General features: G+C 45.5%; 2 protein-coding genes across 4 annotated transcripts; one reads left to right on the top strand and one right to left on the bottom strand.

The window, feature by feature from the left end:
• Nucleotides 1-1643: 1643 nt before the first annotated feature.
• On the bottom strand, nt 1644-23529 carry ano10a (anoctamin 10a). Of its 3 annotated transcripts, XM_079227770.1 has the most exons (15): nt 23479-23529; nt 22040-22172; nt 20762-20959; nt 18493-18627; nt 17233-17352; nt 16939-17123; nt 15961-16345; nt 14962-15017; nt 14810-14884; nt 14517-14705; nt 13704-13895; nt 13485-13613; nt 7740-7856; nt 5013-5029; nt 1644-2477 (listed from the first exon to the last, which is right to left on the bottom strand). In XM_079227770.1, exons 2-15 carry the CDS (start codon nt 22149-22151, stop codon nt 2408-2410), a joined length of 1980 nt encoding a protein of 659 aa, XP_079083896.1. In that variant the 5' UTR covers nt 22152-22172; nt 23479-23529; the 3' UTR covers nt 1644-2407. The 3 variants fall into 3 exon arrangements, with proteins under 3 accessions (XP_079083896.1, XP_079083897.1, XP_079083898.1); XM_079227771.1 differs by lacking the exon at nt 5013-5029; XM_079227772.1 differs by lacking the exons at nt 1644-2477; nt 5013-5029; nt 7740-7856 and adding an exon at nt 8910-8971.
• Nucleotides 23530-24597: 1068 nt separating this feature from the next.
• abhd5a (abhydrolase domain containing 5, lysophosphatidic acid acyltransferase a) lies at nt 24598-34641 on the top strand (the record flags this gene model as incomplete). The annotated part of the gene is made up of 8 exons (XM_079227785.1): nt 24598-24632; nt 24909-24989; nt 25891-25976; nt 27318-27693; nt 32201-32355; nt 32822-32933; nt 33017-33203; nt 33656-34641. The coding sequence occupies 8 exons, from the start codon at nt 24598-24600 to the stop codon at nt 33743-33745; spliced, it is 1122 nt and encodes a 373-aa protein (XP_079083911.1). The 3' UTR covers nt 33746-34641.
• Between the last annotated feature and the right edge of the window lie 27638 nt (nt 34642-62279).

Here is a 62279-nt window from a genome sequence, read left to right as displayed (position 1 = left end):
AAGTTTAAAAAGCTGGAGCCGTGCAGCTTTAAGGGAGCGGGCCGAGAGCCAGCGACGGGAAACTATCTGCGGGCAATAAGCTAAATGTGTGTTGCAGCTATCTGTACAGAGACATTTTATTAGTTTCATCTTCTTTTTTTTATTCCAAACTTGTGCAGCCTCACAACAACCATGTTGGACTGAAAAAAAAAAAGCTTTGAAATATTTCTTTCTCTCACTTTGTCTTTTTAAAACCAAATGTAAATAGAGTTGTAAATATGATCTAGAACCCTTTGGTGCACAGCTGTCAGTCATCTAGCCTTATGATACCTAGTGCTACTGTCTGGGGCTCTCGGCTACAACAAGCTACTCAAACTGTCAGGTGCGCTCCAGGTGGATGGTGTGCATGTGTGGGGCGGGGTTATGTTACTGGACCAAAAAGCAGCAGGAAAGAAAAAACTAAAAGAAAGAAGAATTGGACCCGACAGAAATATTCAGTGTATAATTCTGTAGTTGATACCTGTCGTCAGAAGTTACATATATCCAGAAATAAAATGTGGAATACTGTCTCATACGTGTGGTCTTCTGAGTCTTTCTTGGTCGATTTATTTGTTTTAGTTTTATTATGAAGTTGATACGGCGACATCAGTGGAAACTCTCCAGCTCCTGAGGGAGGCAGGGATCGGGTCTTCAGAGGGGATGAAGTCCTGAACCCAGACCCGCCGGCTCTCAGAGGTCTGACCTCATCGCTCCCCTCGAACAGGAAGTCAGATTCCTTTCCACCAGGTTTGAATCTTCTTGGCGCAGTTTCAATGCATTCGATGTTGGAAACCAGAGGAAACTAATATGCAGACAGTGGATGAAAGAAAAAGATTGTGGAACTACTTTATTATTTTAACATGTTTGATGGTCATCCTTGTTTCCTGAACCGACTGCATGATTCTTATTATATATTTTCTCTTACTTATTACATAGTTTAAGGTACTTCTATCTCCGTGTGTGCAACATGTTCAGCAGAGTTTTATTAGTTTTAACGTGACCAACTCCTTAAACACTAACGTTGCTCTCGGAAATAGATTCATCCGACTTTCGGAGGGAAAATGACCTTCGGATGTAAATATCAGAACCCGGTTCTGTGTCGGCAACGTTTCAGATAAACCACTGTGCACAAATCCCAGATGTTAATACGCCTGAATATTTAAGATATTATCCTAAGAAAGTCTAAACCTCACTTTTTATGTGTGCACAATTAGTGGGCGACCATTAGTATGCAGAATTATAATGCAAGAGATACTTGACCTCCTCCGCTTGGGGGAGGGCAGTTTGTCCCCACCTGGAGGGAGCAATCCACCGGTTTCCAGCAGAGCACCATGGCCTCAGATTTGGAGGTGCCGCCGATTCATGGACTAATCATGGATGGACTAATATAGCCCCCTTCTGGTCAATAACAGCAATAAGCCTCCATTCATGGGTTCTGTCAGTTTCCAGACTGCTTGGAGAGGAGCAGGTCTACTAGTCTCCCCTTTAAGAACCACCACGTCATTACTCTGTTACTTCATGCGCTGCAGCTTTGTTCTGCATGAAGATCCTGGTTTCATGACTTTCATCTATTTGAACTAACTTCAAGAAATAGAAATGACAGAACCAGAAGTAGTGAAACACGACATGTTTCATTTCCCTTTAATCAGCTTTAATATACTTTATTCTCCACATCAATTTCAATACTTTAGGAAAGGTAAATACTAGAGCATAGAAAAGCAAATATTCAGATTGTAATTGAAGGCACCAGGGGTGATACAGGAGTGCCCAGTTTAACTTCAACCGATATGATTTATAACCCATAAACTGCATGCCAACATCAGACTAACTTCATGACCTCTCGTCTGTGGAAGCAATGAAAGAAAGAAGCCAGATTATTTCAATCTGATGAGCAGCTGAATACTATATGTTGAAATATAAATAGCATTGCATTCAACATGTGAGCCACACGTTCAAGTTTAAATTTCTGATTTTGGTAACGGTACATTTTAATTAAAATGATAAATCCAAACATGACGACAGCTTTTAGACATTTAAGTTTCTTTCTGAACTTGTCACTCTTAAATAAACATAATTCAGTTTTTGAAGAGTTGAAAGAGCAGAATTCAGATGGCATGAAGCCAAACTTGTTTTTTAACTCAACCCAAAGAACTGAACTACGAATATAACAGTCATAGAATATATATTAGCCTCAGCATCGTACGTCATAATACAGCATCCCTCTGATTCAACACCTGTTTACCACCACCAACAGAACACTCTGGGTTCAGGTCCGCTCTGCCAGCGTTCATGCTGTGAAGAAGTTGCACATCAGAGCACGACCGCGTCAGAACGGAACACCGCCCCGAGCTTCAGGCGCTGAGGTCTCGAACACGCGTACGCCGGTCCATCAGCGTCTGGAGCCACTCCGCTCCTCCTCACTGGGTCGCCTTGCTGAGCTCCGAGGCTTCGAGCATTTTCTGAAACACAGCGACAGGTTCATGTGCATTTGTTTCACCGTCAGAAGGTCATTGGTTCAGAGCCCGAGGAGTTTCATGGCACCGAGAAGCAGGAGGCACTGTCCCAGCATCTTGGCAGAGTTACTTTTTAATCATTACGCTTCTGTAATTTCTGTGTTTCTGCTGGTCTGGAGTCTGTGCTGACGAGTGCTTTCCAAAGATACTTGGGCCTTTGTTGTTGGTTTGTTTGTTTGTAACACTGCACTTAGAAAGGAGGCCATTGCAGCAGGTCCCATGTTGTCACAATCGTTGCCACTTGTCGTCCATCGACTAACAATTAATGATATTCGTTTTAGCTCGACGTACTTTCCTTTATGAAATTGGCCCAGGTGAAGTTCATTAGTCGAGGCCCAATATTACACCGTTTCCTGCTCACAGATCACTGGGCAGCTACTTCATTCCTCTGCCATGAAGTAAATGCCTTCTATAGCACCAATGTCTGTGCAGTTTATGTTGGGACCATAGTGTAGAAAAGATGGTCGATGTGGCAGCTTTTCAAAAGTGAGGCCAAAATACGTCGGCCTCTCCCTGGTGGCTGGCTGCAGTATAGGTCACAAACCCCACCCCCCACATGTTAGCAGATCAAAAGTCACATTTTAAAAATAGTTTGTCATGTTTGGTAGTTTATAGTCACGCTGTTATTCACATGTTCCTTGTTCAGATACATTTGGTTTTCATTCGTTATCTGATGCTATAAAAGGCGTGTGTGTGAGGGAGGCTCAGGAAATGCACGAGAGAAGTAACCAGAATCGTGGTCGTCTGGCTCAAACATGCCAAAAGGATGCGGCCGCGGTCGGCTCGTGATTGGGCCGGAGCTGGTGTGTGGGCGGGACCTCGATACCACGGCTTCACAGACACTGGCTTCAATTGCACAAGATGGCGGCGCCCGCATGCAGGTGATTTTTGTTAAGTGGGAGACTCATCGTCCATCTTTATATACCGTCAAAGGTTCGGACATGTCGGCATGTGCACAACATGGGTATGTGATGTGGACATCTTTCCACGGGGATGACATCACATGGAAAGTTCTCCACTGTATCTGCCCCGTCTTATGGCGTCAGGGTGAAAGTATGAAGGCGAAAAGTATGAAAAGCTTCTCCAAGCAAATATGATGATGATATGGGGAACAGAAGATTATTTTAGTTAATTTCTGTCAAATTTAAATTAATTCAGATTAAGGCATTATGATAAGTGAAACATCTGGTTGTATAGAAGTCTATGTTACAGCTGCATTCTCTACTGACCACCAGGGGGTGTCTCCTCTGGTTGTATAGAAGTCTATGCTTCATGTGTTACAGCTGCATTCTCTCTACTGACCACCAGGGGGTGTCTCCTCTGGTTGTATAGAAGTCTATGCTTCATGTGTTACAGCTGCATTCTCTCTCCTGACCACCAGGGGGTGACTCCTCTGGTTGTATAGAAGTCTATGCTTCATGTGTTAAAGCTGCATTCTCTCTCCTGACCACCAGGGGGCGACTCCTCTGGTTGTATAGAAGTCTATGCTTCATGTGTTAAAGCTGCATTCTCTCTCCTGACCACCAGGGGGCGACTCCTCTGGTTGTATAGAAGTCTATGCTTCATGTGTTAAAGCTGCATTCTCTCTCCTGACCACCAGGGGGTGACTCCTCTGGTTGTATAGAAGTCTATGCTTCATGTGTTAAAGCTGCATTCTCTCTCCTGACCACCAGGGGGCGACTCCTCTGGTTGTATAGAAGTCTATATAAATGACTCTACTTCTCTCTTGATGTATTCCCTCAGTAAACATTGTAAACATGAGTTTATGTCTCAATCTCTAGTTTCAAGTCTTCTTCAATACAACATGATAAAATTAAATGATGGTCATTTAGAGTCAAACAGACCATAAAGCAGAGGATGCTTTAGGGGCGGGGCTACAAGGTGATTGACATTTCTGGAAGTTGTCTGGGTTTCCTTTAATTCTTTAAAACTTGAATCCTCTCAGTGTTTTCCGTTCTTAAAAGATAGTTGTAACATTTTGGTCTCTCGGCGTTCAGTTTTACTTAAATCCATCCTGGTTCTACAAACCAAGATGGCGACAGCCTCCAAACTGTCGTCCCCAAACCAAAAGGGGCATCAGTTCACTGCGTCCAGCTCTTACATTCTAAACATGGGTGCCCCTTTAGAAGGACCCGCTGTGTGCTGGTGAAGGTACGAATCTGTGAGCGTACTTCATCCCTCCTGTGTTATGTGAGCACCAACTCTGGCTCAACTAGTTGCTACGCCACTACAAGTACATTACATAAGCAAATCCCAAATATCAATGTTTCTGCAACATGTGTGTACATTTGGTTTCTTCTCACTCTGCAGCCTAAGTGAAAGACCTGTGATGATGTTAAGTAGGATGCCATGCTGATTTATGACTCACAAACATGAGTTTGGATATTAGGATATTAGTTAGGATGTTAGATGAGCATCCAAGTGTTTATGAACGTCACTCCAGTCTACAAACCAACATCATCCAAACTCAGAGCTACTCACCCTCCACGGAGCGGCCTCTGCAGAGCAAGACACCACAGAGCAACACTGGTCAAGCTAGAGAACACACCACACACTCTGCAGGACAGGACGTGAACTGCAGCAGCATCATGGAACCATGTGAACATCACATCTGGGTGTAGGCTGTATTAGAAGGGCTGCTTTGTGAAAATTGGGGAAACTGTATTTAAAGAGTCAAACACGTAAATGTAACGCAGCGGAAGTATGACGGAATAAAAAAGGCATGAGAGAAATGATGAACGAAGGGCCAAACACTCATCAGAGGAGCACTCAGCCTCCGTCAGCCCACATCACACAAATGGCTGCAGGCTGACGCGGCATCGTGGAGCCGTGTCAATACTATTACCAAAGGGCACGCCATCTGTCTTCTGCTAAGTGCTCTGGGACGGCAGCAGGAGCTCATCCGCAGTGCTCAGTGGGAAGCTGTGTTGTGGACGTGGGCTTCCCTGTGTGGACTGACTGCAGCCTCAACATGTGTGTGAGGGAATAACCACGTGATCAATTTACAACTGAACATGTTGTATTGAAGAGGACTTGAAACTAGAGATTGAGACATTTTCTCGTGAACAAGACCCCGAGATACTTGAACTCCTTCGCTTGGGGTAGGCAGTTTGTCCCCACCTGGAGGGAGCAATCCACCGCTTTCCGGCAGAGCACCATGGCCTCAGATTTGGAGGCGATAACTCTCATCCCTGCCGCTTCACACTCGGCTGCAAAACGCCCCAGTGAATGCTGGAGGTCACGGTCCGAGGAGGCAAACAGGACCACATCATCCGCGAACAGCAGAGCGGCGATCCCGAGACTCCCGAACCGGATCCTCTCCGCCCCCTGGCTGCGCCTAGATATCCTGTCCGGGAACGTGTCTGACTTACTACCAAGGATACGAACCCCAGAGGGCCCCGTCGAAAGCCTTCTCCAGGTCTACAGAGCACATGTAGACTGGTTGGGCAAACTCCCAGGACCCCTCCAGTAGTCTTGCGAGGGTAAAGAGCTGGTCCACTGTTCCACGACCGGGACGGAACCCGCACTGCTCGTCTTGAGTCTGAGGTTCACTAAACGTTCGGAGCCTCTTCTCCAGCACCCTGGAGCCTCCTTTCCAGCACCCTGGAGCCTCTTCTCCAGCACCCTGGAGCCTCCTTTCCAGCACCCTGGAGCCCCCTGGAGCCTCTTCTCCAGCACCCTGGAGCCTCCTTTCCAGCACCCTGGAGCCTCTTCTCCAGCACCCTGGAGCCTCTTCTCCAGCACCCTGGAGCCTCTTCTCCAGCACCCTGGAGCCTCTTCTCCAGCACCCTGGAGCCTCCTTTCCAGCACCCTGGAGCCTCCTTTCCAGCACCCTGGCATAAGCTTTTCCCGGGAGGCTGAGCAGTGTGATGCCACGATAGTTCAGCACACTCTCCGGTCCCCCTTCTTGAAGATGGGAACCACCACCCCGGTCTGCCAGTCCATGGGCACTGTTCCCGACCCCCATGCGACACTGAAGAGGCGTGTCAACCAAGACAGCCCAACAGTGTCCACTGCTTCAGCATCTCAGGGCGGATTGATCATTCTAAAATCTATAAATTCCAGCACTTGTAATGTCTAATTATAAACACTTTCAGGTTCTTGATTTTTTTCACTCAAATTCACAATTTGTCTTCCTTTTTCTTTTATAGCGGCAGCAAACACAAAAACTAAGATATAATTATATATAAATATTAGTGCTGTCATATTATTAACGGCGTCAACGCAAACCAATTTTAACGCCGTCAATTTTATTAACGGCGTTAACGCATTTGAATTTTTACATTTTTTCTCGCGAGCACCACGCCGGATGTAGCTCAACCGGAAGCAAAACAATAGGCACGCCGTTTGGGCTTAGAAGCTAGGCTAACGTTACGGTTTGAAATGAATGAATGGTGAGCGCAATACGGGAAAATTAATGATAAGACGCTAATGAATGGAAAGTTTACTTTCAAAAAGTTGTCAGATGGTTCCCTTGACAAGACCAAAGTGGTATGTGTCATTTGTCGTTGTGAACTGAGCTATCATCGCAGCCTATCCAGTCTGAAATACCACTTGATGGCCAAGCACACAGCTGATGCTAACTCTGCGCCCCCAGACAAGAATGGATGACTTCGGACAGAAGCACATGGACACCACAACGAAGAACAAACTTATTGCAGCCATAGATAAATGGGTGGCTACTGCGTGTAGCCTGTTAACGTTGTGGAGGACGAGGGTCTAGCTCAGGGGTCGCAACCTGCGGCTCTTTAGCCCGTCTGTTGCGGCTCTTTAGCCCGTCTGTTGCGGCTCTTTAGCCCGTCTGTTGCGGCTCTTTAGCCCGTCTGTTGCGGCTCTTTAGCCCGTCTGTTGCGGCTCTTTAGCCCGTCTGTTGCGGCTCTTTAGCCCGTCTGTTGCGGCTCTTTAGCCCGTCTGTTGCGGCTCCCTGAGGCCTTGAGTGGAAACACTTTCAAAGGGAATTCCTCTTATCTTAGCGTTTTAGGTAATATTGGGTCACTAAAAATCTAAATAAATGTCTTTCCCTGCAGACGGCTACTCGTGATAAATACAACAAACTATAGTTTTTTTTGTATATATAAAACTTCAGAAGCTGTGAAGACAGACTCTCCTTCTCTCCCCTCCTCTCCTCTCCTCTCCCCCCCAAGCCAATCTACTTTTTCATGTTGATAAGAGCATTAAAATGAAGAAGAAAAAAGTGGGATTATTTACCTTTTTCTTGAGGGCCTCCAGGGACTCAAACTCCAGGCGGGCCAGCTTGATCTGGATGTGTTTGGGAACGTCTGGGATGAGGAAGGTCAGGATGAACTTGAAGGCCAGCAGCCCATGCTGAAATCACAAAATAACAGAGTAACAACTTTAGGCTCCATCGTTCTTTATGTGCGTCTTTTAAAATAAATATAATAAAATCGGTGTAACTTGATTATGTTTTCTATGGGATATTGTGCCGAATAATCCGAGGACCACAGAAGACAACAGGACAGGCTTTGTTCAATATGTGCTCAATGTCAGTGACCGTCTGCTCAAGTATGTGTCTGAACTCCGGCCACCTTAGCTTCTTGCTTGTATGGGAGGCTTTTTGTATTCAGTCAGGTTATCAACAACTGAGACACATGCCCACTATCTTGCTGACCTGTCCTAGACATGGGGATCAATGCTTGAAAAGATTATGTACCTAATATCTACTAAAGCTAATCAAATTTAAACCGTTGATCACAAAAATCAGCAGGACGGGGGCTTCCCCATTAAGGTGACAGGACACCTTCACTTCCACCTCATCATGGTAATGAACTCAGGGTTCATTACCATAAAAAAATGATTGATTGAAATAACCCTGAAATGTCACGCTCTTACACGCTGCCAAGCGGGATAAGATTGGCGCTTTGTTGCTGTTCAAAACTTCCGGTTTAACCGAAGCACCTTCCGTATGCTACTGAGATGTCATTCATACGTACGACTGAAACGCTCGTACATTCACTACTGAAACACTCTCACTACTGAAATGACTTGCATGAATACATGTGAGACGCATCCTCATGTAAGAGCATACATACAGATAACTGAAAAACGTATACATACACATTTGAAACATGTATACATATATATATGTGAAACACTTGCACATGTATCTAAACTTTTTAAATCTTTGTAATCATATGCAAGATATTCAGTTATGAGTGTATAAGTGTTCAACAATAGTGTTTTATATATGAGCGTGCATAGGTTTACAGAGTATGTATGTATGTGTAAGAGCGTTTCAATAGTGAATGTACAAGTGTTTCATTAGTGTGTGTGAGTAGTGAGTGTGAGAGTGACTCAATAGTTATGGCCTGAACGGCCCCTCAGACCTGGACTGATGTGATCCACTTTCCTGGTCTTAGTGAGGACTCCAGCTGCAGCGTTCTGAATCAGCTGCAGCTTCCTGATTGACTTTTTACAGAGGCCTGTGAACACACCGTTACAGTAGTCAAGTCTACTGAAGATAAATGGCCTGTGAACACACCGTTACAGTAGTCAAGTCTACTGAAGATAAATGGCCTGTGAACACACCGTTACAGTAGTCAAGTCTCCTGAAGATAAATGGCCTGTGAACACACCGTTACAGTAGTCAAGTCTACTGAAGATAAATGACCTGTGAACACACCGTTACAGTAGTCAAGTCTACTGAAGATAAATGACCTGTGAACACACCGTTACAGTAGTCAAGTCTACTGAAGATAAATGGCCTGTGAACACACCGTTACAGTAGTCAAGTCTCCTGGAGATAAATGACCTGTGAACACACCGTTACAGTAGTCTAGTCTACTGAAGATAAATGACCTGTGAACACACCGTTACAGTAGTCAAGTCTCCTGAAGATAAATGACCTGTGAACACACCGTTACAGTAGTCTAGTCTCCTGAAGATAAATGACCTGTGAACACACCGTTACAGTAGTCTAGTCTACTGAAGATAAATGACCTGTGAACACACCGTTACAGTAGTCTAGTCTACTGAAGATAAATGACCTGTGAACACACCGTTACAGTAGTCAAGTCTACTGAAGATAAATGACCTGTGAACACACCGTTACAGTAGTCAAGTCTACTGAAGATAAATGACCTGTGAACACACCGTTACAGTAGTCAAGTCTACTGAAGATAAATGACCTGTGAACACACCGTTACAGTAGTCAAGTCTACTGAAGATAAATGACCTGTGAACACACCGTTACAGTAGTCAAGTCTACTGAAGATAAAGTCATGGACAAGTTTCTCCAGATCCTGTTGAGACATAAGTCCTCTAACCCTTGATATATTCTTCAGGTGGTAGTAGGCTGATTTTGTACCAAAGTATTGTCGGTCCTTCTAGTAGGATTCAAACCAGTTAAGTGCTGCGCCAGAGAGTCCTACCAGACTTCAGTCTGTCTAGTAGTATGTCATGATCAACCGTGTCAAATGCAGCACTGAGATCCAGTAATACTAAGACTGAGGTTCTGCCACTGTCTGTGTTTAAGTGATGTCGTTGAAAACCTTAACAAGAGCAGTTTCAGTACTGTGGTGCTGACGAAAGCCGGACTGGAAGACATCAAAACAGTTATTTTCGGCCAAGAAGTTGTTCAGCTGTTGAAAAACCGCCTTTTCCATTATTTTACTTTAGAATAGGAGGTTTGATATTGGTTATAGTTTTTCAATATTTCGGGGTCTAAACTAGCCTTCTTTAGAAGTGGTTTAATAACTGCAGTTTTTAGGGCTTGTGGGAAGACGCCTGAGAGAAGGGACGTGTTTACAATTTGTAAAAGATCAGCGGTCATGCAGTGTGAAATATTTTTGAAAAAGTGTGTTTTCGGAACTGCCAACTTTTCAAAAAACCTTGGAGTGAGATTTTGTCGGGGTGACCAACATGTTGCCGCGCACGCAGCCACACACGTTGGTGCATTTAGCTCCACCAATTTGCCTGGATGGACACATGAAATAAAATGATGCTGGCTATTGTAACACTCCAAGGTAGGTATAGTTTGCTAGATGAATATGCTTAACTCTGGGCTAGTATCAGATGATACGTATAACTACAGAGCCTTAAGGAATAAATGTCAGCAGAGAAAGACACAATAAAGAAACAGGAATCAGAGGGTAGAATTAGCATGAACTGTATTGTAGAACAGAACATACGATGGGGTGTGAACATCAGTGCTATGCTTGTGTGTGTGCTTGTGTGTGTGCTTGTGTGTGTGTGTGTAGGGATGTTGAAGGTGCACAACAAAACAATAAGAACCTAAATAACTCTGCCGGCCCAGGTGCAGTCACATGGTAATAAAAACAATATCAGTATACTTCTTTAAAGGTTTACGCGTTGGTGCCTTGCTGTGGAATCACACTCAAAAGCGGCTTAGTCTGCGATCGAGTGACGCAAGATCCCCTTAGTACCGGGCCGCACAGAAAGAATGGAAAAGAAATGAATAATTATCGGAAAATATGTTTTATTTTGAAGAATGAGCGGATCCATCCGTCTGTGCGTCTGAGCCTCTTAGTCTTGACACATGTCAAGAGGCTACGTGATAACGTTACCCCAAAATGAAACTGAAATGTACGTTTCAACTCTGCCGCAGTGCCGGTGTTCGTATTAAATGAATGGCAGAATATCCTGAAAACCTGCAAGCAACATCCAAACCATGAATGTGAATCCAGATCAGATCAGTAGTGGTGCATGCTGGGTGTGGAAACCATGAGTGTGTGTAGGGACGCGAGGACTACTATAAATGTCAGTCAGTGATCATCAACATTATGTTTTAGAGTAAATTTAACCTTTTATCTGAGCCATAGAATATAGTGGTGGCCGGCGATCTCAGAGGCCGCTTGATGACGGAGGTGGGCCGGCCCAACGCCGTCGGCCTCCCGGGGATTTCCCCGGTGTCCCCCATGGCCAGCTCGCCCCTACCTTGGGGCAAATAGGAGGTCTATGCAGCGAATAGGTTTATCGTCGGGGAGTTCGAAAAGGAACGAATGCGCCTCGGCCCAAAATCAGAATTATTTTTTTGCCGTGAGAAATTGGTTGTGTGGCGTAAGTGCGTGTGAAAACATGCAAAAGCGTGTATCACACGGCGAAACCGTGACAGTTGGTATCTCTGTGTTTTTGTGTGCTTACTATAGTTCACTGTAGCTGCTAGATAGCTACCGTGAACTGCAGTGAGCCCCCGTGGGCTGCAGTGGGCTGCAGTAGCTCACTCCGCCTCCCCATCGCTATTCATGCAATGTATCCGTGCATGTGTGACTGTTTGTGAGGTCTGAACAGAACACAGAGAAAAAAGGGAGGGAACAATAATAAAGACATACACACACTTAATGCACATGAAGTATCTCTCAATCTGTTTGGATCTAGTTTGGACTCTGGCTCCATCTAGGGAGCAAAAAGCTCCATCAACTCAACCTACAAGCACAGAGCAAGGCTGCCCCTCCACATCCCCTCAGATATATCTTATGTATGATATATCTAAGGGATATCTAATATTCCTAGATACAGGAAGGGTGTATGTGTGTGTGTGTGTGTGTGTGTGTGTGTGTGTGTGTGTGTGTGTGTGTGTGTGTGTGTATTTGGCCTGATTAGAAATGTTGCGTTGAGGCAGAACATCTCGGCGGTTGTGGATTTCAGAAAGGCAGCAGCCTGTGCAGCCCCTCTGCCTCCTGGGCTCCGTTATCGCCCAGGAGCCCAAGTTCACCGAGGAGGCTTTTTCATTTCAAACATTTACTTCCTGAAGAAGTTCAACCTGCCGGAGACACAGAGTCTGCTGCTGAGAAGGTGAGCAACTACAATCTGAGAGACTCTGCTCCCCGCCCCAGACACATCAATGCACATCTTTGCACATTCCCTTGTCAATATTTCGGCACATACTGCACATTTTAAAACCTACTATGGATATACTGTCCATATTACTTCCTTAAAATTAAATATTTGCATTGCCAGTGTTTCTTGACGGTTGCAGTGGCTGCTTTCTTTTACTAAGTTTATGTTATGCACCAAAACACAGTGAAAACCATGTTCAAAGCTACCTGGCAACAACCCTGATTTTTTATGGTTCTATCCCAGCTCCACCAGATTTCCACCTGAGCATCGGTCTACTCAGAATAACTAACAATGCCTGAGTGGATGTTCAGGACCTTATAAGTACATTCTTAATGTGGCTCCAACACTGAACAGTAGATGTAAGAACATGACATGTTCATGACAGGACACTTGATAGAACTCAATGGGTTTCACATGTAAAAGTACATTTAATTTAAAATTAAAATGAAGCCACAATTGTCTCCAGTTTTGTGTCTCAATATAGTTTTGTTTATATTAATAACTTAGAGTTCCCATTTTCCAACATGATATGGCTGCTCTTTACACTGAATACAACTCTCTAACAGAGTTTCCTTCACAGCAGTTATTCTCAACCACTGGGTCGGGGTCATCTAGTGGGCCAACAGGGGTACTGCAAAATAGTAATTTACAAACTAGTTGTTTTTAAATGTGCTCCCATAAATAAAAATAAAACATAAAATTAAAATGCATTATTTTAATGGGAAGCTGGTCTTTCTTTTAACAATAGTTGCAAAAGGCCTGGACCTCTGGTCTATCATATCTGTGGAGAGGACAGAGTCAGGGTGGAACATGAATTGGGTTGACTGGGGACAATACGTTTGCCCTTTTGAGCTGTTCATGCATCTCTCTCTCCAACAGACGGATTCAGATTCCACGCCCAAGGAAACAACCCTCAACAACACTCCTGTTTCCAGCCCAACAACCTCCACTCTGCTGCCTCTTCCAGGACCTCAGAGTTACACAGCAAAACTGCAACACATGTGCACACTGTCCATCATTACATGGGTATATTTTGTGTGTGTGTGTGTGTGTGTGTGTGTGTGTGTGTGTGTGTGTGTGTGTGTGTGTGTGTGTGTGTGTGTGTGTGTGTGTGTGTGTGTGTGTGTGTGTGTGTACCTCAATAGCCACCGTCCACAGGATGAGCTGCATGTCTGAGTCGGGGAAGTAGGCCTTGACTTGAGGCGACATGCCGATCAGCGAGCAGTTGGTGACGACAGCGATCACGCTCATGGCCTCGAAGGCGAGCTGGACGCAGACGGAGAGAGATTCACATGAAGAGCATCATTATGCGTTTTCATTTCCTAAAGGTAATTCACAAACGGCCATGCGTCTCACCTGCCACACTCCGATGTTGGCCGCCGGGTCAGAGAAGGGTCGTTTGAACACGCGACACATCTTGAAGGCGTCGGAGTAAACCTCCGTGACGTTGTTCAGCACCACCAGCACGGCCGCCAGAGGGTAGACGCAGGAGAACAGGCTGACGTAGCCGAACAGCAGGAAGAGCTCCAGGTAGTCATCGAAGGTTCCCTAGGAGAGAGGGAGGGTGTTGACCTACGCACACACACACAGCGATGCTGCGTTCACACCAAACACGTTGCAAATTTGACGAACGAGCAGATTACATGCAAAGTCAATGCACAGATGCGAATGACGCAGCGCGAATAATTCGCCTCATTCTCGGGAGTTTACATTTTTCAACTCGGGTGTAAAAATTGTGTGGCAATCAGCGTTGAGAAGCTCTGCCCGTCATCACCGGCGTCCTGCCGTTGCTGAATCAAACTGCTGCTGCTCCACCAGAAGCATCGCTGGTATTCATTCAGACTACGGATAATATTATGAACCCAGACACCATGGAGTTTGATGTTCCCACGTATGTGGAGTTTACACAACAAGTATAAAGCAGAACTAGTGGTTATTTCCATGGTGGATGAAGGAAACGGTAACTGTTTTTACGGAGATAAGCCACGCCCCCTTTCAGGCGCGAGTAACATTCGCGGCACGTTTGGTGTGAACGCAGCGTTATTGTCGAGCGAGTGAACTGACGTGTCAGTTCACTCGCTCGACAATATACTCGCTCGACAATAATATTCGGTGTGAACGCAGCATGAGGACAACATCAGGAGAAGGCTTCGGTCCGCGCGTACCTACCAAGTAGGTGCTCATGTCGGCCTCCAGCCGGACCTGATCCTCCAGAGGAAGCTCTCTGTCCTCCAGGGTTTTTCTAATCTGGACTTTGTGGATCATCTTCTTGTTGCGTCTCCTCTGGAGCCAGTAGGGCAGGAAGGCCTCCATGAACTGATTCAAGATCTGACTGGTAATCAGCAACGTGGCCAGACTCTGGAGACAGACAGGGACATGAAAACCAGCTGGTGGATGTGGAAGGGAAGGACTAAAGGAGAGGAGGAACACTGAGAGAGAAGAGGAGGAGGGAGGGAGCCCACCTGTCTGAGCAGCACCATGTCCTGCATGACGAAGGCGATGTAGAACAGAGAGGCGAAACAGTTGAAGAAGTTGAACTGCGGCGAAAAGAGTCGACACGGTGTTGACAAGAAAGGCTGCACTCTGACGTGTGACATCAGTGATTCATACTCACGACTAATACTTTGAGGACCAGGTGATTCTGATAGGAGGACTCCAGCCGGTGGTTTTCTAAAAACACAAATGGGAGCATGTCAGTGACGCAAAGGTGCAGAAAGCATCCGCACCTTCCATGTCCTCTCCATGTCCAAAAGGCCATTATGGGAATGATTCTTCTGAAGGTCCAGTAACTGAGTAACAGGGACCTGGGGACCTCTTGTCAGGTGGCAGAGTCTCCCTGTGTCTCGTACGCGACTTTAAATGGTGTGTAGGCGAGTAGATAAAGAGGTCATTTGACAGAAATCCCAAAAAAAACAAAAAACTGCGTGAAGGATTGAGTGCTTCTAGCGGTGAGGTGGTTCTGTCTTCTACCTAGTCGCCTTTCTGTCTGTTGAGGCTGCATACTTACTTCCTCCTCCCTCCTCGTTGGTTTGAGCCTTTAGAAACCAATAAACATCCTGCGGCATGTCAGATGGCTGAGGAGAGTTCAATCCATGTGAGAACATGAGCGCCTCTCTCAGAGCCAGGAACCAGAGAAGTACGTTGCTTCATAGACAATATAGATTTTGTTTTTTCTTCTTCATTTTTTTAGCCAAAATGAATTCTATTGTAGCGTTCTCAGAGATGAAACTCAGGAGGTTCTCATCTATAACATATTTAATGGATTGTCTATAGAGCAGCTCCTCACTTTATACTTGACATCACTCATTTCAGTTTTAGTATATCAGCTATTGTATTTGGAGAGAGTTCTTCATGTCTACTAATATGTTTGAACTGTATCAAAATGGGTGTAGTCCCCTTTTAAGAAGGCGGGATGAGGATTAATTATTCAAATAGATGTTGATTGGTGCTGAATAATAGACTATTTGTTTCCTATGTGTTAATGTTGTTTCTATGGTAACAGTCTTCCTAAAACCAAGAAGATCACTGTAAAATCAGACAAGTTGATTTTACTTTAAACCTAGGAATATAACAGAGTACTAAGGGGTGTTAGGTTTCCTTCAGCACGACTCACCCCACTCCGTGAGGAACTCCGCAGCGTATCGGTAGATGAGGTTCATCACCTCGATGACCACCGCGTAGACGACACTGGGGATGAAACACAGGACTCCGGTCCAGAAGGTGGGCTCCTCGTCGTGGACCGACAGCGCCCACCCCTCCATCAGGAAGTAGATCATCATGATGTAGAGGGACAGGTAGAGGCAGAGCAGGACGAAGGGCAGGGACACGAGGAAGACTCGCAGTTGCCTCTTGGTGTTGGGGTAGAGCGGCTCCTCGCGGCCCGTCACGGGGTTGAACCCCAGGACGCCGTGGAAGCCGGGCCGAGGCTCCTCGAAGGCCCTCTTCCTGCTCAGCGTGCCCCAGCGGTAGGCTAGCGAGGCGCTGCAACGCTTCCAGAACTGGCGGGGGGGAAGCAGGGTTCATACACATTTTGACCAAAGGGTTTCCATGACTTTTCTATGACTTTAAACCAAATGTCCATGACCAAACATTTTGTGAAATCTGGGCGTAAACATGAAAAAGTAAAACTAACAATGAGAATACAAAGCATACAGTAAACCTTAAATCACTCAAATGAATGAGACAATAGTTTGATTAAAAGAATAAACATTTATATAGATGCCTGTATGTATGCCTGCTTATATTTTGAGTCTTTCTTTTAAAAGCATATTCATTATTTCAAACTCAGCGTAAGTGAACGTCATGAACACATGAATATAACACATTTACATGACTTTTACTAAACTTTTGGGATTTTATTTTTTTCAAGGACTTTTCCAGGCCTGGAAATAACCATTTTAAAATTCCATGACTTTTTTCAGGTTTTCCATGACCGTAAGAACCCTGTGAAAGGTTCGGGCTCTTCGGTTACTCAGCTTTCACTGGATTGTTTTCATTCAAGCATATGAAATGAATGAACTCCTGTCATTCATTTCTTTAGACTGTTTATTCCACTTCAAGTAACTTGTCAGTAGACCAATCACGTCCGTACCTCCAGGATAACGGTGCACCAGACCAAGTTGAACGCAGCAAAGATGACATATTTGTCGTAGTCCTCCCAGTCAAACAGGTAGTAAGGCACCCCGATGAGGGCCATGGGCACCAGGGCGAAGGTGAAGTATTCCAGGAAGCCAAAGTACAGCGCCTGACCCTCGCCATAGTAGTGTCGGATGTCATCTGGGGTTAGAAAACGGAAAAATATGTCAGGAAAATATACCGAAGAGGTATCAAAAGAGGAACAAAGCATCCATAAAGGTTGAGAACAACAAGGCTCTCGTCTACTCACCGAGAGGCTGAAAGGACAGCTTCACCTTTTGGTACCAAGAGAACGACAGCCTCTTCAGTTCCTCCCTCTCGTGGAGAGGAAAGACCTGGACCAGGATCCCCTTGGACAGCAGTCTGCGGACTAGGAAGCCAACGACAGAACAGTTGGCTGCATTTTCCTCCCTGACTTTTGTTTGTCAGAACTCACTTTCCCAACCAGTCAAACATGCAGCTTCCTTTTCGAAAACAAGGACCGGCTAACAATAGCGGAGAGCACAATGCACCGTCTACCAATCATTTACATCATCTCATACAGAGCGACTAGATATGAGTACATGAAAGCTTTATCGAGCCATCTGCCACTTCTTGAGTTCATCACTTGTGGAGAATGATTACATTCTGCTTTAACACCATTCGTCAAATAGAAGGAGCTAGATAGAGGCTCCCTATCTCCCTGCAAGTTCATGGCTTCCTTATCTCGCTTTGGGATGTTTCACGTCATTTACATATTTATTGTTTCCATACTGCAGGGAGGGAGAGAGAGAGAGAGAGAGAGAGAGAGAGAGAGAGAGAGAGACAGAGAGAGACAGAGAGAGAGACAGAGAGACAGAGAGAGAGAGAGAGAGAGAGAGAGCAAAAGTGAGCACGGAAACGGACATCAGATACCATCCATCCATTATCAGCCGCTTATCCGGGGTCGGGTCGCGGTGGCAGCAGGTTCATCAGGCCGACCCAGGCTTCCCTCTCACCCGCAACACTTTCCAGCTCATTCTGGGACCCCGAGGCGTTCCAAGGCCAGCCGGGAGATATAATCCCTCCAGCGTGTCCTCGGTCTTCCCCGGGGTCTCCTACCAGCTGGACGTGCCTGGAAAACCTCTAATGGGAGGCGTCCAGGAGGCATCCTGACTAGATGCTGAACCACCTCAGCTGACTCCTTTCGACACGAAGGAGCAGCGGCTCGACTCCAAGCTCCCCCCTGATGTCCGAGCTCCTTACCCTATCTCTAAGGCTGAGCCCGGCCACCCTGCGGAGGAAGCTCATTTCGGCCGCTTGTATCCGAGATCTCGTTCTTTTGGTCACGACCCAGAGTTCGTGACCATAGGTGAGGGTTGGAACGTAGACCGACCAGTAAATGGAGAGCTTTGCCTTCCGGCTCAGCTCCTCTTCACCAAGACGGAGATCAGGCCATCAGATACTTCAATCATAATATTTGACTACTTTTAGCACTTTCCCAATGTCTTTCGATTCATTAATGTTGCGGTACATATCAAAGTGGACTCACTGATGGACTTCCCGGGGTAGAGCTTGACCTGCTGGTATCCCGGTACATGAGTCTCGTCTTTGGCCCGCAAGGTGTCCAGCTCGTGTTTGATGATGAGCTGACACTCGGCCATGCTGAGGACGGAGTCTCCGTCCCCTGGGGAGACACAGCAGAGCAGATCAGACACCTGAGGCCTGCTGGGCGAGGCCATGGATCAAACTGTCCATCACACTTCTCTTCCAGCCCTTGTGCCTGTGGAGCCCTCAGAGCTCGTGATTAGAAACCAGCTGCATGCTGGAATAGTGGTTAAAAAACGGCAATAATACTGTAATGTCAAACCTTCACTACTTTAGGGCTGACACTAACAATTATCGGCATTATTGATTTCTCGGTTATTTGCAGTTCACAATGTTTTAAAACAGAGAAAACCAGAAAATTGTCACGTGGGAGATGCTGAAACCATAAAGTTATTGCGAGAAAAAAAAATATTTAAACAAATAATCGATTATCTAAATAGCTGCTCATCATGAAGTACAAGCAATAGTTTCATCTCTCCTAGACGTATGTGTTGTGCTGTTGCAGCTGAACACTTAGGATCAACCTTTTGAGTTAAACACACAATGTGTGCTATGAAGCTGTAATCTCTCTAATCCTGATAGTTTCTAGTGTTTTACAAACCGTTCTTCAGACTCCTTGAAGAAACAAATCTACATTTAGTGTGGTGTAATGCCCCACTACAGCAAAAACAACAATGGTATCACCTTTTAGGTTGATATAGCTCTCTGTAGACCTTTTACATTGTCACATTATTGCTGTCGGTCACTGAGTGAGTGATGAAGTTACACTCTTTGATGTTTCCCCATTAACCGCTGAGCTTTCAACATGTTCAACTTGTAACGTCTTTTCCTCTGAGACAACCTGTCCAATCCACTTCCTTCTCAGCGTTGTTGTTGCTGCGCAGAGCTTTACTCCAACCGTAAAGCTCGGCCCAGACAGCATCCATTGAGACATTTAGGGAGCACTGACATCTTGCAATGTTGGGTTCTTATCAATTTGTATTTTCTTGTAAATGTGTTGGCAGGACAAAGTGTGTCAACAACACTGGGATGGACACACTTTGTCGTAAGAGTCAGAGTCTTGAAGCCCCGCCCCCTCTGCTGCACGCAGCGCCGGCCCTTTTTACTCAAAGTCTATTGAACCTGAACGTGTTCGAACTGCCCCAACTTCACACTGCACACCCTGTTGTCCCCAACTTTACACTGCACACCCTGTTGTCCCCAACTTTACACTGCACACCCTGTTGTCCCCAACTTTACACTACACACCCTGTTGTCCCCAACTTTACACTGCACACCCTGTTGTCCCCAACTTTACACTGCACACCCTGTTGTCCCCAACTTCACACTGCACACCCTGTTGTCCCCAACTTCACACTGCACACCCTGTTGTCCCCAACTTCACACTGCACACCCTGTTGTCCCCAACTTTACACTACACACCCTGTTGTCCCCAACTTCACACTACACACCCTGTTGTCCCCAACTTCACACTACACACCCTGTTGTCCCCAACTTTACACTACACACCCTGTTGTCCCCAACTTCACACTACACACCCTGTTGTCCCCAACTTCACACTACACACCCTGTTGTCCCCAACTTTACACTGCACACCCTGTTGTCCCCAACTTCACACTGCACACCCTGTTGTCCCCAACTTTACACTACACACCCTGTTGTCCCCAACTTCACACTGCACACCCTGTTGTCCCCAACTTTACACTGCACACCCTGTTGTCCCCAACTTTACACTACACACCCTGTTGTCCCCAACTTTACACTACACACCCTGTTGTCCCCAACTTTACACTACACACCCTGTTGTCCCCAACTTTACACTGCACACCCTGTTGTCCCCAACTTTACACTACACACCCTGTTGTCCCCAACTTTACACTACACACCCTGTTGTCCCCAACTTTACACTGCACACCCTGTTGTCCCCAACTTTACACTACACACCCTGTTGTCCCCAACTTTACACTACACACCCTGTTGTCCCCAACTTTACACTACACACCCTGTTGTCCCCAACTTTACACTACACACCCTGTTATCCCCAACTTTACACTGCACACCCTGTTGTCCCCAACTTTACACTACACACCCTGTTGTCCCCAACTTTACACTACACACCCTGTTGTCCCCAACTTCACACTGCACACCCTGTTGTCCCCAACTTCGAGTATGAAGTCAGACGTTGTTCCATACAGAAACACGCCTCCTCTTACCTTGAAAGTCTCTGAAATTGTGTTTGTTGGCGCAGGTGAAGCCCCTCATGGATCCGTCGTGGAACTCCTTGAAGAGGCCCACGTCCTCAGCGCCGGACAGCAGCCTCTGCCATGTGGCCCCCACCAGGAACAGGTTGGGGTTCTGCTTCTCCTGAGCGCTGAGCCCAGGGCCCAGCTGCTCCACCTGCAGCTCAGCGCCTGGACAGAGGGAAGGTTATCCCGCTGACTGAGACTAGTTCACGGGAACCCCCACACCTCCATCCAGGGCCTGTCACCATCACCTCTTCTGTCGGATCGTATGGTGTCCCCGAGATAATAAACGATTATTGTCATTTTAAGACCCCGCCCCATGCCACTGATGTGATGATGATACATGAGCATACACAAGCAAGTACACCCTTTAAAAGAGCAATGAACTTTTCATTCTTCAGAATATTAAACATTGGAATTGGAATGAGAAAAACAATGATTAAAAGAGTCGTCTTTCTTCATATTTATTCACATAGTCATATTTCTTTCCCGGCAATGTGCTGTTGTAGCCATCAGTGAGATATAACAAACAACACTGGACTCCAATTCAGTTTAAAACCAAACGGTTCCCACACAAAATACCGAGTGCATTCTGACTTATTTCTGTGAATGCCAAAATGTCAGTTTCCACAAAAGCCGCGCCACCTTGGACCACATGTTGTGTGGACACGTCAGGCGCCGAGTAACTCCTGGACCCCTCCGTCACGGCATGTTTCTAGGAACACGTAGGAACGTTCCTATCCAGACCCCTCGGTCCTCTGGATAGGAGCGTTCCTAAACAGACCCCTCGGTCCTCTTGATAGGAACCTAGGAACGTTCCTATCCAGACCCCTTGGTCCTCTGGATAGGAGCGTTCCTAAACAGACCCCTTGGTCCTCTGGATAGGAACCTAGGAACGTTCCTATCCAGACCCCTTGGTCCTCTGGATAGGAACCTAGGAACGTTCCTATTCAGACCCCTTGGGCCTCTGTATAAGCATTATGCTTCTACATATACCTTTTCAGTCTTTCTGTTTTGTATATTAGATTGTGGCTTTACTTGTTGTATTGTAATGATTGACTGAATAAAACACATACTACTACTACTTTATGTTCACATCTTGAACATGTATTGCTCAATTTATAGTTATTTTGATTTGCAGTCTATTTATGCGTGTGGACCTTGGAAGGATGGGGGTCAGAAGGGTGCTGTCACCTGTAGCTTTACATCTATTGAGGAAACAGCAGGGGACGCGAGTGACAGGCCTACCTCCATCCTGCTGCGTGTCCCGGATCCGGCTCAGCAGCCAGGCGATGGCCTCCTGCTGGGTGTCCGAGGCCAGCTCCACCACCACCAGAGGCCTGGACCCGTCTGCTGACATCTCACCCTCTCCCAGGACCTGCTGCTGGGGCACAGGGACCCGTCAGGGAGGCTCATGCATGTCCTTCACATTTATTTCCGGAGAATTGCTGTGGTGTAATATCTTAATCAAGCATAATATAAAATAAAACAACGTACAACTTAAATTCTAGAAACTGTTGCTTAAGAAGAAGAAGAAAGTATCCTTTTTTAATCCCCTTGGGGAAATTCTTCTCTGCATTTGACCCATCCCTGGATAGGGAGCAGTGGGCAGCCCTTTGAGGCGCCCGGGGAGCAGTTGGGGGTTGTGTGTCTTGCTCAGGGACACTTCGACATGTGAGCTATGGGGGGACTGGGGATCGAGCCGACTACCTTGTGGTTGCGGGACGACCACTCATCCCCCTGAGCTACAGCCGCCCCTTAATTAAGATCTTAACTTAAAACCTGAGAAACTAAATCACCAAACATCCTCCCACATTTCCTCCTTTGAACCAGGAGTACTTTGGGACCAGGGGCGCTGCCATCCCCAAAGAGTCACTGACGTGAACAGGACTGGGAGACCACAGAGCCCATTCAAAGAGTCTCTGACATGAACAGGACCGGGAGACCACAGAGCCCAGTCAAAGAGTCTCTGACATGAACAGGACCGGGAGACCACAGAGCCCAGTCAAAGAGTCTCTGACATGAACAGGAGACCACAGAGCCCAGTCAAAGAGTCTCTGACATGAACAGGAGACCACAGAGCCCAGTCAAAGAGTCTCTGACATGAGCAGGAGACCACAGAGCCCATTCAAAGAGTCTCTGACATGAACAGGACCGGGAGACCACAGAGCCCAGTCAAAGAGTCTCTGACATGAACAGGAGACCACAGAGCCCAGTCAAAGAGTCTCTGACATGAGCAGGAGACCACAGAGCCCAGTCAAAGAGTCTCTGACGTGAACAGGAGACCACAGAAAGAGTCTCTGACATGAACAGGAGACCACAGAGCCCAGTCAAAGAGTCTCTGACATGAGCAGGAGACCACAGAGCCCAGTCAAAGAGTCTCTGACATGAACAGGAGACCACAGAGCCCAGTCAAAGAGTCTCTGACATGAACAGGAGACCACAGAGCCCAGTCAAAGAGTCTCTGACATGAACAGGAGACCACAGAGCCCAGTCAAAGAGTCTCTGACGTGAACAGGAGACCACAGAGCCCAGTCAAAGAGTCTCTGACATGAACAGGAGACCACAGAGCCCAGTCAAAGAGTCTCTGACATGAACAGGAGACCACAGAGCCCAGTCAAAGAGTCTCTGACATGAACAGGAGACCACAGAGCCCAGTCAAAGTCAGCATTCCAGACCAGTCTCACCTGTAGTCCACACGAGGTGAGCGAGAGCTGCACTACACTGCTGTGTCTACTGCAGAGCGTCCTCCAGACTCCGGAGGACGCTCACTGACGGGAACAGCTGAGGCAGAACGGCTGAGTCAGAAACAGCTGAGGCAGAACAGAGGGCGGGGTAGTTACTCCAGAGCTGTGTGTGTGTGTGTGTGTGTGTGTGTGTGTGTGTGTGTGTGTGTGTGTGTGTGTGTGTGTTGTTCTCCACAGCGGCTCCAGACGAATTTCTTTTGGTGAAAAAAAGGGCAAAATTGCTCTTTGGATAGGAAAGGTTGCTGACTCCTGCCTTATGCCACGTTCACACCAAAAGAGTTGTGAAATATTCGCGCTAGTAGATTACATGTAAAGTCAATGGACAGACGCGAATAGTTGCGAAAAAGCAAATTAACCACATAAAGTCGAGCGACTAAAGTCAGGCGAAAAATAAACTCTTTTGGTGTGAACTCGGCATTAGAGCCTTATCATATATGAACTAGTACTATTCTATACTAACTACTACTAGTACTATTCTATACTAACTAGTACTATTCTATACTAACTACTACTAGTACTATTCTATACTAACTACTACTAGTACTATTCTATACTAACTAGTACTATTATATACTAAAGTACCTAGTACTATAATATACTAACTAGTACTCTTCTACACTAACTAGTACTTTTATATACTAACTACTAGTACTTCACTCACGGTGCACGGGGACGGTTTCTCACACAACATGTCAGTGACCAGCTGTCACTGCGAACTAAACACCGTGTGACGTGAGGTTGTGTGTTTGTGTGTTTGTTGTGTGTTGTTGTGTGTTTGTGTGTTTGCGTGTCGCTCCAACTCACCAGCTCTTCTCTCCAGCTGAGCCGCAGCGTTTAGGAGATGTTTAGGAAACACTTCCGCATTGCCTCGCGCTCTGACGGGTGCGCTCGTTTTGAGTTACAGCGCGAGACGAGAAGCGTCGCGACGAGCGGACCTCGTGGAATTTACTGTGGAAGCACCGCCCGGCGGGGATGTCTCGACCGACGAAGCGGTCGAGACGGGTTGACTCATCTCGAGGTGACGTCACAGGGCGCCGTGTGACCCTCCAGAGTTACAGTATGGCCGAGCAGGCGGTGACAGCAGCGAGCAGCGGGTGAGTGTACACACACACACACACACACACACACACACACACACACATATATATATATATATATATATATATATATATATATATGAATATACATGTTCAATACGTCCTCTTTGATACGTCGTAAACGCGTCTGTGGAACACCGGGAACACCTATTGTCATGCATCAGGTAAACACACGCGGAGCTTGTCCCACAGGACAGGTTAGACTCGGAGGCACCAGAGTGACGTCACGCGCGTACCCCTGTTGAGTGACGTCACGTGATGCTTCCTCCTCAGGGTGCTCTACAGAATGCTGTCCTTCGTCGGAGCCCCCGGCCTGGTGAGCAGCGCGTGGGGCTACGTGGACAGCACCATCAGGTGAGTGGTTTCATGTGGATGGTTCATCACGTCATTAGTCTGATGAACGTTACAGCAGTTGGCAAACATTACAATATAATAATATAATAATAATATATAATAAATATAATAATATAATTACATTTAGCTTTTATCCAAAGACAATAAGTACATTCAATAAGTGCATTCAAACATCAGTACAAACTCAGAACAACGAGAATCAAGAAAGTACAATTTCTTCAATAAAGTTAAACTACAAAGTGCTATCAGTAAATGCCATTTAAGTGCCAACAGAGCCTGCCATGACATCAGAGAGCTTTACTCCCGAGCAGCTGATGCACAGATGATCTGACCAGAGCAGATCGCTGCTAGACACGATACATGCTGACATTCAGTCCTCGTGGATGCTCTTTTTAATGAACTTTGTAACTTGTGCCTCATGATGTTCTATATCTCGGCTTCGGTCTGAATCCTTTAAGCGTCATCACAGAAAACGTCTGATGGTTGACGTTGAGAAGAGGCTCGTTCAAAGAGCTGGCTCTCGCCTGGAATCCAGACTAGAGCAGGCAGAGCAGCAGGAGGCGGTGACAAGAAACTGCGGTCAAGTCGGACAGTTTTCAGCTGACGTCAAAGTATACACAGGAAGTCACAGAAAAAATGACTTCCTGTCCGATCTACTTGTAGTTTACAGATCACGTTTGGATTTATTCATATGTGTTTATAAATATATATTTATGTAGAAACGTGCGTGTAGCTGCATCATTTGTTCTTTTTATGTCTCTCAAACCTGCGGCCGCCTCGCTCTCATGAGATTAACGCAAGTCGGGATCAAGTCGGACACAAATGCATTGTGCGCCGATCGCCGGTTATCGTTCTGCGCAGAACTGGCTCATCTTGAACAAGCCTTTTGTCTCCCGAGTAGGTGGTGGTGGATCCCCAACTGGCTGCCGTCATGGTGTCCCACCTCTCAGACCCAGCTGCAGACCGCAGAGGACATGATGCTGCGGTGTAAGGATCTCTGACTTTTAGTCTTTTTACTTTTGACATATGCCCTTCAAAACGTGGGCGCTTTATGCATTGAAGGAGTAATGATTGCACGATACAGCTTAAGTTATTCTGTCAACAGTTTTTGTACATCCTGGACACCTACAGGACTGTTACACGGTTGACAGTTTAGGCAGAGACGAGGGCGTGGCACACCTAGCAGAAAGACAAAATGTTTGATATAATATGCTGTTTTCTGTAAATTATTATTTTATGTATTATTGCTTGGATAAGAACAAATATTTTATTTAGCCAATTTCAAAATATAAACAAATAGTGTGGTATTCACTGTTTATATTATGCTTAAAAATCTAAACAGCATTCTTGTAGCCATGCAAAGGTGCTAACTAGAACCATGCAGGGTTCTTTGGCTTGTCCCCATCGGTGAGCCCTTTTTGGTTCCTGGAAGAACCTCTTGTAAAGGTTCCACCTGGAACCCTTTCAGAGGGTTTTACCTAGCACTCAACATAAAGCGCTGTACCTAGAACCATCTGCGAAAGTTCTGAATGGAAACTTTCGCAGAGTTCCCGTCTATGGTATAATAGTTCCACCCAGAACCCTCTCTGAAGATTCTATCCAGAATTTTTTCACCTTCTCTCAGTGCAGATCTCACGGAGATCCCAACTCGTATAGAGGCCATGGGTTTCCCTCAAGAACCCACCCAGGGTTCCTTATCTGGCTCCTATAGGGGTGGGGCTGATGTGGTGCAGCACAACCTACGACATTCATGGATCGTGTTTTGCTCAGGAGGATCTATTAACTATCTATCTATTATTATGTTTTCAACAATCCTTGAAGAACTCTTTCTTCCAAAACGGGTTCTTTGGATGAAGTAGGGTGTCAGCCCTTCAGAACCAAACCTTTTGGAACACCCTGTTCTCTCCTGGGCTTAAATGCACCAATGCCATGTGGTCTGGGAGGGGTTCTGTGCGTAACCATCATACTCAAACAAGATCCCACTGATCAATTCAATTCAATTCAGTTTATTTTATATAGCCCAACATCACAAATACAAGTTTGCCTCGGAGGGCTTTACAATCTGTACACATGACATTCCTGTCCCGGGACCTCACAACGGATCAGGAAAAACTCCCCCAATAAAGATAGTAAAAACCCTTTCACAGGGAAAAAAGGGGAAGAAGCCTGAGGGAAAACAATCAACCAACTAGCATGAAGAAATCCAAATGACAGAAGAGTGCGGCAGTGCCATGCCATCTTTGACCGATTTCATTTCTTCCCCCCATTCTTTTGGCGTCTCTTTTGAGCTCTAAATCTCTCTTTCCCTGCTATTTGCTTCCTTTTCAGGTGTAGAAAGTCCTTTCTCCAAACAGCATGTCCCCGTCTCCAAAGGCAATCTGCTGTGGACCCTGACCTTCAGCGGCGACCGCATCAAAGGCAAAACCCCCTTAGTCTTGCTCCACGGGTTCGGAGGTGGCGTGGGCCTTTGGGCTCAGAACCTGCAAGCTCTCTCAAAGCATCGGCCCGTCTTCGCCGTGGACCTGCTGGGCTTCGGACGGAGCAGCAGGCCCCTCTTCTCCGTGGACGCCCGCGAGGCAGAGGACCAGTTTGTGGAGTCTATAGAGCAGTGGAGGGCCAAAGTGGGTCTGGAGTCCATGATACTGCTGGGCCACAACCTGGGAGGCTTCCTGGCTGTGTCATACTCTATCAAACACCCGGGCAGGTGGGTGCAAATTATGGGATTTCTCATACCGTAACGTTGGGTCGGGTTGTTTCTCATTAAAAGGTAATCTTTTGTTGATATGAGGCGCATTTGGTTATACCGATGGCAAAGAACCTTTGTGGACAGTTTATAGGACCATTTGAATTGTGGCTCCTGAAATGAAATGTTAGATGCACGGAAAGTATGAGCATGCACAGTTCCATAACAACAGAGCATGTGACAAAATAAAAGGTGTTGCTAATTGCAGGCTCAAGAAGACTGTGTGAAACGGTCGAAAGTTTCACAAAAGTGAGCAATAAAGCCGAATCCTCCTTTAAGCATGACTTGAAGAACAAAGCAGCAGACCTGGCCCAGAGGGGGAGACAGGACTCTTAACTTTAATGGTTCTGCCCTTCTAGTGTGAACATGCAGCCACACAGCCAGCATGTAAACAGGATGGAGGTGCTGCCGGCCTGCGATAACAGTAGAGTCCTCCAAGCCTCTCTCCTCCCACGGGACGGTATCTCTCCCAAATCATCTCTCCTCTTTGCGTCTCCAGCTCTCAGCTTCCAGCAGGCTCTCCATTAGGGACGGCTGATAAAATGTCCTCGATCTCTTATCGCCCTCCTTCATCAGTAATGCTTGAGAAACAAATCCCTCTTTCTGTCCTCTTATTGTTATCTCAGTGTTCTAAATAGCCTTTACGTTCAACCGGGGCAATACTACTGTCCCTGTTGCAGCTGGAACATGCTCATTGTTCATGCTATGGCCTAAAGCAGGGGTGTGCAAACTATTTTCACCGAGAGCCACAAACAAAAATATACGAAAGTCTGGGCCATTCAGGTGAGGTATATCGCAAAATGAGGTAAATTATGCTATATATGCGTATATATAAGCACAATTGATATATGTATAATATAATTGATATATATATATATATATATATATATATATATATATATATATATATATATATATTATATTATATTTAATATTAAAAATATTGCATCAGGAAACTTGGCCTTTTCCAAGCTCCGGTAGAAGTCGGGTAGGGAGAGAAGCTGATTCTTCAGAGAATCATCACACTGCATCTCATTGCAGACTCTCTTCCACTTCTTCTATATCCACCAGGAAGAGAGCCGAGAACAGCTTGATTTCTTTCTCAATGGCAGAAAAATCTTGGAAGCGCTGACTGAGTTCTGTCATGAGATGTGATGACAGACACATGTTTACTCATTTTAGCAGAAATGTTGACCTCTGGAAAAGCTGCTCTGATGTCAGACAGCGTGGGGAAGAGAGCAGCGTTGACCTTGGGTAGTTGTGTCTCAAAGAGACGGAGCTTCACACAGCATGCTCTCATGTGCGCGTTAAGTTGTGCTACTACCTGCTCTTTGCCTTGCAGGCTCTTTGTTCAGTGTGAGATGATGATAAGATCAACTAGAGGCCAGGTCTGCCAACCATAGAGGGTCACTGAGCTCATGAAGAGGTCGGTCCTTCTCTTTCAAAAACTGATCAATTTATGACCTCAGGGAATAAAACCGCTGCAGCGCGGAGCCGCAACTGAGCCGCGACCTCAGAGTGAGAGAGGAGGTCCTGTGTTCAGCTTCGCTTTAAGTTAGCTGACAAGTCTTCGTGCTCTGTGTTATGAAGACTTTAGTGAGGCATTTTCTTGTGTTTTGTTCGGACGGCAACAAATACGATTGTTGAGCTCGCAGGCTAGCTGCTGTTTGCGTGACTTTCTCTCCATTATATTTTTAGAATCTGCTGCGGGCCAATAAATAATTTAGTAGTTTGGACACCCCTGGCCTAAAGACAGTGTAAGCCACCATGTTGTGCTTTAGTTAAACAGTAACCAATGGAGGGCCAGAGATGATATGTACTCTGTATTGTTAGACCATGTGACGCAGTTGCCATGGATTTTGGATTGTTTCTGATGAATGGGCAGTGTAGGAGCTATTTACTAGTATTTTAAGTTATTTTTCTTCACAGGTAGTACTGTTTATTTATAGTTGTTTACGTAGGTTTTAGTTTGTTAATTGGGTAATGCTGTGGGCACCTGGTGTACTTAAGGGAGTAGGCGGGTACAGGACCGGGATGCACCTGGGTGGGCCTATGGTTTTTTACAAGCAGCACAGCAGCACAGCGACAGGAAGGGGCAGCATGGTGCATTTTGTTTGTTTATTTGTTTGGTTGTTTTACGTTACAATAAACACCAGTAAACCCGGACTCCCACATTGGACCCTGCATTATTTTTGGCTGCGTCATTTAACCAAACCTACAGTGCATCAGTGGCTTTTGATATTGGTTTATTTTCTTTAATTTATATTTATTTCTTTGGTTTACGGGACAAATGGCCACTACAGGCAGTGTGTCCCATAGGCTGTATATAAGAAGTGAACACCATCTTGTTTTCTTGCAACCAGAAGTGACACGAAATGGTGGCGTACAACGCTAAAAATACATTTTCATTGTAAACTAAAACTGTTTACAATGAACTGAAAACATGCTGTTAAAGTTTTAAGCCAAAAACAACGGCGTAATAGCGACCTGTCAATCACCTTGTAGCCCCGCCCTAAAGCTATCCCCTGCTTTATTGTCTGTTTGACTCTAAATTACCATAATTTACTAAATAAACATCACGCTATATTGAAGAAGACTTGAAACTAGAGATTGAGACATAAACTCATGTTTACAATGTTTACTGAGGGAAAAAAACAAGATAGAAGTAGAGTCATTTATATAGACTTCTATACAACCAGAGGAGTCACACCCTGGTGGTCAGTAGAGAGAATGCAGCGTTAACACATGAAGCATAGACTTCTATAAAACCAGATTAGTTGACCCCTGGTGGTCATTACAGAGAATGCAGCTTTAACACATGAAGCATAGACTTCTATACAACCAGAGGAGTCGCCCCCTGGTGGTAAATAGAGATAATGCAGCTTTAACACATGAAGCATATACTTCTATACAATCAGAGGAGTCCCCCCCCCCCCCCCGGTGGTCAGGAGAGAGAATGCAGCTTTAACAAATGAAGCATAGACTTCTATATAACCAGAGGAGTTGCCCCCTGATGGTCAGGATAGAGAATGCAATTTTGAGGCACTTCTGCTGGCTTTACTCTTGTTGCCGCCTGGTGTGTCCACAATGTTCCCCTGCTATCACCCAGTGCATGTGAGATGGATGGGGAATAACTGCTATTCATTCAATATATTTCTGGTTTATTCCGACTTATTTTCATAGTTATTGGTTTTGATAGCATTGTATTCACCAAAGTAATTGCATAGATTTAAGAGCATGGCAACATTACTACGGTGTCCATCCAGCCCCCAGATAAACACTGTTGCTATTGTTTGCAATGTTCGCGGTTAGCTTCTAGCCGCCGGCTCGGCCGTCGCCATGAGCTGTGTGGAGAATTGATCAGGTGCTCATGATCAGGACTGATATTGGTTAAAACATGTAACTCCTTGAGTGGAAAATAACGGCCCACTGCCATTAGACTTTACAATAAGGCACCCCTGGCCAGATCCTCCATCAATTGACCCATCAGCAACAGCCCTTGCACCGCTTCTGTTGTCTAGTTCAGTATTTTTCAACCTTTTTTGAGCCGCGGCACATTTTCTACAGTAAAGAAATCCTGTGGCACACCAACAACCACAAAAGTTACAAAATGTTGCATTGTAGCATAATACAGCATATATGGTAGGTAATTATTGCGCTACCTACTGGCATGGAAGAGTATTTCATTACTAGACCAGACACTATAGTGCAGGCTTTTTTAACTTTCTTTATTGTTTCATTTCCTAAATTATTACGCTTTACTGTTTTGTTTTGTTGTATATATATATATATATATATATATATATATATATATATGTATGTATGTATGTATGTATGTATGTATGTATGTGTGTATATATATATATATATATATATATATATATATATATATATATATATATATGTGTGTATATATATATACATATATATGTATATATATATGTATATACACGTGTATATACATATATATGTGTATATACAATACATATATATAATGTGTATATATATGTGTATATACACATATATATAATGTGTGTGTATATATGTATATATATATATATATATGTATATATATATATATATATATATATATATATATATATATATACATATATATGTGTATATATATATATATATATATATACATATATATGTGTATATATATGTATATATATATATATATATATATATATATATATATATATATATATATATATATTTGTGTGTATATATATATATGTGTGTGTGTATATATATATATATATATATATATATATATATATATATATATATATATATATATATATATATATATATATATATTTGTGTGTATATATATATATGTGTGTGTGTATATATATATATATATGTGTGTGTGTATATGTGTGTTGGTCTATCTACACAAAACAGGAAATCAAGCCAAACAGCAGGTGAAAGAATGTTTAACTTCTTTGTCTCCGGCCGACAGAGTGAAGCACATCGTGCTGGTGGAGCCCTGGGGTTTCCCTGAGAACCCGGACACGGCGGAGGCAGACCGCCCCATCCCGGTGTGGATCAAAGCCCTCGGGTCCATGTTCAGCCCCTTCAACCCGCTGGCTGGCCTCAGGCTGGTTGGACCACTTGGTAAACCAGTGAGCTCAGATGGAACCTTAATGGTCTGCAGCACAAACTGGGAACAAAAGATGGGCTTGACAATCGAGAGTAGAGCTTAATGGCGCTGCCTAATAAACTGAATATTTTAAGTATGGAAGGTATAAGAATATGAGTAGCAGAGCATCTGTAGCATTCAGAGAGGAAATATGAAAAGATATATATGAATGAATAATAATGGCCTCATACGGTTGGATCGAGGCTAAAGCCAAAAGAGGGCTTTGTTCATATAGTTTGCTAAAGTTATTCTCGCAGTGAGCATCTTTGAGTATTTTTTACCAATTTTGTCCTTAATATACAGAAAACTTTAACTAGGAATTAAAACTGGTCCCAGGATGAGCACATAATCTTGTTGGTTCAGACTCGTTCTGTCTGTGCCCTTCTCATGTAATGAATCTTCACGCTGCTTATGACACCGCCCCCTCTGTGGTCCCTGCAGGGCCCACCCTGGTCCAAACGCTGAGGCCCGACTTCAAGAGGAAGTTCTCCCCCATGTTCGCTGACAACACAGTGACTGAGTACATCTACCACCTGAACGCGCAGAGCCCCAGGTCGGCCCTCGCCGCGCTGCTGTTCTTCATCACTGTGATGAAAGCAATGTGTTCTAGTTGTTCTTCTTCTTCTGTTGCTCCAGTGGGGAGACGGCCTTTAACAACATGACCGTCAACTACGGCTGGGCTGTGAGGCCGATGCTGCGGAGGATGGACCAGCTTCAGCCCAAGATCCCCATCACCATCATCTACGGATCCCGATCCAGCATCGACAGCAACTCAGGCAGTGCCATCAAAGAGATGAGGCCGCACTCTCACGTGGAGAGCATCGTAAGTCCAGAGCCCTAACACCTTTGTTTGTTTTTACTCTGCATATTTACTTTTACTCTGTTGATATACTGTATCTGCAAGGTCGTGTTTATTATTTATCAGACATCCAGGGGAAATATCTGTGTTTGAATATCCTCAGAATATATCCTCAGAATATCCTATAAACTGAAACACAGACGTCTTCAGCAAACCTCCCTCCTGCAGAAGAGAGACTGCCTGCTGTAAATGACTATTATTGCAGCTAAAGGTGGTGTTCATATCTTACGAAACAAAACATTTTAATAATCCCAATATCTTTTTATGAAGGGAACCAGTGTGGTGCTAACTTCCTGGTCGGCCTACAAAAAGCCCTCTGTTGGTTGAGACCTGTCGAAGTCAAGGTGGAGTCTTGCTGAAGGTTCTATTGTTGACGAGCTGTTCCTGATTGCTTGTCTCTTTCCTCCCGTCTTCAGACGATCCGAGGAGCCGGACACTACGTGTACGCTGACCAGCCAGAGGACTTCAACCGCAGAGTCCTGCAAGCATGCGACAAAGTGGACTGAAGCGGAGACCAGCCATGGTTTCTGAACTCTGGAGAAAAAGGGAGCACCAAAAACAGACTTCCCTTCAGCAGGAAACACAGGATTCCACTTCCTCAAAGCAGGAATATTCTTATACCATGTGAAAAACACTTTGAGTGTGAATTGACAGCTCTTTTTCTGCATGTTTTTGTGAGGAAACACAAAGAGACTCAATATTTTTAGGAGAGTTCTTTTCTAATATAACGAAATTATATTTAGTCGCATTTTAAATTATGTCAAACTAAAACTGAATCATTGTCGTTCAAAAAGCTCATTCCGGTGTCACGTGTGAGACATTTCCTGTATAGAGCGCCACCTGCAGGTTGTTCCTCCAAAGAGTGATGCAGACAGGAAGTACATCACTGATCAGCACCGATAGATTCATCTGCAGCCAACAATATTCTGTTTTCCTCTGTGCTTTTTTTATTCCACTTCAATTTCAATCTCATTAATTCTGTGAACCTGGATGGTTCTCTGAAGCTGAAGCCTTTTAGAGAAAAAAATCTAAAGCCATTTTGAATGTTTGATTTTACAGATTAAGCCTGGTAATATAATAGACATATAAAATAATCATTTGATGCATTTTAGAGAAATGCCAGTTAAAATTGCTTCTTAATGCTAAATTCAACTGGAGCCTTATGCTGCGTTCACACCAAACTTCTCCTTATTCTCCTCATTCTCCTCTTTCTCTTCATTCTTTCCTCCTCATTCTCGTGACTTCGTTAAAGCCTCTCAGCATTGAAATGCTCTGCCTGACGTCCTGCTGATGTGGAATCAGAAGCTCTGGAGGATAAGTTGAGATGTCCTGTGTGATGTAATCAGTTTGGACATGTACATGGCACATTTACTCTTAAGTCACCTAATTTAATAAAAGTGCAATAACCGTAACTGCAATGTTTGAATGTCATGAAATGTGCGTATTAAAGAAACCAGTGGAGCGTCTGCTCAGCCTCTAGAGCAGAGGTGGGCAAACTACGGCATTTTAATCCGGCCCGCCGAGTATTATAATTATTCTAACATACAAAATGTTTTTAAAAAAAATGTTTTTTTTATTTTAAATAATTATAAGTGACAGTAAAGACCGCTGTAGCGCTTCTCCGTTCCCAAGTTCAGTTTCCCGAAGCACGATGACCACAACAGACCAGGTTTGATGTTTCTTCTTGCTTATTTATTGCACAGCCTCTTTTAGGCTTCTGGTGTGTTCTGCTGCAGCAGAAAGACCGCTGTAAGGCCTTCTGCTGCGCACACGGCTCTGCTGCAGAAGAACACACACACCAAAAGCTTAAAAGAGCGCTGTGCAATAAATAGTCATGAAGAAACATCAACGCTGGTCTGTTGTGGTCATCGTGCTTTGGGAAAATCAAGTTGGGAACAGAGAGGCGTTACAGCAGTCTGTAGCGCCGTGCGGACCGCTGCCTGCCGAGTTCTGCTGGACTAGAGCGACACACAACACTTGCTGTGCTGCTGGTCCATTCCACCCCTCCCCCACTGATCCCACAGACAAGGCCACACTTTTTTATTTTTTTTCGATTACCGTAATATACCAAAAACCACTGAAAAGCTCCACTTCTTAGCGTACAGAATCCTTTTTAATTATGTCGTAAAGCGTTAACTTTAGAAGAATTACGGTAATATGAATCACTTTCTGTCGCCAGAGACAGGGTTTGTACTACAACAGTTTTAGAGTTGTAAAATGAACTGACAGCTGCATGCAGAGTATTTTTCCTCAGTATAACTAACATAACGAACCACATTCGACCCACGGAACTGCGCCACCCTGCGCGCTCATGTCATGTGACATATAGGCAGTGTTGGGGGGAACAAGTTACAAAGTAACGGATTACAGTAACGATATTACTATTATAGGTAACGAAGTAAAGTGACGCATTACACTCAAAATATTGGTAACTACACTACTTTACTAGACCTCAGTAGACCTCAGCTTTCCTGCGTTACCCAAGCCATTTTTACCAGTCCGAAAAGTTGACTTTTAGTGGCGCGCGAGTCACACGACACTTCCTGCATGAACAATAGCAACAAGCTGCTAGCTAGCGCTGCTGCTGCTACTGCCCGCGACCCCTCTGCCCAAGTCGGGTGTCGAGCCTGGTCCCGCTACCTTCGGTGGTTTTCGGGGAGCTAGCGGAAGTTAACGGAGAGCTAGCGGAAGTTAGCGGGGAAGTGACGGAGCGCTAGCAGGAGCCCCAGCCGGCTACAGCGGGGAGCTAACGGGGACTCTGACCGAAGGTAGTAGCGGCTCGTAACCCGACGTTTACGGTAGATTGTTCATGCAGGAAGTGTCGTGTGACTCGCGCGATTATTATTATTGGCAATTATATTAATTAATAATAATAAATTATTATGGAAAATTTAAAATAAAGTGATGAAAGGGCCATGATGTTTGTCCATGTATCTTTACAGTTAATTTGGACATTTGCTTAAAAAAATGGAAAGTAAACTAACTAGTAGTGAAGTTTCAAATGCAGTAACTAGTAAAGTAATCTAGTTACAATTTTCAGAAGTAACTAGTAACGTGTAACTAGTTACTTTTTCTGAGTAACTACCCCAACACTGCATATAGGGTTCTGTCTGTCAGCCTCCTGCCATCCTCCTGTATTGATCCCTTCTGTCACAATGAGTGGACCCAAGAAAAGAAAAGTCGACAGTGAGTGCAGAGTCTTTAATGAGGAGTGGACTGCTAAGTATTTTTTCACCGAAGTACGATCAAAGGCAGTATGTCTTATTTGCCAAGAAACCATTGCAGTATTAACTGTTATACAAGAATCAAGCACCAAGGCATAGTGATGGCGAGATGAAGCTTCCTGAAGCATTGAAGCTTTCCATCCAATCGGTTCGCTCATGTACCGGAGCTTCATGGGGCTTCATTTGCTCTACTGCGCCACCAAGTGGACAATAGATGTAAAACAGGCAGAGTGATCATAATGACACCATGGCTTTGGTGTGTGAAGCTTTAAATGGAATAAATTATGTTTGTGACGCCAATACATCAATTATTAACTTATTAATATTGTGTCTATCTTTATGATATAATGGCGGGGTCAAAATCAAAACTCGAAACAAATTGGGAGAGGGTTGTAATGTGACTGTGAGTCAGTGGTTAGAATATATGACTTTCAGTCAGAGGATTGGTGTTTCAAGCCTCAGCTCCGCTTGTTGTGTCCAATTTTTTTAAAGTAAAAATAAGAACTTTTCCACTGTGCTGGGCTTTTTGAGACTATTTCGCCTGCTTTATAAAATACCCTTTCACAGGCACACATGAAGCTGGTACAGAGAGGAAGGGGGGAAATCCATTGAGTTTCTCTGCCCCTTATATTTCAAATCGCACGGCAAACCCACAAACTATTTTCTGAATCAGTCACGTGGTACGGCCGGCTCGCGAGGCTTCGAACGTCACCGCATACGTCATCGACACAAGCCTCGATACGCGCTTCACCAAAATCTATCTGGATTACTCGACACGCGCATCGAAGCCTCGACACGAAAGGACACATCACTACCAAGGCAAGTTTTTGCTAGCACGGGTCTCACACCGCCCCCTGCCGGCCTTGCAGTCCTCCAGTGTAGAGCCACGGGTCTCACACCGCCCAGCACCCCCTGTGGCGGACCACAGGCTCCCCACCTTCCCTTTGGCTCCAATAATCTGTTTTACCAGATACTCATACTCTCATGTGGTCTGCATTTGGGTCCTAAACATTGTCCCCTGTGACAGGTTCACACAAACACTCTCCATCCATCTGATAGTGGCCTGGCCCGTCTGTCAAATTTTTTAATTCAATGTGGCCCCTGAGCCAAAAAGTTTACCCACCCCTGCTCTAGAGCTCAAAGGGATCTGCTGCCTTTAGGTGGTTTCCTCTCCTCTGGAGGCTGTCACTGACCTGCATTATGAAAGTGTCGAGCGAGTCATGTCAGCACAGCACAGTTATCAGCTAGTGCATCGGGAATAAGGAAGGTCTCACTTGAATCCATATTTTTCCATCATCATTTCCTTTTCTGCCAGTGAGAGAGAGATGAGCCCTGATCGTTGGTGTTCTCTGTACGTTCCCCTCACAGCCACTAGAGGGCGCTCATTGGTGAATGAGGCGACCTCTCTGTTGCACCAACATCTCCACGCATTTATTTTGTATCTCATTAGCAGCGAGAGAGAAGAGTCTGAAACTAACATGAGGTTTGTTTTCCACATTGATAATCACCACTGGGTGTCTGAGGACAGGGCTAGGACTCAAGTCAGTGGACTGAGGACATAGGGCTAGGACTCAAGTCAATGGACTGAGGACATAGGGCTCGGACTCAAGTCAGTGGACTGAGGACATAGGGCTAGGACTCAAGTCAATGGACTGAGGACATAGGGCTCGGACTCAAGTCAGTGGACTGAGGACATAGGGCTAGGACTCAAGTCAATGGACTGAGGACAGAGGGCTAGGACTCAATTCAGTGGATCGAGGACAGAGGACTAGGACTCAAGTCAGTGGACTGAGGACAGAGGAATAGGACTCATGTCAGTGAACAGAGGGCTAGGACTCAAGTCAGTGGACTGAGGACATAGGGTAGGACTCAAGTCAGTGGGCCGAGTACGGGGGGCTAGGATTCAAGTCAGTGGATCGAGGACAGAGGACTAGGACTCAAGTCAGTGGACTGAGGACAGAGGAATAAGACTCATGTCAGTGAACAGAGGGCTAGGACTCAAGTCAGTGGACTGAGGACATAGGGTAGGACTCAAGTCAGTGGGCCGAGTACGGGGGGCTAGGATTCAAGTCAGTGGATCGAGGACAGAGGACTAGGACTCAAGTCAGTGGACTGAGGACAGAGGGCTAGGACTCAAGTCAGTGGACTGAGGACAGAGGGCTAGGACTCAAGTCAATGGACTGAGGACAGAGGGCTAGGACTCAAGTCAGTGGACTGAGGACGGGGGGCTAGGATTCAAGTCAGTGGACTGAGGACAGAGGAATAGGACTCATGTCAGTGGGCCGAGGACAGAGGGCTAGGACTCAAGTCAGTGGACTGAGGACAAAGGGCTAGGACTCAAGTCAGTGGGCCGAGGACGGGAGGCTAGGACTCAAGTCAGTGGATCGAGGACATATGGCTAGGACTTAAGTCAGTGGACTGAGAACCCCCCTGTTTCCATCCCTTGGATCCAAAGTCAACATTACCACGGACATCGACCGTAAAAAGGCATCCTATCTGCTTAGATTCCTCGCCACAGGGAAGCGCTCATGTAAAGGTCCCATGCAGGGCACGGCTCTAGCCCTTTGGTTGCCCTAGGCGAGATTGAGTTTTTTGCCCCCCCCCCCCCCCCCCCCCCCCCTCCCACACACACAGACACACACAATATTTTACATCACTGAAGAGACATATATTAACTTAACTGCTTTACTTTGCAAAGCAATTTTTCACCCACTTATAATTCTACATTGCAGTTCAACAATAGATGGTGCATGGACAACAAACACCAGAATAGTTTCAGAACATTTTCTTTTTTATTATTTTAAATAATTTATTACTCCTCCAATGAATCGCCACCTTAACGTGGTGGAGGAGTTTGAGTGACTCAGTGATCCTGGGAGCTATGTTGTCCGGGGCGTCAGCCCCTGGTAGGGTCTCCCAAGGCAAACAGGTCTCGGGGGAGAGCCCAGACTAAGAGCGGTTAAAAAAACCCCTGATGAATAGCAGCCCACGGTCTAAAGCTACCTCGCCCGGACAAGGGAAACCGGGGCACCCTCCTGGAGCCAGACCCAGGAGGGGAGCTCGTCGGCGAGCGTCTGGTGGCCGGGCTTTCGCCCATGGGGCCCGGTCGGGCTCAGCCCGAAGAAACAACATGGAGCAGCAGTCACCCCGTGGACCCACCACCCGCGGGGAGAATTATCGGGGTCGGGTGCTATGCAGACCGGGCGGCGGGCCAGGCAGGAGACCTGGGCGAGCCGATCGCCGGCAGCATAGACTAGCTCTAGGGACGTGGAACATCACCTCGCTAGCGAGGAAAGAGCCGGAGCTGGTGCAGGAGGTGGAGCGGTACCAGCTAGATATAGTTGGGCTCACCTCCACGCACAGCATGGGCTCTGGAACCAAGCTCCTGGAGAAGGGTTGGACTTTGTCCTTTTCTGGAGTTGCCCAGGATGAGAGGCGCCGGGCGGGAGTGGGGATACTCACGAGCCCCCGGCTGAGCGCCGCTATGTTGGAGTTTTCCCCGGAGAACGAGAGGGTCGCCTCCCTGCCCCTACGGGTTGCGGGGAGTAAAGCTCTGACTGTTGTTTGTGCTTATGCACCGAACAGCAGTTCAGAGTATCCGGCCTTCTTGGAGTCGGTGGGAGGGGACCTGGAAAGGGCGCCGCCTGCCGACTCCATTGTTCTCCTGGGAGACTTCAACGCTCACGTGGGCAATGACAGAGAAACCTGGCGGGGCGTGATTGGGAGGAACGGCTTGCCCGATCTGAACCCGAATGGTGTTTTGTTGTTGGACTTCTGTGCTAGCCACAGTTTGTCCATAACGAACACCATGTTCGAGCATAGGGTGGCTCATAAGTGTACCTGGTACCAGAACACCTTAGGCCGGAGATCAATGATCGACTTTGTAGTCGTATCATCTGATCTGCGGCCGTATGTCTTGGACACTCGGGTGAAGAGAGGAGCAGAGCTGTCAACTGATCACCACCTGGTGGTGAGTTGGATCAGATGGCGGGGGAGTCGGCTAGAAAGACCTGGCAAGCCCAAACGTGTAGTGAGGGTGAACTGAGAACGTCTGGCGGAGGATCCTGTCCGGGAGGTCTTCAACTCCCACCTCCAGAAGAACTTCTCACAAATCCCCAGGGAGGCTGGGGACATGGAAACCGAGTAGACCATGTTCAAAGCCTCTATTGTGGACGCGGCTGCTCGGAGCTGTGGCCGGAAGGTCATCGGTGCCTGTCGTGGCGGCAACCCGAGAACCCGTGGTGGACACCGGTCGGTGAGGGAAGCCGTCAAACTGAAGGAGGCCTTTCGGGCCTGGCTGGCCCAGGGGTCTCCTGAAGCAGCTGACGGGTACCGGCAGGCCAGAAGGGCTGCAGCTGCGATGGTCGCGGATGCTAAAACTCGGGCATGGGAGGAGTTCGGGGAGGCCATGGAGAAGGACTTTCGGTTGGCCTCAAGGAAGTTCTGGCAAACCATCCGACGGCTCAGGAAGGGAAAGCAGGGGCTACCCCAGGCTGTTCTCAGCAGGGGGGGGGGGACTGCTGACCCGGACTGGGGACATCGTCGGGCGGTGGAAAGAGCACTGTGAGGAACTCCTAAACCCGGCCAATATGTCCCCCGGAGAGGGGGCAGCGCCAGAAGACTTTGGGGTGGTTTCTCCCATATCCCTGGCAGAGGTCGCTAAGGTAGTCAAAAAGCTCCTTGGTGGCAAGGCGCCAGGGGTGGATGAGATCCGCCCTGAGATGCTGAAAGCGCTGGACATTGTTGGGCTGTCTTGGTTGACACGCCTTTTCAGTGTCGCATGGGGGTCGGGAACAGAGGTTTCAGAATTAGAGGTTTTCCAGGCACGTCCAACTGGTAGGAGACCCCGGGGAAGACCGAGGACACGCTGGAGGGATTATATCTCCCGGCTAGCCTTGGAACGCCTCGGGATCCCCCAGAATGATCCGGAAAGTGTTGCGGGTGAGAGAGAAGCCTGGGTCGGCCTGCTGAACCTGCTGCCACCGCGACCCGACCCCGGATAAGCGGCTGATAATGGATGGATGGATGGATAATTTATTACACACTCAAAGTTAGGATTAAATTAACTCCATGAACTGTGCAAAACACTCTCTTTTTTCCAAAAAATGTTTATTGAACAAACCTCAAAACATGATACAAGCTGTATAGGGAATGACTGGTTAACAAGGTTTGAAAGGTTTTTTTTCCCTTACACACAAATTACCCCCCACTTCACCTCTCCTACCTCCCCATCCGTACTTTAAAGTATGGATGTGGCTTGAATAAATACTATTAAATAGACTCACCTGATGCAGGCTGTGTGTTCCTGGCCTGTGTGTTACTGGCCCCTTGAGTACTACTGGATGTCCCTTCTCCTGCAGCTGTATTTAAACACAGAGTTCATCCATGCTGTTCGTTACACAATTGCATTTGGTCATTTCTATCATCCTACCACATAGTTCAATTGTACAAATACATTTTATCTGACCATGTACCTTGTAGTAGATCAATTACAATTACTGCCACCACTGCTACAAGGCTAAATAATAATGTGATTACTTTCATAATGTGATTATGAAAGTAATAATTGATAATAATAATAATAACTATAACAAAAACAGCAACAATAGTTCTAGTTGTGTAGGCTACTTACAAAGTTCAGAGGGAGGCGAATCAGGCGTCCTTTCTCCAGCAGGTGTCGGTCTCTGAAAAAATTGCCTGAGTGAATCTGGCCAATTTAATAAAAAGAAAAACAAAACACACATATACATTTTAGTATATTCCTGAGGAGGAACTGTACAGAAGGGTGAACACCACCACTATCCCCAAAATGGTTACTGTGTGTGTATGCACCTGCTACTTGTGAATTCACTACAGAACAGAACTTATGCCATTTATAATGAATGTAGACAGCAACTGTACTGTTCATAACTAGCATACAGTATCCAGATACTGGTCTTTTGACATGTACATCCATGTAGGTTATCAGTGAAGTTACGTTTGCTAGTAATAGCCTACGTAGCAAATTAGCAAAGTAACAGTTGTTAGCTAGCTATAGCTAGCCTAAGTGACAGCAATGAAACGTCCAATATTAGGTGATGGACAATAATAAATGTATTTCGTTTGACACCTTGATGGCTGAGATGAGAAGACTTACCTTTATACTTGACTTTCTTTTCCTCTTCTTCCTTTTTTCGTCCCTGTTCTCCAGATGGTTTAGACCGCTTAATTTTTGCAAATGTCACGGGTCAAAGTGGTCGCGCAATACATTTATTTTTCAGATCGCGCACATTTTTCAGACCGCACAAACTTATTTTTTTTGGAGTAAGCCATCTTTGCAATAGAAGATCTTTGATGTGTCGAGTCTTCCCGTTTTCTTGACAAAAAATTCAGATTTTTGGCCAAGTTGTTGTCATCTCCGTAATAGAACATCTTAGATGTGACGTGTTTTGGCCAATCAGCGTTAAGATGTTTACAGCTCCCGTTTCTCAAAATGCGTGTCTCACTGTACTTGATGAGAAAACTCACAGCTGAATCGTTCCTGCTCGCGGGAGCCAGCGACCCCCCCCCTCGCGAATTGCTCACAGTGTTGAAATGTGCGCTGTGAGGGCGCCCCCAACCCATTTGTCACCCTAGGCAGTCGCCTAGTTCGCCTATAGCAATCGCCGGCCCTGGTCCCATGTAAAGGTGCCGTGTAAAGGTCGCATGAAACGGACGGCAGAATGTTTGGAGGAGTTTCCTCTGCTGGGAAGAGGACGTCTTCAGGGCCTCAGGAGCTCATCTCTTCATGCGCCTCGGGTCTTTACTGGAACCGCTATATCAATGAGATGAGACCATGAAACGCACAGGGGTTTAGGGTACGGAGGCCCAGCAGAGCCTGCATGGGATGCTGGAGGGGGGGCTGTGTTCCTATGGGATGCTGGAGGGGGGCTGTGTCCTTATGGATGCTGGAGGGGAACTGTGTTCCTATGGGATGCTGGACGGGGGCTGTGTTCTTATGGATGCTGGAGGGGGGCTGTGTTCCTATGGATGCTGGAAGGGGGCTGTGTTCTTATGGGATGCTGGAGGGGGGCTGTGTTCCTATGGATGCTGAAAGGGGGCTGTGTTCTTATGGGATGCTGGAGGGGGGCTGCTGTTCCAGTCTTGCTGCATCACGCCTTCTCTAGGCGAGATGCAGCAAGACTGGAACAGCCGGTCTAGCAGACATGCCGTCATTTGGCACCAAAAGACTTTTCCCAAGAGACTTTCGTTGGCAAAAAGATGTCAACTTCCAGATACAAGCATCATGTTCAAAGCACTTATTTAGTTGTGCAGTGTGTGATATGAGTGTGTGATATGTGTCAAAATATTTGACACAAAAGATGTTATGTCCCCATCTCATTGATGTCCTTTGTAGTCACACCCATTGCAGCCCAGTATTACGGCAGGTCATGAAATAGTCTCAGAAATGGAACCTATTGGTTTGGTGTACAGAGACAAACTCATTAAATGCAACCACGAATCTAAGCAACAGTAAAAGCAAGTGACAAAGTTTTTAATACCCCAAAACACCACTTTTGGTGGGCGGGAAGGGGAGAATGTGTTCAACAAACAAAAGACTTTCCACCAGGGGGGTATTCTTCGTACGTGGTTCAACAAAGTCGATCAAATGTCCTAGTATCCAGCTTAAATTACCAAGATGATTGACATCAGGCTAACTCGGTTCCTCCATGGCTGATCCGTGCTCAAACGGTCTCGTTAATTCAGTCATCTGGATAATTGCGTGTGCCCATCTGCTTCAAAAGAGGGGAACAAATCGAACACAGATTCCATGATTTTCTAACAGTACAACAGACACACTTTTTTCAAGACCTTAATCATGGCAAAGTCTAATGCTGTGTTCACACCAAAAGCGATGCAAAAACGCTTTTAGTGTGAACGCAGCTTACCGCAGCTCACCGCTAGACATAAGCATCGTAAAATATCAAGTTAAATGTGTCAGTATTGGGAAAATGTATCGGCTAATTTTAAGTGCCTCATCACCCAAATCAATCAGAATATATTTATTTAAATGTGCCTGCTGGCAGTAGCATACAAATACATATATACTTATGAGGATATATGTACTGTATGCGCGTATGTATCATGTACTATGTGTATATACATGTATGTGTAGATTACCATATAACTAGGAGTTTGAATATGTGTATGGGCCGATCAGTGTGTATGCATTATTCATAATCAGAAATTCAATCAATTGAATTCGTGAAAAGAAATGTGTGTGATTCTCTGTATTCTTATCATGAGTCCACCTTAGTCATTTTCTACAATAATGATATGTATGGTGTACTAATAACACTCATATAATTATGAATGCTTTCAACACATCCATAAGTTTCTTAAGCGCTAAATAAACGTTACGAACAGCACGCCATGCAGCGGGTGAGTCTATGCATACAGTCTGCATACAGTATGTGAGACGGTCAATCGGATGCGCCTGTGGTGTTCAATGTACAACTCGAGAAGGTCCCGTAAATACATTATTCCTTGTCAGAATAATCGATAGAAGTACAGGAAGTCATGATGATATGAGAACGGATCTTGGCGATCTGGAAGAACTCTCTCCCTATAAAACTAATATAACTAATATCGCTCCTTCATCAATGAGGAAGGGAGCTGCCTTTTTTGTCCGGTGGGAAGATCAGCTTATCCAGTGAATTGAAGTAAACCTGCCCTGGAGCAGGTTAAGGGATTTGGATGTGTTGCTATGGTGATTTTTCTAAACTTGCTTCGAGGAACTGAAAAGCCTGACCTGCGTCAGCCTATCCTGAAAAGTATCCAGCTAACTCAGTAAACCAGGTACGAAGAATAGGGCCCTGTTCCACACTGCATTTGTCAAGGAGAAAGGAGTAATAAAGTTGTCCCTCCCTGTTCTTATACATTATAAACTATAATACTACATATCGTAATATTCAGTCATGGGTCATAGTTAAGGAAATGATATTGCAGTGCAAATGAATGCAGAATAACAAAAAAGGCAAAGTGGTTGTTGTATCAAGTGCTCATAATAACGATTTTTATTTTTTAAAAGAACATGAATATGTCTTTAAGCATATTGTCAGGGGAGGAGGAAGAGGAGGAGGAGAAGGGGGAAGAGGAGGAAGAGGAACTTTCCCTTTGGAGCACGGACCGGTCAAACCAGGCTCGTCTCGTCTGGGTTGCTAGGAAACCATGAAGGGCCTGATCTAATTTATTAAATCTGTTCCTGTCGCTCCTGTGCTGCTTTCCCTTTCTGCCGTTATCTTTCCTCTATGTCTCTCTCTCTCTATAGAGAGAGAGAGAGATTCATGAACGCTGATGTGAAGCTCTCTGCTCGCTGCCTGAGTTATTTAACATCGCCATCTTCAACCTGATCATTGATCAATGACGCCAATGAGACGCCAATGATGATCATTGGCGTCCAGGAAGATGGATAAAGGAGGAGGAGCTACACGTGGGGACGCTTTAGAGCCTCTGCAAGGAGAAGAAGCACAAAAAGATTGTATTTGTACTCCAGGAGTTGTTTGTGTATATGTATGTATATATGTATGTATTTATATGTAAGTATATATATGTACATATATATTTATATATATGTATGTATTTATATAAAAAAAAATATATATATATATATATGTTTATATATGTATTTATATATAAATATATATGTATGTATGTATGTATTTGTATATATATAAATATATATGTATGTATGTATGTATTTGTATATATATATATATATATATATATATATATATATATATATATATATATATATGGCCTAAACAGAATCACAAAGTTATAGCTATTTCATTATTTATTTATTTTTATAATTAAAAGTTATATCTATTTTATAATTTAATTGTTTTTCACAAATATACTACATGTATTATAATATAATACATTATATTATACAGCTGATCCACTGAAGGTGGAGGTAGAAAATCCACGGCCCGCCTCTGGTATACATATATACTTACATATATAAATATGTATATATGTACTGTATAAATACTCACTAGTTCAGCCCTCGCGCTTAACGAAATAACGTTTAAAGTTATACGAGGAACTCTTTCTTTTGCGTTGGTTCTGGCGCCCCCTGTGGACGAAAGCGGGAGTGTTTCTAAGCACTAGAGTCCCTTTAGAAAACCTCTCATTAAACTGCGGCAGGAGTCTGACAGTCTGTACTGCTCAGTCCTGGTTCTGGTCCTGACAAGATGACAAGCATTATGAATAACTATCTAGTAATAGAGTATCTCCTTTCCTACAGGTCAGACATCAGGGGAACGTTGGCGCTGTCTAGTACCTCGTGCCCTGCAGGAGTCGTTGCTCTGGAGGAGCGATTGCCCTGGAGGAGCAGTTGCCCTGCAGGAGCCGTTGCCCTGCAGGATCCATTGCCCTGGAGGAGCCGTTGCCCTGGAGGAGCCGTTGCCCTGGAGGAGCCGTTGCCCCGGAGGAGCCGTTGCTATGGAGGAGCTGTTGCCCTGCAGGAGCCATTGCCCTGGAGGAACCGTTGCCCTGCAGGAACCGTTGCCCTGCAGGAACTGTTGCCCTGCAGGAGCCATTGCCCTGGAGGAGCAGTTGCCCAGCAGGAGCCGTTACCCTTGAGGAGCAGTTGCCCTGCAGGAGCCGTTGCCCTGGAGGAGTAGTTACCCTGCAGGAACCGTTGCCCTGGAGTAGCAGTTGCCCTGCAGGAGCCGTTGCGCTGCAGGAGCCGTTGCCCTGCAGGAGCCGTTGCCCTGCAGGAGCCGTTGCCCTGCAGGAGCCATTGCCCTGGAGGAGCAGTTGCCCTGCAGTAGCAGTTGCCCTGCAGTAGCCGTTGCCCTGCAGGAGCCGTTACCCTGCAGGAGCCGTTGCCCTGGAGGAACAGTTGCCCTGCAGGAACCATTGCCCTGGAGTAATAGTTGCCCTGCAGGAGCCGTTGCCCTGCAGGAGCCGTTGCCCTGGAGGAGCAGTTGCCCTGCAGAAGCTGTTGTCCTGGAGTAGCAGTTGTCCTGGAGTAGCAGTTGCCCTGCAGGAGCCGTCGCCCTGCAGGAGCCGTTGCCCTGGAGGAACAGTTGCCCTGCAGGAGCCGTTGCCCTGCAGGAGCCGTTGCCCTGGAGGAGCTGTTGCCCTGCAGGAGCCGTTGCTCTGCAGCAAGCCGTTGCCGGCTCCTGGCCCCGAGATGTGAAGCATCAAAGCATCACACTCAAAACAAAAACAAAACACTCGGGAATAAAAGGCAATTAAAACATCCCACCCTGGCTCTGGTCTCTGAGGTGCTCCTGTGCACGACACAATACCAGAGGGTGAGGAAAAAGAGAAATAATACATACTGATGTAAGGCCCCCAGGGACGCGAAGGCTTGAGCGAACGTTAAATAAGAATTTGTAGTGTGTGTTTCGACTATGTAAGAAGTGGACGTAGTGATCGTGTCCTCACCCGTTGGGTTGTGGATTTCTATACAACCAGAGAAGTCTGCAACCAGAGAAGCTGCATTCTCTCTCCTGTCGCCCCCCTGGTCCCCACCAGGAGGGGCGACAGGAGATATATATATATATGCTTCATGTGTTAAAGCGGCAGCTTTAATACATGAAGCATATACTTCTATACAACCAGAGGAGTCACCCCCTGATGGTCAGTAGAGAGAATTCAGCTTTAAGACACTTCATTGGCTTCACTGAGCAGAATGCCACCTGTGTCTCACACTTTCTACAGATGGAGCGCGACATACATTCTACAACTCTACAAAATCACAGAAGAATTTTCTGAATTCATTGGTATTTGTTCCTCTCTCTCTGAGCTGAAACCAACAGATGACAGTAATCTGGGTTGATGATTGGCAGCTTGTTTAATGGCACTGAATCAGGGAGGACCAGCTGTCTGCAGACCTGATGTAAGTGGCATTTAGAAGTACAAAAAAAAGTAGATGCCATGCACCTAGAAATTGTTATGATGCGGTTTTAACAAGTTTATCTTGCATTAAGTGGAGGATGCTATTGGCTGGGAATGCACTCTCTGCTGAGATGTAATTTTCCTGGCAGGAAGACATGACAGGTAGATCAGTCACACAGCGTCAGTAGGTCCATCCACCACATATCCTGGCAGCTCATGATGGGTTGCCTTGCCTGTATACAGGTGTTCATGGTGCCAAGAGGATGAATCCTGATGTTGTGATCTGTCTTGGCATCTATTGGATGGATTCATGCAAACATTCCTGTCCTCCACAAGAAGAATTGTAAGATCTCTGGTAATTCACAAATACTGTCTACAGCCGTATCTGCCCGGGACGAGGATTACCTGGGGGCCTCTAATAATATGTAGCACCTGTTGAGGTCATCTGTGAACTTAATCCGCAATTTGTCAAGTAAAGATTCCACAGTAAATGACGTAGCATATTGTGCCTAACACACGTGAGAATATGAGTCCTGTGTGAATCGGCATCCTTGTGATTTAGGGAAGTTTTTTTTCTCTGCTTGTTTTTTTTCTGGTGGACAATTACAGAATGATGTTGGCAATTATAAAATAAAGTTTTGGGAGCATAAATATATGATATAATGAAGGCCTGCTTATGAAATATTCACCTCTTGTTCCAGTGCGATTGGGTCTCCTTGCTGTGGAAGGAGAGGAGCCTCCTGAAATTGCACCCAAAACGCTGTCGGGACATTCATTTTTAATTAAACACTGTAGCACAAAACCAAGCAGAAGTAAACATGAGAAGATAATTGCAAAAAAATAAATAGTTGCCACAAAAGAAGCTGCCTTACAAAACTTGATGACAGTTCCTGTTTCTGAGTGTTGCCTCTGTATCTATACCCTCCCTCCTCCATTCAGCTTGTGACAGACGAACAGAGTCTGCTCCACCAGAGCACACAGGGACAGGAGGGGAACACAAGCGGAACCGAGACGCGAAGGTGAGTAAAACCAAGTGAAACAGGAGAACTGGTCACTACTCCATCAGAGATGGAGCAGAAGAAGAGCAACCAGTTCATCTGTTTAGTTCTCAGCCAAACAAAACAAAAATCATCACATCATATTGTTTTAATAAAGAGGAATAAAGATGACATGCGACAAAGTCTTTGTTTGTCAAATCTCTTGGTAATGTGGGTTTGCAATATGAGTCCTGGTAAGAAAGTGGCACTGAGCAGTAATATACAGAGAAGCCGATGCAGAATGCAAACACATAGCCCACAGAGTGCAAAGCTGGCTGTCGGGATTTATGTGCAAGCGGAGAGAAAACAGAAATACGCACTCTAAAAATACCCCGAATCCTATCGACAGCAGGGAGGCAGCAACGGGACACACACACACACACACACACACACACGCTCCATGGTGATGTTGGCGATAATGATGATGGTGATGATAATACACACCTGCTGTCTGTGCGCGTCGCTGTCAGTCTGGACCTGCTCAGGTGAGCCACACACACACACAGTGGTGTAACCATAACAACCAGGGGAGTCCCAGCTAAAAGCGGCGATGTTGGCTGGCAACTGGAAGACAGGCAGGTGTGCAGACAGACGACAGGTACAGTGAAGGCAAGCGTGCCAGGAGCGGTCATGAAGTCTTCACTTTGGCTCAAGCAGCAGCTCCGAAGAGCCGGGCCAGCAGCTAGATCATCGATTAGCCGGGTCACGTCATGGTTTCCATTACACAATCAGTGTTGTGCATGAATGTGCTAAAAGGGTTTTGGTGAACTGAACAAATCCAGTCTCAAAAAGTCAACCTGTTGGTTTGTGGGAGGGAGGAGTTTTTAACTCCAGCTAGATGTCATGGCATCCCACCAGTCTAGAAAAAACACTAACTTGTGAACTAGTTAATTTACCATTTACTCTCTTTTAACTCTATTAACTCTATAGTCCACTATGATCCACTATGGTCCACTATGGTCCTCTATGGTCCACTGTGGTCTACTATAGTCTACTATGGTCTACTATGGTCCACTGTGGTCCACTATGGTCTACTGTAGTCTAAAATGGTCCACTCTGGTGGTCCACTATGGTCCACTATGGTCCTCTATGGTCCACTATGGTCTACTATAGTCTACTATGGTCCACTCTGGTCCACTATGGTCTACTATAGTCCGCTATGGTCCACTCTGGTGGTCCACTGGGTCCACTATGGTCTACTGTAGTCTAAAATGGTCCACTCTGGTGGTCCACTATGGTCCACTCTGGTCCACTATGGTCTACTATAGTCCACTATGGTCCACTCTGGTGGTCCACTGTGGTCCACTATGGTCTACTGTAGTCTAAAATGGTCCACTCTGGTGGTCCACTATGGTCCACTATGGTCCTCTATGGTCCACTATGGTCTACTATAGTCTACTATGGTCCACTATGGTCCTCTATGGTCCACTATGGTCTACTATAGTCTACTATGGTCCACTATGGTCCACTATGGTCCAGTCCACTCCGGTGGTACACTAAGGTCCACTATGGTCTACTATGGTCCACTATGGTCCACTATGGTCTACTGTGGTCCACTATGGTCCACTATGGTCTACTGTGGTCCACTATGGTCTACTCTGGTGGTCCACTATGGTCCACTATGATCCATTATTCAATTCAATTCAATTCAGTTTATTTTATATAGCTAGCTCTATCGGAGGGCTTTAGTCAAAGTCAAAGTCAGTTTTACTATCAATTTTGTGCAATGTGCAAACATGCAGAAGATCGAAAGTATGTCTCTCTTCTGTCCAACATATAGTGAATTGTGCAATAGTAATAATAATAAAGTGCAAAAAACTGTTTAAAAGTTAAAAAAAACATATAACATATAGACAACATAAATTAGGAACTATTAAGACTTTGAAGGACTAAACTATAAATAAATGACTGTAACTCCTTAGCAGCATTCAGACATGTGAGTCTAAAAGAGGACGGAGTTAGACTATGAAAGACTATAACTATAAATAAATGACTGTAGTTCTTAGCAGCATCCAGACATGTGAGTCTAAAGAAGAGGATGGAGTGAGACGGTGGGGAGAGAGTTCAGCTTCCTGACAGCCTGGTGGATGAAGCTGTTGGACAGCCTGGTGGTGCGAGCTCGGAGGCTCCGGTATCTCCTACCAGAGGGCAGGAGTCTGAAGAGACCGTATGAGGGGTGGCAGGGGTCGCTCACAATCAAGGTCACCTTGCGGGTGTGGCGGGTGTTGTATATGTCCTGCAGGGGGGTGGGGGGGGGAGTGAGGCACCGATGATCCTTCCAGCTGCGTTCACTATGCGCTGCAGAGCTTTGCTGTTGTAGTCTGTGCAGCTTCCGCCCCACACAGTGATACAGCTGGTCAGGATGCTCTCGATGGTGCCACGGTAAAAGGTGCACATGATGGATGGGGGGCTTCCTGCTTTCCTCAGCCTGCGGAGGAAGTAGAGGCGCCTCTGTGCTTTCTTTGCCAGCAATGTCGTGTTGGCTGTCCACGAGAGGTCCTCACTGATGTCCACCCCCAGGAATTTGGTGCTGCCAATCTGCTCAATGTCCGCACCGTTGATGGTCAGTGGTGGGTGTTGAGTGTGGCCTTTCCGGAAGTCAACAACAATCTCCTCGGTCTTGCTGCTGTTTAGCAGGAGGTTGTTGTCTCTGCACCACGTGGTCAGAAGGTTGATCTCCTTCCTGTAGAGGGTCTCGTCATCCTTGGTGATGAGACCTATCAGTGCTGTGTCGTCTGCAAATTTGACCATGTGGTTGGTGCTGTAGCTGGTTCTGCAGTTGTGAGTCAGCAAGGTGAAGAGCAGAGGACTGAGCACACAGCCCTGAGGGGCCCCTGTACTCAGAGTGATGCTGCTCGAGGTGTTGTTGCCGACACGTACCGCATGTGGCCTCTCACTGAGGAAGTCCAGCAGCCAGTTACACAGCGAGGTGTTGAGCCCCAGCTGGTCAAGTTTGCAGATGAGTTGTTGTGGGATGATGGTATTGAATGCTGAACTAAAGTCTATGAATAGCATTCTCACATATGAGTCTTTTTTGTCCAGGTGGGTGAGGACTGGGTGGAGAGCGGAGCAGATTGCATCCTCCGTGGACCGTTTGGCACGCTATGCAAACTAGAAAGGGTCCAGGGTGGGGGGGAGAATGGATTTGATGTGCGACATGACTAGTCGTTCAAAGCACTTCATGATTATGGGGGTGAGTGCCACTGGACGGTAGTCATTGAAGCAAGACGGAGTGGATGTCTTTGGCACAGGTATGATGGTGGTGGTCTTAAAGCATGACAGAACAACAGCTTGTCTCAGAGATGTATTGAAGACATCCGTGAAGACGTCCTTAAGCTCCTCTGCGCAGTCCCGCAACACACGACCAGGGATGTTGTCTGGACCTGTTGCCTTGCGGGTGTTGATGGTGGAGAGAGTCCTCTTCACGGTGGCAGCAGACAGGCACAGAACCTGATTGTGGGGAGGGGGCGGAGTCTTGTGTGGACGAGTGTTGTTCTGAACTTCAAACCGTGCAAAGAAGCTGTTTAGGTCGTTAAGCAGAGAGATGTTGCTGTCGTAGGTCTGTGGTTTATAGACTGTGATGGTTTGAATGCCCTGCCACAGGCTGCGTGTGTCTCTGCTGTCTTGAAAGTGACGGGTTATCTTGTTCGTGTGGTCTTGTTTTGCTTTCCTGATGCCGTGGAACAGGTTGGCTCTCGCTGTTCTCAGGTCCGTTTTGTCCCCAGCTCTGAAAGCCTTGTTTCTGGCCCTCAGCAGCCGATGGACTTCCCCTGTCAGCAGTGGCGGTTCTACATGCAATTACGCCCCGGGCGAGACCCCCCCTCCGGTCGCCGCCCACTTGGCTTTTTCCAAGCCAGGTAGGGAGAGAAGCTGATGCTGGTTCTTTATAGAATCATCACTGCATCTCCATCAGTTCTAGTTCAGACTCTCTTCACTTCTTTTGCATCATCAGGAAGGGAGTCGAGAACAGCTTCATTTAAAAAAGGAAGCACTGACTGAATTCTGTCATGAGACGTGATGACAGACACATATTTCCCCTTTTTAGCAGAAAGGTTGACCCTTTGGAAAAGCTACTTTGATTTCAGACAGCGTGGGGAAGAGCAGCGTTGACGTTGTGTAAGTTGTGTCTCAAAGAGACGAAGCTTTACACAGAACGCCTTCATGTGTGCGTGAGGTTCTGGTACCTGCTTTTTGTCTTGCAGGCTCTTGCTCAGTGTGAGATGATGATAAGATCAACTAGAGGCCAGGTCTGCCAACCACAGTGTGTCACTCAGCTCATGAAGAGGTCGTCCTTCTCTTTCAAAAACTGGTCAGCTCAACGCTGCAGTGGTTTTATTCCCTGAGGTCAGACTCAGGGAATAAAACGCTCCCGCACGGAGCTGCGCCTGAGCAGCGCACCTCAGAGAGAGAGAGGAAGTCCGTGTTCAGCTCCGCTTTAAGTTAGCAGACAAGAATTCTGCTCTGTGTTATGAAGTCTGAGCGGTTTCAGTGTCGCTGTGAGCTGAGCGACCTCGTAGTTTGGACACCCCTGCATTAGAGTATTGCTCTATAGCCTACAGTGAATCCCCCTCCTTGTCCGTTCCATTTGGGAGACCCAGAGGTGAACCTTTCCCCTGCGCCCCCTCCCATTCCCCTTCTCACACATGATCTGTAGACAGCACCTTTTTAGCAAGCAGGGTCGCCTGCAGCTGCAGGGGGCGCCAATTAGTCAATTCCCCACACAGTGATATGATAGATAATGAAAAAACGCTTCGCAGCCCTGATATATATATATATATATTTTAAAGTGGTCGTGCCGCCCCCCACGTGTCATGTAAAAGTGCCGCCCCGGGCGGCTGCCTGGTTCGCCGGTGCCCAAAACCGCCCCTGCCTGTCAGCCACGGCTTCTGGTTAGCCCGAGTGGTGATGGTCTTTACGTGGGTCACATCATCAATGCACTTACTGATGTAAGAAGTAACAGTGTCTGTGGACTCCCCAATGTCTGCGTGGTTGTTGTATGTGGCTGCCTGCTTAAACATTCCCCAGTCTGTTGAGTCAAAGCAGTCTTGGAGAGCGGAGGAGGCCCCCTCTGGCCACACCCGGACCTGCTTCAGAACCGATCTGGAGACTACTTTCACCCTGGGTCTGTATGCTGGCAATAGCATGACGGTGATGTGGTCAGAGAGTCCGATGTGGGGGAGGGGGGAGGCCTTGTACGCTCCTTTGTGTGATGTGTAGACCAGATCCAAAATGTTGTCTCATCTTGTTGGGAAATCAACATGCTGATGTAGTTTTGGAAGGACAGTCTTGAGGTTTGCATGGTTGAAATCCCCAGCAAAGATGGTGAAGCCGTCTGGGTGAGCCGTCTGTTGTTCGCTGATGGCCTGGTACAGTTCACAAAGTGCCGCGTTTTTGTCACTGTTGTTGGGGGTCGGGGGGATGTAAACAGCGACTAGCAGAATCGCCATGAATTCCCTCGGCAGATAAAAAGGATGGGACTTTATGATCATAAACTCCACCAGTGGAGAGCAGTGTTTACGTACCACGACAGCGTCCCGGCACCATGCATCCCGGATGTAAACACATACACCGCCGCGCGTCTTTCCTCCTTCAGCGAGGACTCTGTCCGCACGGCAGCATGTTAGCTGCTCCAGTCTCACAGCAGAGTCGGGGATGTTGTCATTTAGCCATGTTTCCGTGAAAAACAGCACACAGCAGTTCCTCACGTCCCGCTGCTCCGTCCGCAGCAGTCGTATTTGGTCCATTTTATTGTCCAGGGATTGCACATTAGCCATGATGATGGATGGTATGGCTGGACGAGTTGGCCAAGCCGCTAGCCAAGCTCGGATACCTCCGCGCTTACCCCTCTTTTGCTTCCTCTCGCAATGCTTGCGGCGCCTCCTTTCTGGGGGAGGAGTGGCAGTCGAGTCCGGTGTTGTCGTAGGCCGGCGGAGTAGTCCCTGCTCCTTGATTATCTCTGTTTGTGCAGTATCCAGAGTGTTGTGTTGCTTGGTCCTGCCGATGATTAACAGAACCTGGCAACTGTATTTGTATTCCGACGTAGACAGACGAGGTGAAGACGAACAACTTTTTGATGAACTATTTACCTCTCATAACCAGTTGCATCAGCAGGGCCATGGCAGCAGGCAGGACCGGTTCCAGTCAGCAACGATCCATGGAAAAAGAAAGTAGAGTTAGTAATGTGCATTGAAGAGACAATCATCTATCCAGAAGGAGAGAAAGAAGAGGTGAAGAGGAGAGGAGTAGTGAAAGAGGAAGAGAAGGAGAGGAGGAACTCAGTGTATCCTAAGATGTCCCCCAGCAGTCTAGGCCTATAGCAGCATATCTAGGGGCTGGACCAGGGAAAACCTGAGCCAGCCCTAACTATAAGCCTGAAACAGCCCTAACTATAAGCAAAGAGGAAAGTCTTAAGTCAACTCTTAAATGAGGTGACTGTCTGCCCCCCGGACTGAAAGTGGAAGCTGATTCCACAGAAGAGGAGCCCGATAACTGAAAGCTCTAGCCCCCAACCTACTTTTTAACACTGGGAACCACAAGTTACACTGCATTCAGTGAGCGTAATGCTCTACAGTGGAAATATGGCACTATATTCCTTAATATATGATGGTGCATCACCAGTTAAGGCTTTGTAGTAAGGAGAAGGATTTTAAATATGATTCTCAATCTTACATGAAGCCAGTGGAGAGCAGTTAGTACAGGAGTAAAGTGATCGCTCTTCCGCGTCCTCGTTAGTACACGAGCTGCAGCATTCTGGATCAATTGGAGAGATCCAAGGGATTTACCGGAGCAGCCTGATAATACGGAGTTACAGTAATCCAGTCTTGAGGTAACAAATGCGTGGATCAATGTTTCTGCATCGCGTTGCGACAGGATGTGCCCAATCTTTGAGATGTTTCGTAGGTGAAAAAAGGCGGTCCTTGAGATCTGTTTCACGTGGGAGCCAAAGGACAGGTCCTGGTCAAAAATAACTCTGAGATTCCTTACGGTGGTGGTAGATGCCAGAGCGATGCCATCCAGAGAAACCATATCATCAGATACTTGATTTCTGAGGTGTTCTGGACCGAGTAAAATAACTTCAGTCTTGTCCGAGTTCAGCAGCAGGAAGTTGCAGGTCATCCAGGTTTTGATGTCTTTAAGACACGCTTGAAGTTTAGCGACCTGGTGGGTTTCATCTGGCTTGATCGACAGATATAGTTGAGCATCATCGGCATAACAGTGAAAGTTTATGGAGTGTTTTCTGATAATACTGCCTAAAGGAAGCATATATAAGGTGAATAAAATTGGTCCAAGCACAGAACCTTGTGGAACTCCATGGCGAATGGCAGTGGTCATTGAGGCCTCATCGTTTACAAATACAAACTGAGATCGATCTGATAAATAAGACTTAAACCAGCTTAGTGCTGTTAATACCAATCAACTGGTCTAGTCTCTGTAATAAGATGTCATGGTCAATGGTGTCAAACGCTGCACTAAGGTCTAACAAGACCAGTACAGAGACAAGTCCCCTATCTGATGTAACTAAAAGATCATTAGTAATTGTCACTAGTGCTGTCTCTGTGCTATGATGCTTTCTAAATCCTGACTGAAACTTCTCAAATAAACTATTGTTATGTAAAACGTCACACAACTGATTTGCGACTACCTTCTCCAGTATCTTAGAGAGGAAGGGAAGGTTAGAGATAGGTCTGTAGTTAGCCAACACCTCTGGATCCAGAGTGGGCTTCTTAAGAAGAGGTTTAATTACAGCTACTTTAAAAGACTGTGGTACATGACCCGTTAGTAAAGACCCATTGATAATATCTAGTAGAGAGGCACTAACTAAAGGTAAAACTTTCTTAAACAGCTTAGTCTGAACAGGGTCCAGGAGACAGGTAGACGATTTAGAAGTAGAAACCATTGAAGACAGTTAGTCAAGGTTGATGGTAAAAAAAATCCATCCAGACACACAACAGGGCCCACAGCCTCCTCCATGGCCATCCCACCTGAGGATGGACCAGCAGTGGTCGAGGGCAGGAGATCACCGATCCTGTCTCTCATAGCCAGAATCTTACCATTGAAGAAGTTCATGAAGTCATTACTACTGAGGTCTATAGGAATACACGGATCCACCGAGCTATTATGGTCCACTATGGTCTACTATGGTCCACTATGGTGGTCCACTATGATCCACTCTGGTCTACTATGGTCCACTCTAGTTGTCCACTATGGTCCACAATGGTCCACTTTGGTCCACTATGGTCCACTATGCTCATTCCAGGGGAAATATAGTTAAAGTGTTCATGCATAGATTCAAACAATCAAAACCAAGTTAAAAACAAAACTAATTAAGGGGAACAGTTTCCTAATCTGCTTTAAATGATGTTGATATTGGAGCTCATCACATGCAATCTGGCAGCCAGTATTCCAGCAGTCAAAGCCCTAAAAAGTCAAAACAAATCATATAAAACTTAAATGAATCAGGGAAGAAAGTCCATCTCTTCAACATGTGGAATCACGCCTCCGAATCGGTCGGTCTCTGGATGCCACATGCTGGAAAGAATCAGACATTCATCTTTCCTCGAGCCTCCTGGCACAATTGTCAAAATAAGAGAGAGTGGCTTACTGGCTGAGGAAGCTGTGTTGAAAAGTAAAACAGTCTTTGCACTAAATTGTTCCCACCAAACACACAAGACTACACAAGAGAAAAAGAAACGTCTGAGTTGTTGAAGATGTATGTAATGAACTGTACGCTGTAGTACCTGATAGTTGATAGTAGCCTACTGTTTAAATTAATAAGAACAACAAATGCAGTAGGAGCAAGCTCAAATCGTGGCACCGGCACCTCGTATAGGCACTTCCTGTGGCAGCTCTCAGGTGCCACTGTTTTTTGTGGCAAGCTGCCACAAAAACTAGTGGCACCTCTAGTTGCCACTAGTTTTTGTGGCAGCTTGCCACAACAACTAGTGGTAACTAGAGGTGCCACTAGTTTTGCCACAACAACGCAGCTTGCCACAACAACTAGTGGTAACTAGAGGTGCCACTAGTTTTTGTGGCAGCTTGCCACAACTTTGCAGCATTGCCACAACTTAATCGTGGCACCGGCACCTCATATAGGCACTTCCTGTGGCACCAGGCATCAGGTGCCACTAGTTTTTGTGGCAAGCTATCACAAAAACTAGTGGCCACTAGTTTTTGTGGCAGCTTGCCACAACCATGTACAATATTTTTACACTTGAATAAACAATAATCAAATACAAAGAAAAACAACTGTTTGTGGCATCTGGTGAGATGCCCAGATGCATAGTTTAAGGGTGTCAGTAGTCAATGTTGTACTCCCTAGAAGTAGCATTTCCATCATGTGGTTTTTGCATTAATTTGCAAGGTTTCCTCCTGAATCCAGTAGTTCTGCACATGTTGAAGATGAGTGTTATTGACCCATTTGGCCACAAGAGGGAGTTTACCTTTGTGTGAGCGCTTTTGTCAGGAGTAAACGCCTGTTTCTCTTTTTAAAAGTTTTTTTCTGAATTTATAAATCCACTGTGCAATGTAATTCATTAGCATAGCCGTTCATTCATTTTCTGTTTTGATATTGTTTGAATAAATTAAAGATCGGTATTCTGGCTATTGAATATCTATTGAATCAAATATCTGCCTCTTTGTCTAATTTAACTCATCATTCATATTTCTCCAACCAAATCTAATATTTATTTATTATGTATTATCTAATATATTATTATTTGGTTAAACTTAAGTATTGTAATGTGAATAATGTCATATAGCCTTCATAATAATTGATATTCTTTTGTCAATTTTAATCAAGCCATTAATTTTTTTTAACTCCTTACTAAATCAGACCAAAAAATTAATTGATTGTGCTGTAATTGAGAAATAAGCCAGGTATACATTTACAAGTTATGTACAAAGTCTTTATCGGTCTTTAAATAATGCATTTATTAATTTAATCTCTCTTTTTAATTTAATCTCTCTGGATCAGAAGAAATAAACGTTTTAGGTAGGTTTTTATTCATTGGTTTAAACTCATGTAATGGTAAAATATAGTGTTGTAATTGTGTGAGGTTAAGAGAGTCTAAATTGAACCTTAAAGGACCCTCAGAGCCAAATGGAGGGCAGAAGCAGAGGTACTGGGATCAAAGGGTTGTTTGATCTTCCCCGATTTGTATATGAAAGGGTCATAAACAGACAGCGTGGTGATTGTGAGGACAAAGGGGATGTAAATGTAATGTATTTGCTGGGAACGGAGGGGGATCATGTCTCTCGAAACAAACTCAGCTAGTCCAGGTCCCTTCATTGGGGGGGGGGGGGGGAGGGGGGTTGGAGGCGGAGACCTCAAGGTGCTATAAAGGGTTAGGGTTAGGTCTCATGAAGGTACTCCATGGAGAATTCAGGCCGCGCGAGTAGCCGTTACAGACTTTTCCTTCCTGCAGGAATAAACGGACTTAAGACAACTTTGATTCAGAGACTTCATTCCTTTTTAACAGATTTATAGGAAAATCTTCCATTACACTCAACAGACAAAGACTTTCAAGCTTGTTTTTATTATTATAATTAATACAATCCATAATATCCTACTGTAACAGAACTAATAATAATTAGTAGTAGTAATATTAATGATATGTGCACTGCCACCCTGTAAATTATATGAAATCAAACATTATTAGTTCATGTTCCAAATTTGAATATGCTTATTTATTTGTCTTTTATGACTGTATGTAGAGATAATGACATTCTTTTTTAAATATGTACTGTAACAACAGTAAATATTTCTCAGATATTATTACGTTATTTTCTTAATTGGCCTTGCTTTTTAATCTTCTTAAGCATTACTACCAATGGGCTTCTAATGGGGCTCAGTGTCTCCCTGATGGAATCACAACCTTGAGTTGCCCTGGTGAAAGAAATTGCCCGTACATAATATAACATCGTCTTGTTATGAATCATCTGATACAGTCTATGAAAGTGTATAGAGAGCTTGAATTATATGATATGTCCATGAGCTACGTTTTATGACAAACACTATTTACATAATCAATATTTAAATGGTTACCAGATTTGTCGTTGAACATTGACGTGTATATCTTCTGTAGCGTAGGTTTCCCTTCAAACCGGTAGAGGTAGGCGCTGGACGCTCAGTCTCCACCCAGTCTTCAATATAAATGGTCAAATTATATTTGACCATTCCTTGATTGCCTATTTGGCGCCGCCCTCTTTTCTCTGTCAGGGAGGGAAAGGGCTGTTCTGTGCTCTTAATTTTCCCTTTGTTACAAACTGTATTTATTTTCTTTTTATTTGTTCAAGAGGGACAATGTACGTGTATTGGATGCCTTGTTAAAAATAATGATAAAGAACCTTGCAAATGAATGCAAAACGACTGACATCCTTAAACTGTGCATCTGTACATCTCACCAGAAGCCACAAATAGTGGCAGGCAGTTGTCAAAACATCTTTTGAATCTATTCTGCAGCGATGACAGCTGTGGCCACAAATACCTGCCACAGCGGCTTCTGGACTAAACATTCAACCAGAAAACTATTGTTGTGCCTCAATGACTGTCTATGTACCACAATATAGCCTAATTAATAGACCTGTGTTTAAGATTGGACCAAGGTAGGTTGATTGACATTTTGATTACAATGGTATTCAACTAATTCTTAACTGAAACCTAACCTATATTGTTAATACTTGTATTCTTAAGAGCACTTAATGATTTATGTTCAGCAAAAAATGACAAAAAATTGGTTTGGGAAAAATATTTTTCCTTATCAAACAAAAAAGTGTAACAAATAAAGTGCATAAACAGTAGCCTTTTAAAGCAAAACAATAGATCAACACATAAATAAAATAACAAAAAATTAGGTATTAGAAGGAGATCAAAAGCTGGGTAGAACGCGCGTCTGCAACGTGCGCCTGGAACGAACGCGTCAGGAACGAACGCGCACCTGGAACATGTCTGGAACGAACGCGCCTTGGTCCAAAATCAGAATTATTTTTTGCTGTGAGAAATTGGTTGTGTGGCGTGAGTGCGTGTGAAAACATGCAAAAGCATGTGTCACACGGCGAAACCGTGAGAGTTGGTAGCTCTGATAATGTATACCTTCCAGGACCTTAAGCAAGTTGTGGCACCGCTCTCTCTAACACAGGCAGATGCCTCAAAAACTAGTGGCACACGAGGGGCAACTCGTAAGTGCCCCGCCACCTGAGACGTGCCATCGGAAATGATGCCTCTAAAGTAGTGGCAGCTTCCGGAACAGCGGCATCTCTCTCTGGCACTGTGGCAACTGAGCGGTGCCACAGGAAGTGCCTGTACAAGATGCCGGTGCCGCAATTTGAGCTTGCCCTCTCTCAACAAATGATGGTACTTATGGCTCTTGAAATCTTATCACTCGGCAGAACCGGAGGTTGCCGCCTGCTCGTGGCTTGATATCAGACGACGAGGGCTACCGACCAAACGTTGGTATTTGACAGCGTGGCAGTGAGCCCAGGCTGCTTTTCAACAGTTTTTGTCCTGAATGCATCATGGAAGCAAAGTTAGCTTGTCCTTTATAAGCTGTCCATTGGCAGCGCTGCCTGTGAGAGACTAAAAAGCCAGTGTGCCGGTTGCGCTATCGCAGATGTGAATGCAAGTGACTATACATCAGAGGTGTCAAAAGTATTCACATTCATTACTCAAGTAGAAGTATAGATACTAAGGTTTAAAAATACTTCTGTAAAAGTTGAAGTATCAACTCTTTACTTAAGTAAAAGTACTTGTTTCAAAACTACTTAAAAAGTATAAAAGTAAAAATAATGTAAGGGAAATTTTTTGTCCATTCAGGACAAACTCTTAAGCCGCGTCTCAGGGGCCTATAGTGCACTACCCCACCTCAGGGTCAGTGTCCATATTTAATAGCTGTGTGGTTTTCTATGTTGCA

The sequence above is a fragment of the Taurulus bubalis genome (assembly GCF_910589615.1).
Source record: "Taurulus bubalis genome assembly, chromosome: 12".
Lineage (NCBI taxonomy): Eukaryota > Metazoa > Chordata > Actinopteri > Perciformes > Cottidae > Taurulus > Taurulus bubalis.
Note: the sequence above shows the minus strand (reverse complement) of the source record. Positions and strands in the feature narration are given on the sequence as shown.

Excerpts from the sequence above, each read along its gene's own strand:
- ano10a (XM_079227770.1), bottom strand. The coding sequence starts at position 22,151 with ATGTCAGCAGACGGGTCCAGGCCTCTGGTGGTGGTGGAGCTGGCCTCG. Across the intron at positions 17,353-18,492 it reads CTACCCCGGGAAGTCCATCA|TCCGCAGACTGCTGTCCAAG; the intron begins GTGAGTCCACTT and ends TTGGCTTCCTAG. Across the intron at positions 14,885-14,961 it reads TGGTCCTCAAAGTATTAGTC|TTCAACTTCTTCAACTGTTT; the intron begins GTGAGTATGAAT and ends TTTTCGCCGCAG.